The sequence below is a fragment of the Lathyrus oleraceus genome, chromosome 6 (genome assembly GCF_024323335.1).
Source record: "Lathyrus oleraceus cultivar Zhongwan6 chromosome 6, CAAS_Psat_ZW6_1.0, whole genome shotgun sequence".
NCBI lineage: Eukaryota > Viridiplantae > Streptophyta > Magnoliopsida > Fabales > Fabaceae > Lathyrus > Lathyrus oleraceus.
The window spans coordinates 88,012,752-88,084,840 of record NC_066584.1 but is presented as its reverse complement, the minus strand read 5'-3'; the positions used below and the strand labels follow the sequence as shown (position 1 = coordinate 88,084,840).

General features: G+C 36.6%; 4 protein-coding genes and 1 non-coding gene across 5 annotated transcripts; 4 read left to right on the top strand and 1 right to left on the bottom strand.

Annotated features, from left to right (window-relative positions):
* The first annotated feature begins 7,148 nt into the window (after positions 1 to 7,148).
* LOC127098507 (ABC transporter C family member 5) lies at positions 7,149 to 14,610 on the top strand. The gene is made up of 10 exons (XM_051037115.1): positions 7,149 to 9,494; positions 9,629 to 9,949; positions 10,040 to 10,822; positions 10,904 to 11,068; positions 11,545 to 11,839; positions 12,331 to 12,545; positions 12,829 to 13,134; positions 13,383 to 13,446; positions 13,573 to 13,812; positions 13,981 to 14,610. Exons 1-10 carry the CDS (start codon positions 7,407 to 7,409, stop codon positions 14,091 to 14,093), a joined length of 4,590 nt encoding a protein of 1,529 aa, XP_050893072.1. The 5' UTR covers positions 7,149 to 7,406; the 3' UTR covers positions 14,094 to 14,610.
* A 13,941-nt stretch (positions 14,611 to 28,551) lies between these two features.
* On the top strand, positions 28,552 to 34,610 carry LOC127098506 (NADH dehydrogenase [ubiquinone] 1 alpha subcomplex subunit 9, mitochondrial). The gene is made up of 12 exons (XM_051037114.1): positions 28,552 to 28,755; positions 28,856 to 28,952; positions 30,155 to 30,219; positions 30,324 to 30,409; positions 30,558 to 30,642; positions 30,748 to 30,818; positions 31,705 to 31,836; positions 32,760 to 32,875; positions 33,011 to 33,134; positions 33,468 to 33,536; positions 33,969 to 34,089; positions 34,202 to 34,610. The coding sequence occupies exons 1-12, from the start codon at positions 28,680 to 28,682 to the stop codon at positions 34,339 to 34,341; spliced, it is 1,182 nt and encodes a 393-aa protein (XP_050893071.1). The 5' UTR covers positions 28,552 to 28,679; the 3' UTR covers positions 34,342 to 34,610.
* A 15,568-nt stretch (positions 34,611 to 50,178) lies between these two features.
* LOC127098504 (xyloglucan galactosyltransferase MUR3) lies at positions 50,179 to 52,838 on the top strand. Its single transcript, XM_051037112.1, has 2 exons — positions 50,179 to 50,534; positions 50,679 to 52,838. Exon 2 carries the CDS (start codon positions 50,715 to 50,717, stop codon positions 52,449 to 52,451), a length of 1,737 nt encoding a protein of 578 aa, XP_050893069.1. The 5' UTR covers positions 50,179 to 50,534; positions 50,679 to 50,714; the 3' UTR covers positions 52,452 to 52,838.
* Positions 52,839 to 53,116: 278 nt separating this feature from the next.
* LOC127098505 (photosystem II reaction center Psb28 protein) lies at positions 53,117 to 54,217 on the bottom strand. Its single transcript, XM_051037113.1, has 2 exons — positions 54,014 to 54,217; positions 53,117 to 53,712 (listed from the first exon to the last, which is right to left on the bottom strand). The coding sequence occupies exons 1-2, from the start codon at positions 54,087 to 54,089 to the stop codon at positions 53,237 to 53,239; spliced, it is 552 nt and encodes a 183-aa protein (XP_050893070.1). The 5' UTR covers positions 54,090 to 54,217; the 3' UTR covers positions 53,117 to 53,236.
* Positions 54,218 to 70,479: 16,262 nt separating this feature from the next.
* Positions 70,480 to 70,586, top strand: LOC127099389 (small nucleolar RNA R71). The gene has a single exon (XR_007793895.1). It is a non-coding gene; the product is annotated as a small nucleolar RNA R71 (small nucleolar RNA).
* The last annotated feature ends 1,503 nt before the right edge of the window (positions 70,587 to 72,089 follow it).

Below are 72,089 nucleotides of genomic sequence, written 5' to 3'. Positions count from 1 at the left end.
TGGATATGAAACTCGTCTTGTTGCTAAGGGATTTTTTCAATAATATGGTATGATTACGAAGAAACTTTTGCTCTTGTGCCCAAGATGACCACTATTCACACACTTATTATTGTTGCATTTATTCGTCAGTGGCATATTTCTCAAATGGATGTAAAAAATGCATTTTTGAATGGTGATCTTCTTGAGGAAGTTTATATGATTCCTCCTCAAGGTGTTTCTTATAATCAGAGGTAAGCGTGTAAGTTAAAGAAAGTCATATATGGTTTGAAACAAGCTCCACGAGCTTGATTTGAGAAATTTTCTACTATGATTACATCTATTGGATTCCACCCTAGTGATCACGACTTTGCTTTATTTGTCACATCCACTTCTCACTGTCGTATTATACTCTCCTTGTATGTTGGTGATATGATTATTACATGCCATGATATTGATGGAATTAATAAGTTGAAGTTACAATTATCTAAGCAGTTTGAGATGAAAGACTTAGACACTTTTCGTTATTTGTTTACACTATTCTCTTTTCACTATTTCTAAATGTTTACACTTCAATGGTTTTATTTATCACATCCAGTTTGTAAACTTGTATTTGACACTTTTGGTAATTCTAATGATATATTTGATCCAAGAAATTGGGGATGTCTTCAGCATAAACTGATTGATTTGTTAGTTGCGAAAGATCCTAAAAGAGATAATTATATTGTTAAGGATCCTAGAGATAGTTTGAATAAATGCTTTATGGCTAATTCGTACATTAGAGCTTTAGCATATGAAGAGACGTGTGATAGAGAATGCCTTGGTTATTTGAAAGAGTTTGATAAAGTATTTTGTTTTTGTTGTAAAGTTTTTTAAATTGGGATTGGTAGGGCACAATTAGAAAGTTGGTGATTGGATACATGTTGGTGCAAGAATTAAAAAGCACGAGTTAGACATGAAACATGTTAAAAATATGACTACATGGTATGGATATCGTCAAGGCTATCAAAATTTTAAACTATTGATAGAACGACTCAAAGATTAATTTTGAAAGAAAATGATCACATGATTTTTTTTAAAAGAGTTATTTCAATAGTGAAATTTCTTGCTAAACACAATTTGGAATTTTGTGGTTCTAAGGAGAAATTATATGAAGATATCAATGACAACTTTTTGGGTTTGATTGAAATGTTAGCTTAATTTGATCCAATCATCCAAGAATATGGTAGATGTGTTACAACTTAACAAGTTCACGTTCATTATCTCGGGCATAAAATACAAAATGAGTTGATTTCACCACTTGGTTCTGCAATTAAAATTGAAATCATTAGAAAAATCAAACAAACAAAGTATTTCTTTGTGATACTTGATTGTATTTCTGATGTAAGTCACCAAGAGCAAATGTCCTTGATAACAAGATATGCAGATATTTCTTCATCTTCTGTTAGCATTAAGGAACCATTTTTAGGATTTTTGAATGTGAATGATACAACTAGTCAATGGTTTTTTGATGTTTTACAAAATTAATTGAAAGAACTTGATCTCGACCTATTTGACGTGAGAGGGTGAGATTATGATAATGAGTCAAATATGAAGTAAAACATCAATGTGTACAAAATAGATTTTTAGACATAAATCCAAGAGCTTTTTATAATCTATGCGGTTGTCATAATGTTAAGTTGACATTGTGTGATATGACTAACTCTTGTAATAAAGCTAGAAATTTTTTAGAGTTGTTTAACACATTTATACAATTTTTGCCAATTCTACTAAGAGATGACAAATTTTGAAAGATAATGTAAAATGGTTGACTCCAAAATCATTGTCATCCACTCGTTGGAGAGTCGTGTAGAAAGTGTCAAGGCTATAAGAACTCAAATGTTAGATTTTACAGAAGTTTAACTTGAAGTGTCCGAAAATAATATTGATCCTAAAATACAAAATGAAGGTAAATATGTACTTGTAAAAAATATAGTATGTGTGTGTTCCCTCTGCAAGGGCATGGTGTCATACCCCAAAATTTGCCCATTAATATTTCAAGACATTTTTTTAGGGCACTCCGACTCATTTTTATGACACTGATCTTAAAGGAACGAAGGTCCAGCTCACGAATGACCCAAACTGGCCTGTTCGCTACACGCTCGCCTAGTGATAACATGAAATTATATCATATTTTAGGACTTAATTCGATTAAATTTTATCATTATTTATTTCAGTTCACTTTATGTTGTTAGATATTACGCGGTATTTTCTTCCTATTTGTCTCAGGTGGCTTATTTGGAAGCACAAGTAAAAATGGAGGAAAAGAGGTGCAAAAAGGAGAGAAAACGAACCAAATAGCAAAGCCCAGCCCAAAGTACAAGAACACAGGTGTTGCACCTGTGACGAGCGTCACAGAGGCTGTGACGAGCGTCACGCCTTGCGCACCCCTGTGACGGACGTCACACATGGTGTGACGAACGTCACACCATTCCCCTACATTTTTGGCGCAAGGAACGCCTCAGAGGCGTTGAGCGTTGAGGGAGTGTTGGAGCCCTATATCCACGCCATGCTTTTATGCACGTTGAAGACCTTTTTGGCAGCGGAAGCGGTTACTGAAGCATATATAAATAGCTACTTGCAAAACCAAAAGGGGCCCCGAAAGCTTTTCCACATTTTTTCCTTTGCCGTTTTCGCTTTTGCATATTTTCTTTTCCAGCAGCTTAGGCATTGTTTTTCCTACGAGTTCTACACTATTTCCCTTGCAATTTCCTATTTCCTTTTTAACATTTAGTTAATTCTTTTCGCACAATAGTTTCTACAACGGAAACTATTGGGTACCTTTTTACCGGATCTAACCTTACGTTAGGATCTAGTTTATTTCCTTCGTTTTAATTTGTTGTTTAGTTGAAGAATCCAAGAACAAATCCTACCGGCTTGTGGTGGAGTGTTCAGGACTACTGTTTAACTTATTCCGAGTAACCCTAAAGGAAACCCTGAAGGAAAAGCCGGCGGCACCGCTCAATTCGATCCGATCGGCCAATTCAAGGTTGCAATTCAATTGCAAACAGGTTTGCGTTACTAACGCCGCTTTATGTTCCGAATTCACATGTGATACCATAATTGAATTCATAAATATATTTGAGGTTTTGCATGTGGACTTAAGTATGCCTGGATACCTTGAATTGTTGTAATGGATGCCGCTGTTTTTCGCTCTGTTTTGATCTTTGCCCATCTGACCTGTTTTATTATAACCATGCTTTGTTTACCTGATACGATTACTGCTTTGGTGCAACTCTTGATTGCACCCCATTTGGTATTCTGACCTGTTTGCGGAATTTTGTAAGGGCTCACATACTCCCGAAGAAGGTGGCTTGCTAGGTATTCCACTTTATTTGAGGGATACCCTTATGGAGATGGATTCCGAACTAATTAATTTTAATGGGGAGATTCATCCTAATTGCCTAATTAATTTTAATGTGAAAATTCATCTTAAATACTTAATTGTAAAACATGGCCTTTGAATACGTGACCTTGGACCTCTCTTTGTTGCCTTACGGTATTACGGTATTACGGTCATGTCCCGCGAACGTGGGGATACACTTAGCAAAGACCCTTCGATTAAATCATCATAACATAAATCATAGTCCCTCGGATGTTGCCCTCGAATGATTTTGCCCCTCGATGACCCTTCGGTGTAGCCTACGGTTAAATGATGATTGTCCCTCTGAATGCTAAGGTATCCTTACAAATGTTGCCTTCAATGACCAAGCGATGACCCTACGATGTCCCTTTATATCCAAAGGATAAAATTACTTACTTCTCAATAGTAAGGACAGTTTTACCCTCCTCAGGATAGGAAATGCCCACAAAGACCTCGGATAGGTATAACTCTTAATTGCTGACTCACAACCTAAAATATTTTTCACACGCCACACTTGGTATACATTCACACTAGAATCATTACCAAGTTATACCTTTTCTAAACCGCTTTCAAAATCAAACGAGATAAACACTTTGTATACATTCATACGAGAATCATTACAAAGTTAAACTCTCTTTCAAACATTTTTTAAGCAATTCACCAACACTTTTCAGACAAAAATATAAGTGATCCAGCAATTAAGAGCCCATGGATAACCATGGATACAAAGGGTGCTAACACCTTCCCTTTGTATAATGTACCTCCCGAACCCAAAATCTATTGAGGTCTTTCCTGTTCTTTTCCACCTTTCCTTATTGGATAAAAGAAAAGTCGGTGGCGACTCTTGCTATCCGCGACATTGCGATAAAAAGCAAAATACCCCAAGTCAGTTCACCGTATGACACATGGGAACTCAGAGGCCTTTGCATGTGTATTATAATTAAGGTTGTGAAGGTTTTTTCATGGTGGTGAGAAGCCATGTATGATGGTTTTATAGGCTCTTTAAGGAACCAGCTCACGTAAGGTGAAAGACCCTATTGGTGTCCGGCATTGCAAGGTTGCAGACATGCGGTTAAGTTGATATTGTGTTAAGGCTACTAGGAACGTAGTGCTCTCTGAGTAGTGGTAAATATGTATAACTTGAGAATCTCTTTATCTCCTTAAGGGGTATGATATTTACATGAGTCCTCATCGTCTAGGGTTTTTACCCCCTAGTCGTGGTCTTTACCCCTCCCCTCTTATTAAGGGAAGTTATTAACTACATATGTTCTTGAAGTCAGCAAAGACTTTCTCTCGCTTGACTCTCACGTTGGTTGCACCTTTTGGGCAACTCCTGTGGATTCCGTTTGGACGATCCCACTGTTTAGGTGATGATGCCCTAGTATAAGGCTTTACCAAATATAACACTACAAATTTCTTAGAAACAAATGAACTTGGTGATTTTGAATTTTTTATGGTTATAATTATTTGGTTTGAAATATCATCTACAATTAGTTATGTTAGTAAGCTTTTACAGGAAAAAGATATGCATATTGATGTTGCTCTGGAAAAATAAATGGGGGGATTTCATATTTTAAGGGACATAGAGAAACACATTTTTACAAGGCATTGGTTAACGCTAAGGAAATTGTGGTTGAACTGAATACCGCCCCAACATTTTCTCAAAGGCATAAAATTAAAAGAAAAATACAGTTTGATGAGAATTTGAATACCCCGGCAGTCGAGCTATCTGAAGAGGAATCTTTCAGGGTTAATTATTTATTTACCTTGTTGATCAAGTTGTTGCTGTTTCTCTTAATAAGAGATTTGAGTTATACCAAGAGTATGAAAGTATTTTATATTTCTTGTTTACTTCTCACTTATCATTGGATGATGCAACTTTGAAGTCTTATTATAGTAACTTTGAACAGGTATTGAAACATAATGAGCAATCTGATAGAGAATAAACTTTTTGAAGAGTTAGATCTATTAAGAGAAATGTTGCCTGAAGAAATCGTAAGACCTACTGATATATTATTATTTTCGAAAGAATTGGATTATTTTTATAATACAGTTATTACATATAGAATTTTATTGACTATTCATGTGACAATTGCTTCTACAGAAATGAGTTTTTCAAAATTGAAGTTGTTAAAAACTTACTTACGATCTACCATGTCACAAGAACAGGATTTCGACATGATTGAGTCGGTTATGTATAATTTGATATATAATTAAAAAATATAATTATTTTGGAATTTGAATTTGGATTTAATTGAAATAAACTGATAGTGTAAAATGATTTTACACCGTCAGTTAATCTTATGCGTTAGATATTGAAATAAATTTGACTTTTATTTTAAAAACCTATAAAGTAATGCAAACGGGTGATGATGATGAATCAACATTGTAAATCTTTTTACACTAACAGTGCATAGTAATCAATCCCTTTAAATTTTAAGATGCAACAATGTAATTATTTTAAAAAAATCGCAATTATATACATATTTTACCATATCTGCTAGTCTCATGATAAAAAATATAAAAAGATTTCCAAAGTTGATAGTATTTTTCTATAGTTTCTAGTAAAAAGGAATATCATGATTTGCATCAATTTATAATATTGTAATAGATAGCCAACGGTTAAGAGTTTTTGAAGATTTTTGTCTTCTTTTTCCATGGCAAAACACTGTCATACAGAAATAATAATAATAATTGAATCCAACTGGCCCCAGCACATGAATAATGTTTAAAATGAAGCGATTGTTTTGATGTTATTATAAAGCTAAACTCACTAAGAGACGATGAGGCTTTTTCATTTTCTATTTTGGTACAAATAAGTTTTCTATGGTAACATAAGAAGGGAATTTGGTCCCTACCACTGAACATAACGTAACCACCACCTATTTATTTAGGTTTTGACCTTTTCTGATTCATCAACCGAAAGTGCCCATATCTTTCAGCGCATGCTGCAATGGAAACGCAGAGTTTCTCCTTCTCACACGGTACTTCCACTTAACAAACAACACACGGCACCATAGTTAGAAACAAGAATAATTTATCTACTACTCTCTCCATTTCTGGTAGGAAAATGAGAAATCCAATCGACCATTTAATATAGATTAAAAGATAAATAAATGAAATAATATTTTTATTTAGGTGTTATTCTTAAGTATTGAGAATGAGAAATATATTAAAATGGCAAGTTATTTGTGAAATATAATAAATTATTGTGTATATATATATTTTGTTGTACTTTTGTAGATAAAAATATAAGTAGAAAAACGAACATCTCAATGATTTTATATTAAAAACGTGAAAAAATAAGTAAAACTGTTTGAATTTAAAATGATGGATCAAAATTATTTGAATTTAAAATAGAAGAGATTTCATGAATCAAGTAAAATTGAAAGACCAAAACTATTTAACATAAAAATGATAAGATTTTAATTATGTTAAAATCTTTAATAATGTCTCTAAATTATATCATAAACATCAAATGACAACATTGTTAGGTTGAACATCCTCATTAATTAGAATATTAAACTTTATATAATTTATAATAATTATTATGACTTTTGAGTGAAAAAATAAAATAATTATTATGACTTCATTTACATATAAGAACTTAAATATTAAATATTTAAGTTACTTAATGTCAACATTTTAATTTATAAAAAAAATTATAAATAAGTTTTACTAGTTAAAAAACTCATAAAGAGTAATTTAAAAGGAGTATCACAAGCAAATGATTTGATTAGATCCATAAAGTTTTTCTTACATAGGGTGTAGTACATTACTAGTACTATAAGATAGGATAGAGGAACGAGAGAACTGATTCTCTCTCTCTCTCTCTCCATTGTTTTACAATTTTACACGCTTCCCATCTCATCACACCATCATCGTTGTCCATCACCACTTCCTCTTTCTCGCTGAACCTTGATCAACAACTAACTTACCATTCATATCTCCACAACAACTAATCTACCAATCGCCCATCTGCTTTATTCGATTTCATTCTTATTCTATATTTCTGTAATGCTCAATAATGCCTATACCTCTATTTCTCCATCAAATCTCTACTTTAATACTAACTTCTTATTCAGGATCGTCGCTTCTCGGATTATCCGTATTGGAACTTGCTGCAATATGTGTGAATCTCACTCTTGTTTTATTGTTTCTCTTTGTTGTCTCGGTTAGAAAGATTCTCGTCAATAAGAGAAATCGAATAGGTAAAGACAACACTCCTGGGAGCGGTACCGTTGTTATTGATACAGAAACAACAACTCATGTTTCAAATATAAGTCTTTGGTTCAAGTTATCGTTGTTGTCTTGTTTCTATGTTCTGTTCGTGCAGCTTTTGGTCTTCGGATTTGACTTGTGTGTTTCGATATGGGGTCAGGTTCTACACTGGTCAGTTCTTTCTGTGTCGGCTTCACAGGTTTTGTCTTGGTGTGTCTTGAGCTTTTCGGCTTTGAAAACCAAGTTTAAGGGGTTAGACAAGTTTCCATTTTTGTTAAGAGTTTGGTGGCTTTTATCATTTCTGATTTGTTTGTGTGGTTTATATGTTGATGGAAGAGGCTTTTCGGTGGACGGTTTTAACTACTTTTCTTCTCATGCTGTTGCCAATTTCGCTGTTACGCCAGGACTTGCTTTTTTGGGTGTGGTTGCAGTTAGGGGTGTTACTGGTATACAAGTTTTGAAAAACTCTGGTCTTCAAGAGCCATTACTTGTTGTTCAAGAAGAAGAAGAACTAGGGTGTGTCAAAGTTACTCCATATTGGGATGCGGGACTTTTTAGCTTAGCGACACTGTCTTGGCTGAATCCGCTTCTTTCCCTTGGTGCAAAGAGACCACTTGAGCTTAAGGATATTCCACTTGTTGCACCTAGTGAAAGAGCTAAGACGAGTTACAAGGTTGTGAATTCTAATTGGGAGAAATTGAAGGCTGAAAATCTAAATCTCTCGAAGCAACCTTCATTGGCTTGGGCACTCCTCAAGTCATTTTGGAAGGAAGCAGCTTTGAATGCTGTATTTGCTGGCATGACTACTTTGGTTTCGTATGTAGGTCCATACATGATAAGTTACTTTGTTGATTTCTTGGGTGGTAAAGAGACTTTTGCTCACGAGGGTTATATCCTTGCTGGTATATTCTTTATGGCGAAGCTTGTTGAGACGCTGACGACTAGGCAGTGGTATCTAGGAGTGGATATATTAGGTATGCATGTTAGGTCAGCTCTAACTGCAATGGTGTATAAGAAGGGTCTCAGACTCTCGAGTTCGGCGAAGCAAAGTCATACAAGTGGGGAGATTGTTAACTACATGGCTGTTGATGTTCAGAGGGTAGGGGACTTTGCTTGGTACCTTCATGACATGTGGATGCTACCTCTGCAAATTGCTCTTGCTCTTGCAATTTTGTATAAGAATGTTGGAATTGCTTTTGTTGCAACATTGATTGCTACAATCGTTTCCATTGTTGTCACTATTCCTGTGGCTAGGATACAAGAAGAATATCAAGACAACTTGATGTCTGCTAAGGATGAAAGGATGAGAAAAACATCCGAGTGTCTGAGAAACATGAGGATTCTTAAGCTGCAAGCTTGGGAGGATCGATATAGAATAAGATTGGAGGAAATGCGTGGAGTAGAGTTCAAGTGGCTAAGGAAAGCACTTTACTCTCAGGCTTTTATAACTTTCATATTTTGGAGCTCCCCTATATTTGTTTCGGTAGTCACATTTGCCACTACTATATTTTTAGGAACTCAGTTGACTGCAGGTGGTGTTCTCTCTGCTTTAGCTACTTTCAGGATTCTCCAAGAACCTCTCAGAAATTTTCCTGATTTGGTATCAACCATGGCTCAGACAAAGGTTTCTCTTGATCGCATATCCAATTTCCTGCAGGATGAAGAACTGCGGGAAGATGCAACTACTATCTTGCCGTGCGGGACTTCTGACATTGCCATAGAAATTATAGATGGTGTCTTCTGCTGGGACACTACTTCCTCTAGGCCTACTCTATCAGGAATACATGTGAAAGTGGAGAGAGGAATGAGTGTAGCTGTTTGTGGCACCGTTGGTTCAGGGAAATCAAGTTTTCTTTCTTGCATCCTTGGAGAGATTCCCAAGCTTTCTGGTGAAGTACGTTGTTGTTGTTGTTGTTCCCGATGATAGAAATCCATCTATACTGTTTTTATATTTTCTTTTCCATTTGAAATAGAATACTATTATTGTTTATATCAGTTTTGACAAGTTGAAGCTGATTTATTTTGCAGGTAAGACTGTGTGGTTCTGCCGCATATGTCTCACAATCAGCATGGATACAGTCAGGAAATATAGAAGAAAATATTCTGTTTGGAAACCCAATGGATAAAGCAAAGTACAAGAATGTTATTCACGCTTGTTCACTGAAAAAGGACCTAGAGCTTTTCTCACATGGAGACCAAACAATTATTGGTGAAAGAGGTATAAATATGAGCGGTGGCCAGAAGCAACGGATTCAGCTTGCACGAGCACTCTACCAAGATGCTGATATTTATCTCCTTGATGACCCCTTCAGTGCGCTTGATGCCCATACTGGATCAGAACTATTCAGAGTTAGTTTTTCTCAAGAACAAAAGATACAGTGTTTAAGTTAATTGAATCTGATTGTTTTTCTTACTCTATAACATGTAATGTAACTGCAGGAGTATGTATTGACAGAACTAGTAGATAAAACTGTCATTTTTGTGACCCATCAAGTTGAATTTCTTCCAGCTGCTGATATGATACTGGTTCTTAAAGAAGGCCAGATCATACAGGCGGGAAAGTATGATGATCTTCTACAGGCAGGAACAGATTTTAGAACTCTAGTTTCAGCTCACCATGAAGCAATAGAGGCTATGGACATTCCTACTCACTCTTCCTCAGAAGATTCAGATGAAGATGAGCCCTTGGATACATCTATCATGACCATGAAGAAATCTATTTCTTCTGTTAATGACATTAACAGTTTGGCGAAGGAAGTTCCCGAGGGATCTTCAGATTCTAAAGAAATTAAGGAAAAGAAGAAGAAGGCAAAACGCTCAAGAAAAAAACAGCTTGTCCAGGAAGAGGAGAGGGTTAGAGGTAGAATCAACATGAAAATGTACCTGTCTTACATGTCTGCCGCATATAAAGGTTTATTGATTCCCCTCATCATCATTGCACAAACACTATTCCAGTTCCTTCAGATTGCCAGCAATTGGTGGATGGCTTGGGCGAATCCTCAGACAGAGGGAGACGATCCCAAAGTTACTCCCATGAATCTTCTTCTTGTTTACATGGCCCTTGCCTTTGGAAGCTCATGCTTCATATTCGTAAGGGCCGTTCTTGTTGCTACATTTGGTCTAGCAGCAGCGCAAAAGCTATTTTTCAACATGCTTAGAAGTATCTTCCATGCACCAATGTCTTTCTTTGATTCTACACCAGCTGGAAGGATCCTGAACCGTGTAAGTTTTCTTGTTTTTACCCTCTTTTGTTTTTGTCTCTCTCTCTCTACATCATATAATGGATTATCTTTATTCCCTCAGGTTTCAATTGACCAAAGTGTTGTGGACCTTGACATTCCTTTTAGACTTGGAGGGTTTGCTTCATCAACAATACAGCTTATTGGTATTGTTGCTGTAATGTCCCAGGTTACATGGCAAGTTTTGCTCCTAGTTATCCCAATGGCAATTGGTTGTTTGTCGATGCAGGTAATTATAAAACTTCCGTGATATAGAAAAGATTGAAGCTAACTAGAGAGAATACATTTCTGGAAACATTGAAAACAATGTTTTGAATTTTTTTAGAATTTTCAAATATATTCAATCTTGTTTTTTAAAATGCATTTTCAAAAACTTCTATAGTGCCTTCTCCTATCTTTATTTTATCAGTGAAAATGGAAACGAGAAACTTCAGAAGTAAACAGGCTCTACATATTTCAATATTCTTTTCAAAAAGATTTATTTCTTTAGCCAAAAATCAAGACATGAAGGATAAAATAAACCCTCTTTATTATGAAGTATGTATTCATCATTTTTTCCTATTTAGGAAAAAAATTATTCAAAGAAGAAAGAGAAGATGCATTAACTAAGGAATAGAAATCTTCCATTAATATGTTCCATCTTGTGTTTTCATAACCCCCAATGAGGTGTCTCTATATTTTGATCATCAACAAATTTCATTGCAGAAATACTACATTGCTTCCTCAAGGGAACTGGTACGTATTGTAAGCATCCAGAAATCTCCAATTATACAACTTTTTGGTGAATCAATTGCTGGAGCAGCCACCATTAGAGGTTTTGGACAAGAAAAAAGGTTCTTGAAGAGGAACCTCTATCTTCTGGATTCTTTTGCGCGACCATTCTTCTGCAGTCTTGCTGCTATTGAGTGGCTCTGCCTCCGGATGGAATTACTTTCAACTTGTGTATTTGCTTTCTGCATGTTCTCACTTGTGACTTTTCCCCGTGGAAGTATTGACCCCAGTAAGTTTTTTTCTTCCGATTAATTCCCTATTTTCTCACATTTGGCTAATCCTGGAGGATTATGTTATGTAGTAGTATATTTTGTCAAACAAAGTTATGTTGTGCATTAGAAGTTTTTACTAGAAAATGATTCCTATGGTGTCTTTACTATTTTGATTATGTCTTTCACATATGTTGTGCATTAGAAGCTGTTACTAGAAAATGATTCCTATGGTGCCTTTACTATTTTGGTTCTGTCTTTCACATAGTTGTTTCACACTATTGTCATAACTTGAATCTTTACTGTTGAATTTGTTTATCACATGGAACAGTCAACTGATAGTGCATAGTTAGTGTATGATTATTCTTGCATTTTATTTCCACTTAACGAAGGTGTATACAGTATTAGATTTAGTTGATATGAGAGAGGGCTTAAGTGATGGTTTTGGAACCAAGCAGAGTTCAATATGAAACAATATTCTGTTGCTAATCGCAGTTACTTTTCTGCTTAGGCATGGCTGGACTTGCTGTGACGTATGGCCTGAATTTAAATGGACGTTTGTCTCGTTGGATACTTAGCTTTTGTAAACTTGAAAACAAAATAATATCTATTGAAAGAATCTATCAGTACAGTCAAATTCCTAATGAAGCACCACCAGTTATTGAAGAATCTCGCCCTCCATCTTCATGGCCCGAAAATGGGACAATCCAACTAATTGATCTGAAGGTACCATCCCAGTTTCGCATTAAATATACTCTTTATTCTTTTTTTAGCACAGAGTAGTCCATGCACACTTAATTTCAATTTTAGTCTTTTATTTTTTATTTATTTCTTTACTTTTTTAGAGAGAAAATGAAGAATATTATGTTTTAATGCTTTTGCACAACATTGAGTCTAATCCAAACTCTTAGCAACATGTCTTGCGTCTAAATATTTATTATGATTTTCTACCACAATTAGCTCTTTCTGGTGATGATCCACCTCATTTTCCCTCTACTGTCCCTTGAAGGTTCGTTACAAGGAAAATCTTCCCTTGGTGCTTCATGGAGTATCCTGCATATTTCCTGGAGGAAAGAAGATTGGAATAGTTGGACGAACTGGCAGTGGCAAATCTACTCTGATTCAGGCATTATTTCGATTGGTTGAACCAGCAACCGGGAGTATCCTTATAGACAACATTGATATCTCAGGAATTGGCCTTCATGATCTTCGGACCCATTTGAGTATCATACCACAAGATCCAACCTTATTTGAGGGCACCATTCGAGGCAATCTGGATCCTCTTGAAGAGCATTCTGATAAAGAGATTTGGGAGGTTAGTATAATAATATTATTTAGATAGTCTAATTTAAATAATTGTGCGGAATTTGTGTAATTGTTAACTGGGTAATGTTGCTTTATTGTTAGAGGGTTGATTACTTTCCAAATCCACTATATATTTTCAGTTGTCTATATCTTATAGTAAAAGAGAATAATCGAATAGACCTTGTATTTGAAAATTAGTGTTATCTTAAGTAGGTGGTTGTTCTCTTTTTGATTCCTTTGAATTTAACATTCTCTCAGGCACTAGATAAGTCTCAACTTGGAGAGATCATCCGTGCGAAAGGACAAAAGCTCGATACACCAGGTAAGAAGCCCCTTAAAAACTGGAATATTCCCTATATCTTTTCTTCACCAACCCAAAAAAGAAATAGGGAAGGTAAAATATTGAGCCACAGGTAGAAAAATCTTAAGATTTGTTTCAAATATGCAGTGCTAGAAAATGGTGATAATTGGAGTGTAGGACAACGTCAACTTGTTTCTCTTGGCCGAGCTCTGCTGAAGCAGTCAAAGATACTTGTACTTGATGAAGCAACAGCATCTGTTGATACTGCTACTGATAATCTTATCCAGAAGGTTATCCGAGAAGAGTTCAAAGACTGCACTGTGTGCACTATTGCACATCGTATTCCTACTGTTATTGACAGTGATCTTGTCCTGGTACTCAGCGATGGTACGTATTGTTGTACGCTATTCTCATAGATCTAATCGACATATAATTCTTTTCTCTATCTCCCTATTTGACGCACATCATGAAAAAGAAAGAGTTCAAATGTGTTTTTAAATTGAGTAATTGAGACTACTATATGCTCGCGATGTTAACTTTTGACATATTTTGCAGGTCTAGTTGCAGAGTTTGACACTCCATTACGGCTATTAGAAGACAAGTCATCCATGTTTTTGAAGTTGGTGACAGAATATTCATCGCGATCAAATGGCATGCCGGAGCTTTAAGTAAGTTGAAAACATTTCAAAACCTAAGTTGAAACAGTGATGATGCTTGAGTTGCTGCCAGTGTTGTCGGCACTTGAAGAGACATAAAATGAGCAGACGAGCGTCGACCAATCACTCCAGTGAGAGTTTCTTGTTGAAAGAAATATCGAGGAGTTCGTGATTGGTTGACATGATTTACTAAAAGAAAGAAAGAAAAAAAAGAAAGAGGAAGGTGAACATGGGATGTATGAATTTTGTTCAATCATTTGTAATAAATTAGCTTTGACATTGAGGTAGTTAGATTTTTGCTTAGAGAAGTGTAGAGTAGGAACTAGTCTTGTTGTATTCCACAGTTTTCTCTTACTTTTCCAAGCTTTCGGACCATCTTGTCTTCACTACTATTTAGACCATCTCTAATAGAGGAGTTGTTGTTGTTTTATGTGTGTTTTTAAGCATAAGAATCTGTTGAGATGACATGTTGTGTTCTTCATATGTAGTAATAACATTCTTCAATAAAATAGTTGGTTCAATTGTAGAATTTCTTGTAGAGTGATTTTTTTTCCCTCTGAATCCGAGTTTTTTCGGAGAGGGAGTAATGCTACAATATAATTTTTTTATAAAAATATATATATGCAATGTTTTTAAACACATCTAGTAAAAACTCATGATATTAAACATTAGTAGGAACACTGCATGTCATTTCTCTAGTATAGAAGTGTATATAGTAATAATATTTTTTTAAAGCATAATTGTAATTTATGTAAACTAAATTAGTTACTTATTTTTAGGGGTGTTCGCGGTGCGGTTTGGGCGGTTTTGGCGATAAAAATCATCCGAACCGCAAGAGAAAAAAACATGCGGTTTGGTTTGGTTCGGTTGGCTTTTAGAAATAAAACCAAACCTAACCAATGCGGTTTGGGTTGGTTCGGTTTTTTATAATATTTTTATTGTGCCATACATACACCTATAGAGAACAACGTAACTTTGTTTTTAATGATTCGTACATGACTAAATAACATCAAAACTCATCATATTTAGACATAAATATTTCATTCAATATACAAAAAATTAGATTCGACAAAAATGGAATAAAAAACATATATAAATAGTAGCATAAAATAATAACGAAGACATTATAATAAAACATAAAAAACATATGAGATGAGAGATTAGAGAAAATGAAAAAAAGAACATAAGAGATTCGAGATTGAGAAGAAATGTGCGATAAAAATGTAATTAAAAGAGAAAATAGTAACATAAAAGATGAAAAAGAAAGAACATAAGAGATGACTTATTAGAGTAGAATAGACGAAACCTACATGAAAAAGAAGACGAAAAGAATGTGTGATACTACTATGAGAGATTTAAGAAGGTTGAAATTCAAACCCTAAACGTGAGTAAGAGAAAATCGTTTGTAATTGTAAGGTTAAGGCATACTAGGTTTGATGTTTTGGTTGGATGTGGGATAAGTAAAATTTGGGTTGTAACATAATACGGTTTGGTTTGGTTTAGTTCGGTTTGCAAAATACAAACCGCAAACCAAACTAAACCGTGCGATTTTGTTAAAAAATGACCCAAACGAATCCAAACCAAATGCGGTTTTTTGCGGTTTCGGTTTGGTTTGATTTGGTTTGCGATTTTCTATTGGGTTGGTTTGGTTTTGAACACCACTACTTATTTCTATTAGATTAAAACATAATTATAATTTGTGAGCATGATAAGTGATTACAGCCCGAATCACTTGATCAACTCTTTATTTGTCCTTTACTTTGAATCATCATCTCAAGGACTAGCTTAGTGGTTACCTTGTAAACAATCAGTCTAGTTAACAATCAAGAGTATTTTTCTAAGGATGTGATTCTACACTTTCTAGAGAGTAGTCCGATAATTGATTTTCTCAAATTACTGGTCTCAATTTTCAATTGAACTCATTCTTTGACATATAGAAAGTTTGTGAATAGAGGCGGTTCCTACAATTACAGCTAGTTATTAGGTATTTTTTTTACCAATATTCTTGCCACCATTTGGTTTGCAAGAAGTCAAATCTGATTCCACAATAAGAACATCAATTGAAAGGTTGCAACCACTCTCATCTCATATGTTATCTCCTTGGATGAGAATCACACTTCACTCAAATCTTCTTCCTCCATTCATAATTTTGGTATCCTAAAGTCATTTAGAATTAACATACACTCCATTAATGCCCCCTCCATCAAAGAAGTTTTTGGCATCCTTCCATCACCAATTTGATCAAATGCAATGTTGATGAAGCCTCTACCATAACTATAGCAGCATGTGGCACATCATCTCAACTTGTGGCTAGAAATGGATTCATCCCTAGTGGTTTTGGCTTTTAAAGTCAATCCATAGTTTCTTGGAGTCTAAGAAACATGTGGTCTAATTTCTTAGGTTATGCTAAGAAGATGAATCTCATCACCATGACACACATTTATAGAGAAAAGACAATAAATGTGTTGACTCCCTTGAAAATGTTGGTCGCTCTCTTAAATATACTCATTTTTTTATCTAACATGTCACACTTTGTCCATAGCAATGTAGTCAAGAATAAACTACAATTGTCTAGTTTTAGATTCAAGTTCCATTAGAGGGTTTTGTTTGGTCCCTCCTCTTTTTGTTTGTACCTTTTTGTTTTGGTTATGAATTTTTGTGGTGCAGTTAATTGCTTAATTGCTTGCCCACTCTTGCTTAAAAGAAATTTTAAAGATGAAAAAAAATCAAGAAAGTTTATAACACCATCTTAGTAACTTATTTAAAATATAATCATAATATATAAAAGCCATTTAAAAGACATGCAATGTTAATGTAAGATAATTTTTCATTGTCGTCTAATAAAAAGACGTTATATTAAAAGTTAGTTATATTAACCATCTGTATTCTCCTTTCTAGTTAAAAATGTAAAGTTTATTAATTTTTTTAGAATAAAAAAATAATAATTATGTAAACTAAATATTGTGGTTTTTTTATTGAATTAAAGCATAATTTTTTTCTACTTTACCTAATTTAGTAGATAATTTGCGATCATGAACGCTCCTCTACTAGAGTTTGCATATGCAAACCAAAAGAATCATGATGAAAAAGATCTCAAAGCACGTAGCACCAAAAAGGTCAAAGGAAAAGATATCGAACTTAGATTGGGGAAGAATGACATGTTTGTCAATCAAGGAGTATCATCTGTTTCATACAAAGCGATGGTTCTTGAAGAGTTTTCCATGACGAGGGAGGGAACACCAAGAAAAGAAACAGAGGAGGAGAACTTAGATGAGTTTGAGGAGCTAAAGGTTGAAGAGTACAAATTTGGTGACTATGAATGTCCATAAATCATATTGTCAGGGAAGGAGGAACACAAAATCTATGTGCCATGGAAAAATGGGTCATTGTGAAAATGCTGGGAGGAAGAATCAGTTTTAAAGCCCTCGAAAACCGCTTGAACTAGATGTGGGCAAGGAATGGAATTCCAAGTATTATGGACCTCAGGAAATAGTACTACCTTGTGACTTTCACAGGTGAGGATGATCAATATGCGACTTTGATGGATGACCTTTGGCTTTTCTATAACCATACATATTAGTAAGGGAATGGAAACCAAATTTACTTAGGATTGCTACCGGCTCAAGAAGGAAATAGAAAAGCTGATACAGGAGGGGCACCTTAAGAAATATGTGAAGGGCGACTCCTCCAACCCAGTAGAGAGACATGATTCGTGCGAGCAAGATAGTTTCGGAAGCCTTGGATGAAAAAAATCAAAGAGACATACCAGGGTGAGGGCAACAAAGCGGCACGACATACTCTCAACACCATAGCAGGAGGAATTGTCATAGGTGGCAAAACTAGCTCCAATCACAAAAGGTATGCTCTCCAAATCCTGAACGTAGAGAATCTCCTCGAGATAGATACAATACCTTCTCGGAGAAAGATGCGTCTGACATCTATCCTCACAATGATGACCCCATGGTCATCTTAGTCAAATGCGAAAAATGAGAGATTAAAAGGATTGTTGGTGTAAGCCCTAGAGGCCAATACTTTTGGTACTTGTATCGAATTATTTATTAATAATAAAAAGGCATTTTTCTTTATTATGTTTGTTTAATAAAGTCCCTGGAATAGATAGTCCATTTAATGTATCAAGTATGACTTAATCATGAGATCACATTAAACATAAGGACACTATTCTTAAAATGTCCGTAGTCAAGCTTTATTATGAAATGGGATAACATTAAAGCATGGAGACTATTATGTTTGTAGACTGATGATCACGTCTCATGGATCATGGATAAAGAGTTATCAAGTCTTAAACATAGGTATGAATATTAAGAGTAATATTCATACTGGATTGACCCGCTATGAGAATACTATATAGAAAGTTATGCAAAGTGTCATAAGTTATTCTCATGGTGATAATAGTGTATACCACTCTTCGACCTGAAACCACTATGGATCCTAGATGTAGAGTCGAGTGCTTTATTGCTGATCCAACGTTGTCCGTAACTGGATAACCATAAAGGCAGTTGATAGGTACTCCACGAAGCATGCTGAGGGACATGAGTGTCCTAGATGGAATTTGCCAATCCTGCTTAACAGGATAAATGTCTATGGGCCCAATATTGAACTGGACAAGGGTGACATGGTCTATACCTTGTGTTCAATATAGACATAAGGGCAAAGGGGTAATTATACACATAATTATTATCACAGGAGGTTTTGTCAGATCACATGACATTTTCGTGACTTGGGTAGCAGTGATGTGTTGCTAGATACCGCTCACTGTTTATTATGTTAAATGCATGATTTAATATAATTGCCAACGCCGCGAAAACCTATAGGGTCACACACAAAGGACGGATTGATGAGAGATAGAATAATTAAGGAACATCGTAAGGTACGGTGTACTTAAGAAGAATACGAAATATGGTAAAGTACCAAATACTTAAGTGATTTTGGCATATTCTGAGATATGGGCCAAAATGCACTTAAGTGGGCTTTTTGGCTTGAAGCCCACACAAGTGGTTCTATAAATAGAACCCCTTGGGTAGAAGCATTGACACTCCAGACAACACAACTGAAGAGTTGGAATTTCGTATCTCTCTCTCTCACTCAAAGCCTTCACTCACAAACAGCTAGCACTGCGATTGAAGGAATCCGTTCGTGTGGACTGAGTAGAGACGTTGTCATCGTTCAACGTTCGTGATCGCCCCGTGGATCTGTATCAAAGGTTGATCATTGTCAGAGATCTGCACCAAAGGTTTGAATCTCCACAAGAGGTAACGATTCTATCACTGATCATGCTCATTCGTAAGGATCATTAAAGGAGAAATTTTTATATTCCGCTGCGCCTTGGATGGCAATTCTCCTTCAGTGGTATCAGAGCCACTTACGAAACCATGAATCTGATAACTGTTTTTGTTCTGTAATAATATGATTAAAACAGAATGAATCAAAGGTTAAATTGAGATCGATCAAGTTACATATATGTGATATATGTAACCCTGATGCAAAATACATTATATATGATATAGTGTTCTTGTTTCATTCATTCAAAAACCTCGATGATTGTTTTCCTTTGAGCGATCAATGGTCGTTAGCTTCTTGATCCGACATTAGTATGGTGAAGCAATGACGTGTTGATCAATCATATTGAATTAACAATCGAGACGTATTTGACGGTCTGAAATTGGTGCATCAGGGTTAGTGACGACACAAGGGTTGTGTTGTTAGAGAGTTATGCGATTGGGGTTTGATTGCACAAGAGTTGTGCGTCCTAAACACTTTTCCGAACAGTGTTAACCGGTTAACGCGTATGGTTAACCGGTTAACGTAATACGAAATAATTTTTTAATTTTTGGAACAGTGTTAACCGGTTAACGCATTTGGTTAACCGGTTAACGGAATGCGAAATAAAATTTTTGAGATTTTCAAACAGTGTTAACCGGTTAACGCATTTGGTTAACCGGTTAACGCAAGGCAGAAAAGAGTTTTCTAAATGTTTTCAAACAGTGTTAACCGGTTAACGCATATGGTTAACCGGTTAACGCAAGGAAAAATTCACCGGTTCGGCTAGAAAAAGTGCTTTGAAGTATCAAGTGTTGATACGAAAAACGACGTCAATTTTTAAATGAATTGTTCATTAAAATTTTCGAGCGGGGCGCTGCCCCTTAGACCCCGCAAGGGGCGCTGCCCCCTTGACCCCTGGCTAACTCTGCGTAGTGTGATCGGTTGTCGAAATTTAATTTGATTAATTAAAGGAATTAATAATAATAATAAATTTTTATTATTGTGGTGATCGGTTATGGCCTTAGTTTTCCTTTGTTTTGTTTTGGATTTTAAAATACGACCTGCGTGTCGTGCCTCTCTCTTAATCTCCCAAATGTAACTTCTTTTCTCATCTCACTCCCTCGTATGTAAAACGAGTTTCTTTCATGTAATGTAATGATATGAAGAAAGCAAAGAAGTCAGTGCCAAAGGAAGACAACCTTGAAGATCTTGCTTGGAGAAGCTTAGATCGTTATAGGTTAGCTTAGGTTCTCTCATTGGCTTGGGAGAACAATTGCGCTAGGGGCCATAACTGTTTCATTCTGTTTATATGTATGTTGATGCATGTGTATGTATGTTGATGCATGTGAGAGACGGTTTATATGATAAACAAGCCGGTGAGATCAGTAAAATTGCAATTCCCTCAAAACTAAATATTAAGTTTTAAGCTTTCCAAGTTTTAACACTCATCAAGACTAGTAACTGAAATTGTAGGTTTCGCCTACGCGAGGTGCATGATCTATATATTAGTAAGGTGCGATGGGATAATTGTAATATCCAACTGTTAAAACAATGGGTCAAACTTAACTAAACAAATTATAATAAGATTATATATGTTTAGAAGCAAGAGTTGGGAATAATCCATATGATGGATTAGAATAAGGAGTTATTCACCCAATTGAAATTTTCGAGAGTTGTATGAGATACAATTGGAAGGAGTTCCTACCTAAATAACCTAGTTTTGTGTAATCCGCCTATGCGGACTTAGAACGAAGTGAAATATGGATCTCGACCCACTAGAAAATCTTCCAACGGGATTTTCCGAATCAGATGATGAGGGTCATTTGTTTTGAGTAAAATAGTGGGAGCATGTTTAATTAAAGGCCTAATTAAATATGTCAATGATACTTATATTTTCATTATTTCTTATGTAGATTACCATGACAACAAACACCTCTAACAACATTTTGCGATCGATCCTTGACAAGGAAAAATTGTCTGGGACAAATTTTCTGGATTGGCACCGAAACCTGAGGATTGTCCTCAAACATGATAAAAAGCTGTATGTCTTGGAGACACCTGTTCCTGAAGAGGAACCTCCTAGTTCTGCACCTAAGGCAGAAAGAGATGCTTATAAGAAGCATGTCGATAATGCCAATGAAACTGCCTGTCTCATGCTAGCTACCATGAACTCAGAATTGCAAAAGCAACATGAGAACATGTCGGCATTCGATATGATCGAACACCTGAAGCTGCTCTATCAAGAGCAAGCAAGGCATGAGAGGTTTGAAATTTCAAAAGCCCTTTTTCAAGGCAAGTTAGCTGAGGGAGCCTCTGTAGGTCCCCATGTACTCAAGATGATTGGGTATGTGGAAAACCTTGACAGACTGGGTTTTCCCCTCGGAAAGGAACTTGCGACTGATTTGATCTTGCAATCGTTGCCAGATAGATTCAGTCAGTTTGTCCTAAATTTCAATATGAATGATATGGACAAATCGCTTCCTGAGCTGCTAGCCATGTTAAGAACGGCTGAGCAGAATCTGAAGTCAAAAGGGAAGTCCATTCTGATGATCGGAAATGGAAAGAGACAGAACAAAAGGCCCATCAAGCAGGGTGATAAAGGGAAAGGCAAGGAAGTTGTCAAACCCAAACCCACCGTTGCTGCTTTGAAGCCTAGTGGAGGCATAGCAAAAGCAGGCACCTGCTTCCATTGCGGTAAAACCGGACACTGGAAGAGAAACTGCCCAAAGTACCTGGAAGATAAGAAGAATGGAGTAGAGACTTCAACTTCAGGTATTTTTGTTATTGAAATTAATTTATCTACTTCTGTGACATGGGTATTAGATACTGGATGTGGTTCTCACATTTGTACAAATGTGCAGGGACTAAAAAGGAGTAGAAAATTGGCAAAAGGTGAAGTCGACCTACGAGTTGGAAATGGAGCAAAGGTTGCTGCTTTAGCCGTAGGAACTTATGGATTGACTTTACCTAGTGGTTTAATAATTCAGTTAGAGAACTGTTATTATGTACCTGCAATTAGCAGGAATATTATTTCCGTTTCTTGTTTGGACAAGTTTGGTTTTTCATTTATAATAAAGAACAATTGTTGCTCAATTTATTTGAATGATATATTCTATGCTACTGCACAGATGAACAATGGACTATATGTCCTTGATCTTGAAATGCCTATTTATAACATTAATACTAAAAGGATGAAACCAAATGAGTTAAATCCAACTTACCTTTGGCATTGTCGGTTAGGCCACATAAATGAGAAACGCATTTCCAAACTCCATAAAGATGGGCTCTTGGACTCTTTTGATTATGAATCATATGAGACATGCAGATCTTGTTTAATTGGAAAGATGACAAAGTCCCCATTCACAGGAAAAGGTGAAAGGGCTAATGATCTTTTGGCCCTCATACATACTGATGTATGCGGACCACTGAACATACCAGCCAGAGGAGGTTTTCAATACTTCATCACATTTACTGATGATTTCAGTAGATATGGTTATGTGTATTTAATGAAACACAAATCAGAGTCCTTTGAAAAGTTCAAGGAATTCAAGAATGAAGTACAAAACCAACTAGGTAAGAATATTAAAACTCTTCGATCAGATCGAGGTGGTGAGTATTTAAGCCTAGAGTTTGATGACCATCTAAAAGAGTGTGGGATACTATCCCAACTTACTCCTCCTGGAACACCCCAATGGAATGGTGTATCTGAGAGAAGAAATCGAACCCTGTTGGACATGGTCCGATCCATGATGAGTCACGCCGATCTTCCAAACTCCTTTTGGGGACATGTGCTATTGACAGCAGCTTACACACTTAACCGTGTTCCATCCAAAAAGGTTGATAAAACACCATATGAGATATGGAGTGGTAAGAGACCACATATGTCTTACATGAAGATTTGGGGTTGCGAAGTTTATGTGAAATGACAAATTTCAACTAAGCTTGAGCCCAAATCTGACCAATGCTTATTTGTGGGGTATCCTAAAGAAACAAGAGGATATTACTTCTACAATCCTTCTGAGGGCAAAGTGTTTGTCGCTCGAACTGGAGTTTTCCTAGAAAAGGATTTTATTTCCAAAGGAACCAGTGGGAGGAAAGTAGAGCTTGAAGAAATTCAAGAATCGCAAAGCATTGATACACCTATGGAGGAATTAGAGCAGGAAACACAAGTAGTTGTGGAAGAACAACCTGCTCAAGTAGAACAAGACCAGCGTAGGTCAAGCAGGATACGTCACCTACCTGAAAGATATGGATATCTCATAACAGATCAAGGTGATGTATTACTCATGGATCAAGATGAGCCTGTGACCTACCAAGAGGCCATAACTGGTCCCGAGTCTGAGAAGTGGCTAGAGGCCATGAAATCCGAAATAGATTCCATGTACACGAACCAAGTTTGGAACTTGGTAGAACCTCCTGTAGGAGTTAATCCTATAGGATGCAAGTGGGTCTTCAAAAAGAAGACTGACATGGATGGCAAGGTACATACCTATAAGGCAAGACTGGTTGCAAAAGGATATAAACAAATTCATGGCGTTGACTATGATGAAACCTTTTCACCAGTTGCAATGCTTAAATCTATTCGAATTTTACTTGCTATCGCTGCATATCATGATTATGAAATATGGCAAATGGATGTCAAAACTGCTTTCCTTAATGGGAATCTTCTTGAGGATGTGTACATGACACAACCTGAAGGATTTGACATACCAGAAGAAGCCCATAAGATATGTAAGCTACAAAGATCAATCTATGGATTGAAGCAAGCTTCCAGAAGCTGGAATCTTCGTTTTGATGAAACGGTAAAACAATATGGATTCATTAAGAACGAAGATGAGCCTTGTGTCTACAAGAAGGTTAGTGGGAGCATGATCGTGTTCCTGGTATTATATGTAGATGACATATTACTCATTGGAAACGATGTCCCTACCCTGCAACAAGTAAAGACTTGGTTGGGGAAATGCTTTTCTATGAAGGACCTAGGTGAAGCAGCCTATATATTAGGAATCAGAATCTATAGAGATAGATCACAAAAACTGCTTGGCCTAAGTCAGAGTACATACATAGACAAAGTGCTGAGACGCTTTAATATGCATGATTCCAAGAAAGGATTCATACCTATGCAACATGGCCTGTGTCTATCAAAAACACAATCCCCTTCAACTAAGGAAGAAAGGGAACACATGAATAAGATTCCATATGCATCTGCAATAGGATCTATCATGTATGCCATGTTATGTACTCGACCAGATGTCTCGTATGCTTTAAGTACAACGAGTAGGTACCAATCTGATCCTGGTGATGCCCATTGGGTAGCTGTTAAGAATATCCTTAAGTACTTGAGAAGGACTAAGGAATCATTCTTGATATATGGAGGTCAGGAAGAGTTGGCTGTAATTGGTTACACTGATGCTAGCTTCCAGACAGATAAGGATGACTTTAGATCGCAATCTGGTTATGTGTTTTGCTTAAACGGTGGCGCTGTGAGCTGGAAAAGTTCAAAGCAAGATACAGTTGCTGATTCTACAACCGAGGCCGAGTATATTGCTGCCTCAAGTGCAGCAAAGGAAGCTGTTTGGATCAAAAAGTTCGTTAGTGAACTTGACATAGTTCCTAGCATTGTGGATCCCATTGGTCTCTATTGTGATAACAATGGTGCTATCGCACAAGCTAAGGAGCCTAGATCTCACCAACGATCCAAACACATACTTAGGCGTTATCACCTCATTCGAGAGATAATAGATAGAGGAGATGTGAAAATATGTAGAGTACCTACACTCGACAATATTGCTGACCCACTGACAAAGCCTCTTGCGCAGCAGAAGCATGATGGCCATACTAGATCTATGGGCATTAGGGATATGTCTAATTGGCTCTAGTGCTAGTGGGAGATTGTTGGTGTAAGCCCTAGAGGCCAATACTTTTGGTACTTGTATCGAATTATTTATTAATAATAAAAAGGCATTTTTCTTTATTATGTTTGTTTAATAAAGTCCCTGGAATAGATAGTCCATTTAATGTATCAAGTATGACTTAATCATGAGATCACATTAAACATAAGGACACTATTCTTAAAATGTCTGTAGTCAAGCTTTATTATGAAATGGGATAACATTAAAGCATGGAGACTATTATGTTTGTAGACTGATGATCACGTCTCATGGATCATGGATAAAGAGTTATCAAGTCTTAAACATAGGTATGAATATTAAGAGTAATATTCATACTGGATTGACCCGCTATGAGAATACTATATAGAAAGTTATGCAAAGTGTCATAAGTTATTCTCATGGTGATAATAGTGTATACCACTCTTCGACCTGAAACCACTATGGATCCTAGATGTAGAGTCGAGTGCTTTATTGCTGATCCAACGTTGTCCGTAACTGGATAACCATAAAGGCAGTTGATAGGTACTCCACGAAGCATGCTGAGGGACATGAGTGTCCTAGATGGAATTTGCCAATCCTGCTTAACAGGATAAATGTCTATGGGCCCAATATTGAACTGGACAAGGGTGACATGGTCTATACCTTGTGTTCAATATAGACATAAGGGCAAAGGGGTAATTATACACATAATTATTATCACAGGAGGTTTTGTCAGATCACATGACATTTTCGTGACTTGGGTAGCAGTGATGTGTTGCTAGATACCGCTCACTGTTTATTATGTTAAATGCATGATTTAATATAATTGCCAACGCCGCGAAAACCTATAGGGTCACACACAAAGGACGGATTGATGAGAGATAGAATAATTAAGGAACATCGTAAGGTACGGTGTACTTAAGAAGAATACGAAATATGGTAAAGTACCAAATACTTAAGTGATTTTGGCATATTCTGAGATATGGGCCAAAATGCACTTAAGTGGGCTTTTTGGCTTGAAGCCCACACAAGTGGTTCTATAAATAGAACCCCTTGGGTAGAAGCATTCACACTCCAGACAACACAACTGAAGAGTTGGAATTTCGTATCTCTCTCTCTCACTCAAAGCCTTCACTCACAAACAGCTAGCACTGCGATTGAAGGAATCCGTTCGTGTGGACTGAGTAGAGACGTTGTCATCGTTCAACGTTCGTGATCGCCCCGTGGATCTGTATCAAAGGTTGATCATTGTCAGAGATCTGCACCAAAGGTTTGAATCTCCACAAGAGGTAACGATTCTATCACTGATCATGCTCATTCGTAAGGATCATTAAAGGAGAAATTTTTATATTCCGCTGCGCCATGGATGACAATTCTCCTTCATTTTGGTGGATCAAGGAAGCTCTATCTACATACTGTATTGGGACGCCTTTGAGAGTTCGCATCTCGACCCCGAAGACTCGAAGCCTTTTAGAGGATCACTGTCAGATTTTCAGGAGAACATGTGCAAGTAAAATGGTGCATAACCATGAGGATCACGCTTCGAGAGTAAGACAAAGCCAAAGAAATAAAGGTTAAGTATCTAGTCATTGATGCCCCCTCTTCGTATAATATGATTATTTGGCGACCAGTCTTTAATCGATTGGGAGTCGTTTTATCTACTTTGTATTTATACATGAAATATCCACTCCCCAATGGGCGAGTAGGGGTTATCCAAGGAGATAATGAGAATGCTAGAAAGTGTTATGTAGAAAGCCTAAAGTTAAAAAGTACGCGCTTTCCAGGCGTACAAATGAAGAAAGCTAACTCCAGGATAACGCCGCCCGAAAAGACGGGCAAGAGCAAAGAAGTTTCTTATCCAACTTCGCGGGACGATGAAGTTTCATATTATGAGGGAATTCCCTCTTTCTCCTATAGTCGTTGGTGTAGTCATTTTGTTTTGTTATTTGTGTACTTAAGTTGATAATTTTGTATAGGCGAGTATTAAAACTCTGTCGATGGTAAGGACAAACTATTTGTCAAAGTGCACTATTTTCTCTCCGCTTTTTCCATGGAACGAGGGTATTTAATGATTCAGCTCGCTTTTATTTATCTATATATGTTGGTTATTCTATATCTTTGCATGAAATCTAGGCTCATAAGAAAGCCTTCCTAAAAGACGATTACATGTGCTAGATCCCTAGGATGGGATCTTTGCCGCCCATTGAGGCGATTAAATATGTTGGATCCCCAAGATGGGATCCTTGCCGCCCATGGAAGCGATGGCATGTGCTGCATCCCCAAGATGAGATCTAACCGTCCATGGAGGCGATTATAAGTGTTAGGTCCATAATACAGGATCTTTGTCGCCTATGGAGGCAATAAAAAATGATGGATCCCCAGAAAGGAGATCCTTGTCACCCCTAAAGGTGACCGTAACAACAAAATGTCTTAAAAACTTAGGCCAAACAACAAATAATTAACAATAGAGGAAATTAATACAAGAAGTGCACCAAAGATATATTGTTCTAGTTAGAATGATTGTTCCTTTAAGCGTTCAACACATTTCTTTAATTATATAAACTTTTTATAGTCATACACGCATGCTTCACAATCGAAGTCATCATACCTAAGTAGAAAGAATGCATGTAATATTATTCCTTCTCAAGTGCGTTGGAACTTTTCAAACCAACATGAATTACCTTTTTATGAATCTATACTTTGAAGATGTTATTAGTGTTGAAGAATATGGTATTTATGGATCCCGTGTTGTTTCTGGGACACTTGATCGGCATGTTGAATCTCATTCCATAATCCACCTTGACCTCTATTGCAATTGTCCCAACTCATGAGCATAAATTGATTTATTGTATAAATATAAAAATATTGTGATTCTAATAAATAAATCCAATTCTTAGAAATATAAAAACTCAATTGCCTGTGATGTATTTATCTCGCCGATAATAATAACATTTTTCATTTGTATTTCACATTGTTTTTTTTAGTGTATAATAAAAGTAACTTTTATTCTTGCCAAGCAAAATCATAGGGCTGGGAGTGTAGAATTCATAGATAAAATAGTTGGAAATGATGTTAAACCTATACAATTTGATGATTTTGAGAAAGATGGCGATGATAGAAAAGTTGAAGACAAATATGTTATAATAGACACACTCAAAAACTAATTAACATTAAGTATATGATTAGAAACTGATTATATTTTATTACAAAAATATTGATAATATTTATTTATGTTATAATTGATTTTAATATAGTTCAAAGAAAAGGGAGTATACTTTAGAATAAAAGAGGTGTTAATAGATCTGGTCCAGATGCAGCATCAAGCCCAATATATCAAGTGTTGGCGTGCACCCTCCAAGCCTTCATAGCGTAACAGTCTCTCTCTCTCTCTCTCTCTCTCTCTCTCTCATACTGCTTCGGTTGTTCTCCGTTTTCTGGGAACGCTAAGATGCAAGCCATTACAAGACGCTTAGGCTCCCAATCCTCAACTTCGCTCAAATCCATCTACCCAATTTCCCATCACCGTGTGTAACGAATTCATCTTCATTTTGGAATATAATGCATCCTTATCCCTAAATTCCCCTTTTATTTAACCAGTTGTAATTGTTATCATTGCAATTGCAGATTATGGTGTGGATCACGAACGTTACGTATCAACCATAGCTACCAAGGGCGTTGGCCACCTCGTCCGCAAGGGTACTGGTGGACGATCATCTGTTAGGTTAATCTCATTTTCTCTTCTTTTTTTTCTCATTCAATTTTCATTTGTTCATAGGGTTTTTTTCTAGTTTTTTTTTTCAAATATGAATTTTTTATAATGAGATTGGCAACAAAAATATTCATTTTTGTTAGTTTAGGTCCTACATTTTTGTTAGTTTAGGTTCTACATTTTTGTTAGTTTAGGTTATACATTTTTTCATAGGTCCTTCAATTTTAGTTTAGAAATGAGTATTGTCAAGTACTTGGTTTATTGGATTAGCTCCTGTGTAGAGATATATGAATGGTAGCTTGAGAATTTTTTCACATGAGGGTGTTGGTATAGATGCAGACCCAATACTTTTGGCTGGGGTTTTGACCATGCCGACTTTCATGAACAAGAGACAAAGACTAAAGCTGTAATCATGACTGGCAAGCTATGAAGCATAAACACCTATCAAAGTGTCATGTAAGCGTGTTAGACACGTTTCACTTCTCGGACATGTGCCAGGAAGCTTTTAATGGTGTGCAATTAAAGCTAAATGGTTAGGATGCCTGTTAGTCACCTCTTGGACTCACTTCTTAACTTATCCATAGAAGATTGGATAAAATTTCGCAGTTGGATGTAGTTTCTGCCCTTGAGAAAATCCCAAATAAAATTTTCAAGAAATGAAGTTGCATTGCTTAGTTAAATTGATGTTCATCAGTATATGAAATTGTGAAAATATTGTAAAAATGGTTGGATGCAACTGTAGGTTGATTTTGCATGATTAGAAAGGACTAGGCACTACAAATAATCTTCTGTATCATCACTAGTTCATTAGTTAGCATCATACATGATGTTTAATATTATGTCTTCTTGAAATTATATCATGGATGTTTCTCGTTTATCAATATAGGTCTGCAGTTTTACTGCTAGGGTTGGTTTTTCGTCGCGAGTGTTCAATTTTGTTCTTTTCATTTTGATTGAATAGAAAGGGTTATTTGAAAATTCTTCTTGTAGTATGAGTTATAGTTCATTCACCTCATTAACCTAAAGAATAGGATCATGCGGAGGATCAAAATCTTGTGACCTTTTTACTTTTCTTATTTGCCGCTAAAATTCCTATTTCTCCATTGCGCTTTTGAGTAAGTATAGGGTTTAGGAAGTTTTTGATCTGTGTTAAATGTTCTTTTGAATGGCTGGTAGATAGTTAAAGTAATGCTTGAAAGCAATTCCTTGTGCAGTGGTATTGTTGCTACAGTATTTGGGGCAACTGGATTCCTTGGTCGCTATGTTGTCCAACAACTTGGTAAGTTTGTGGGTTATATAATTGTTTCAAACTTTTTTCCCAGAATATTGTTAACAAAGCTTAAATGTTGTGCTTGTTTTTGGGATGCCATTCCTCTCTTCCAGCTAAAATGGGATCTCAAGTCTTAGTTCCTTTCCGAGGCTCTGAAGATTGTCCTCGTCATCTCAAACTGATGGGAGATTTAGGACAGGTATCATTTGATAATATTTTAATACTTGTAAAGAGTCCACTTTTGCCTTTTCTTCCGTTCTGATCTGAATGGAAGGTAAGTAGTGCTATGTTCATGGGCTATTTCCATTCACTTTATGTGCTAATCTTCCAGTGATTAATCTGCCCAGATTGTACCCATGAAATTCAATCCAAGAGACGAAAGTTCGGTTAAGGCTGTAATGGCTAGGGCCAATGTTGTCATCAATCTTATTGGTATACATCTCACGTAATTTTGCAACTTGAATGTTTCTGAGTGTCAGTATGTGAGTTTTCATCTTATAATCACATACTCATTTTGGCTTATTTGTTTGTTGGCAGGAAGGGATTATGAGACAAGAAACTACAGCTATGAAGAAGTGCACTATCACATGGCCGAGAAACTTGCAAAGGTACGTTCTTTCACGTTTGTTAATTTTGTACTCATCCTATATCATCATGTTAATGTCTTACATCATGAATCACTCAATACTCTAAGATTTTTTTTTCTAACAATTTTGTTGTACATTGTTGTTTATTTTAAATAATAACAGAATCTAAATCTTAAAAGAGAATGAATTTAAATGTAGTCCCGATGTTAATAGATATGTTGTGTACTGTGAAATTTAGGATTTTCACGTAGTTAGTTGTAGGAGAAAGAGGCAAAAGAAAGTCAACTTGACATGGTTTCCGAAATGTTTTCTTCAGAATTTAGTGTGTTATTGGATCTGGTCAGCTAAAAGTGATACAAATCATCAAATATGTAACATGTCCGAACTGTTCAGTGCATGATCTCAAACTGCATATTGAAGTCTTCCAAAAGGAGTATTAAATAATCAAATAAAAATTGTATGGTTCACTCTGTTAGTTACAAGCTTATCTGGGAAAAGTATTCAGTTTAGAGATTCAAAGCGGTTTCTATATGCTTAGAAGCTCTTGCAAATTTTAGTTGATATCTCCAATAGTGTTCCAAATATCGGCCATGGCGGATGTCGGTGACAGTTTTTGGCTATCCACCATTGCCAAATTTGTGAAGGATGGCGTAACCGCGGCACCATATGTCGGATTCTTGGCTCTCTCTGCCATGGTCCGCCAGCAATAACACTGATCTCCAATGGATTTGAGTATTGGTTTTGAGTCATTGGATGAGGTTTAGTGCATGTAAAGTGAGCTAATATGAAGCTTGGCAAAGCTTGGCTTGGCTTAGTTTGAATATTTTTTATTATTCTAATATCTGTAATTTCATAATTTGATCTGATATTCAGTATTTCTTTTAGTAAATAATCCGAGTCATTGCAGATTTCCAAAGAGCATGGTGGTATCATGAGATTCATTCAAGTTTCTTGTTTAGGTGCATCTCCTTCATCTTCTTCCAGGATGCTGAGATGTAAAGCAGCTGCCGAAGAAGCAGTTTTAAGAGAATTACCTGAGGTACATTTAGTTTCTCACTCTCTAGGCCAATAATTTATTTGTAGTTCCGTTTTCAAATTTAAAAGGGCAACTATTCTCTCTAACATTTACATTTGAAGCTTAGTAAAGAAAGGCTTTATTTTCCGTCTCCGGATTTTATAGGCTTTTTGGGTGGAAACGGAAATGATAATGGGATTTGAAAAAAATAATCATGAATGATAGAGATAAATGTCATAGACCAATTACTAATACTTTTTACCACCACAGTATTGGCTCTTGATTGTCTTAGGGTATGTTTGGATTGGTGGTATGCGATGGAATGGAGTGGAGTAGTAAGTAATCAGATTCCATTGTTTGGATTTGTAAATAATGGATGGAGCAAAATGGATCATGATGGAATCCATTCCATCCAATCCTTCAATTTTCATTCCACCCAATTTGGGGTATATACAACGGAATGAACTAATTAGTTATGTTCCATTGCGTCAAAAATTAACAAAAGTACCCAAACAATGAAATAAAGTATCTGATCCATTCCATTCCATTAGGTTCCATTCTGCTCCGCTCCGTTCTAGTCCATCAATCTAAACATAGCCCTAGCCTTAGTCTTGGTTTTTACTATTCTATGAAAAAGTGTAAATTAGAAATTTTTTATCATTATTTGTAAGGTTTCAGGGTTTATCTAGCGATCTCTTTAATATTGAGTAAAAGGCCAGTTGGATAGCATTCTTGCTTCTTTTTCAAATTGTCTCCAGGAAGTTTGTTTTGCCCTGTTTAAGCACCAATGCATTGTATATATCTGATAACAAAATAGACATACCTTCTTTTTTCTGTGAATGGTGAAATGAAACTCATTTGCACTTGTACAGTTGAAATATTGTCGTCATGTTTTGCAAACTTGCAAGAGCATTTAATTTGAGAATTCATAATATCACCCTTAACAGGCCACAATTTTCAAACCTGCTGCTATGATTGGCACAGAGGACCGGATTTTAAACCGATGGGCTCAATTTGCAAAGAAATATGGCTTTCTTCCATTGATGGGGAACGCCAACACAAAGTATGTGTAAACCTATCAAGCAACTACTCTAAGCTTCAATGATTTTTACTAAAGTGAATTGTATTGTTAGTGATTCTTCCTCTTGGCATTGAAATTCATGTTTCTTATTTATTTTTCTTCGTACAATTATTGCAGAATCCAACCTGTATATGTTGTTGATGTCGCCTCTGCACTTACTACAGCCTTGAAGGATGATGGAACTAGCATGGGAAAGACTTATGAGTTGGGTGGCCCCGAGATCTTTACCATTCACGAATTGGTAATAACCGACTTTATCCTTGCATTTGTGCATATCTTGTCAACAAGAAATTTGCTTTTAGGGAAATTTTTTGAAGAAATCAGTGAAATGATAAGAAAGTGACAGAAAACGAAGAAAACTGAGAAAATCATATCTGTATGTGTAATTCTTTTGTTTCTGAAATTACAGAACCTACTACAGTGATTAGAGTATTTATTGAGAAGGCTATCTAACTGACTTAATTAGTTAGAGACATAAGCTTCTAGAACAAGCTGCACGAGCTTAACATCTCAGCAATTCACAATGCTAATAGTATTTCCCTAACAGTGTAAAATCTTTATGTTAAAAATGCAGGCAGAGATTATGTATGATGTGATTCGAGAATGGCCTCGATATGTAAATGTGCCTCTTCCCATTGCGAAGGTGTGTTCATCACATACTCATTAGTTGATTACTTTTCTACTTACTAATGAAATGCCACTGGGGACATATTTTTGGCTAGTGGGGTTATTAATAATGCTTCCAATATTTATATGCAATGCAATTCTAGAAGTCTCACATTTATAGTTTCATGCAGCTTAGTTCGTTATCTTAATTTATCCAGTAATTCAATATTAATTTATTAAATATGTAATTGGGTTGGGATATTATTTAGTAAGATTAGTCGTAAACTCTTGTATGGATGTGTTAATTTGCTCTATACGCTAATCGGGAATATCCGAGTTAGTAGCTGCTGGGTCTTATTAATTGCTCATGGGAGGGGAATACTCAGCTTCCTATTAAGAGTAAATTATGTCACTCTTAGAGTCTGATGTCATCTTATGCTAACATTGTGTTGGGCATGATTAATTTCAGGCATTGGCAACACCAAGGGAATTATTATTAAACAAGGTCCCCTTTCCACTGCCCAAGCCTGAGACGTTCAATCTGGATCAGATCCATGCTTTTGCTACAGATAATGTTGTTTCAGGAAATGGTGAGTTCCTTACTTTATTACAAGGTCTTAGATTCTTTGTTCCAAAATATCATTATAAAATTCTCTTTCATTGTCTTGTGTCCGAACATTTTCTATTTGATGAAATTTGCAGCTTTGACATTCAATGATCTTGGAGTTGTTCCTCATAAGCTTAAGGGATACCCCATTGAGTATCTTATTCAATATAGGAAAGGAGGACCACAATTTGGTTCTACAATCAGTGAAAAAGTCTCTCCAGATGCTTGGCCTTAAGATTTTTTGGATATTTGATCGTGAATCACTTTTCTCTGTTTTGCATGTACTATCACCATTTCATTTCCCTATTTAAAAATGATGGGAAAAAAGCTCAACTTTTTGTATCTTCCTTTCATAATGTAGAGTGAGGAACCATGTTTGTTGATGATGAAAATAAAATCCAGATACCTGATTTCTAAAAATGCCTTTGAATCAAAGTCAAAGTCATATGTTTCTAATTGTAATCTTGGATTCTCTTATGTTAATGTAATTGTTTAGGTCCTGAATCAGTTTCAAACTTTAAATCGATCTCCCCTGCTTAATATTGTCTTCAACCTCTCCGAGGAAAAAATGTACAATTAAAGAGAAAGAACTGATAATGAATCAATAAATTTAGATATCAAAACAGGGAGAGCCAGAAAGAGAAGAAGTTTGGCACTGTACTTCTAATAATTATAGTATCTCTTTTGAACCCAGCTTGGTTGCTCTAGAGCATTTAATCACAATACATAGATCATTACAAGTTGTGTAAGTGTTGAGAATCTGTTAATTTTCTACTTCTTTTAAAACCCACAAGTACTCCTTTCACGTTAAATAACTTATATTTGTTCTATTTCAATTACACAATGCATAGATTTTTAGAGTTTATTAAAAAACTCCTATCTTTACACTTCTTCTTACATTGGCCAAAGCAAATTTGAATAGTAGAGAAATTAAGAAAACTGGAATAAGATGTAGCAAGAGTCCTGTGCAATTTGGATTAAATATGTTTTGTGATCATTCTACATATCTCAAATTTCATTTTTAGTTTTTCAAAATATATTATTCAAATAATAATTCTTTTAAAATTTTCACTACTTTTACAATTCCCTGCAAATAATAAAAGACGTTTCCCCTCAACCCCAGATGGAAATTAGGAAATGTGGACGGTATTAGTACTTCATAAAAACTAGCAGATTTGCTTTACTGCATTATTGGCCTCAGGACGTGCAACATGCTTGCTGTGAGAATATAATTATATTAGTTAGTATTTGCTTTACTGCATTATTGGCCTGAGGACATGCAACATGCACGATGTGAGAACATAATTACATTAATTAATAGCGTTTCTTGCATTGGTCCTTAGTAATTTAATTCAATCGTGGTGGATGGGATGATTGATATGGTGATAATGATGACACGCACTAACGTTAAGAAAGACTTGAGAGAGAGCGTTGTTGTATTGTATGTGTCGGCTGCACTTTGACAAGTAGATGATGACGCCAAGTTTTTTCTCTTGAACTGAAAACGTATTAGAAACTGAAAATTAATATCGTAAGTATTAGATTTAGACAATTTTGTGCGGAGGATTTCTTAACGCAGTCTATATATTTTTTTAGAGAAAATAAAATTATAATCATATAATTTTTTTAAACATAAAATACAACATTATTTTAATATCCATGTGAATGTTCTAACATCTTCGCAATATCTTCGACTGATCTTGAAATCGTCGCTTCTAACTCGAACAAAACTTTTGTTTTGAAATGGAAATACGTATTCCACATAGCCCTTACATCTACTTATGTCTTGAGCTCAAATTTGTTGAACTCAATCTTCTCTCCGTTGTCAATGACGATGAACGGTACTCGAGCTTCACAATCTTTCGACTATCTCCGTAAGATAAGAGATGATGGATTTCGTATTTAATATCTTCGAGGGAGGTGAAGTCGTTGAGCTTGAGTGTTCGGCCGGGTGTAGAGCTGAAGAACGAGACATTTATGATATACCAATCAATGTTTAGTTGTGGCATTTGAGACATTTTCAGTTTGTCTGAAATACAATATAATATCACCTTAATTATAGAAGTCATAAATCAATATGAACCACTCAATAACTGTCATGCTGATTCCGAAGATATATCTCCGATTCCGCACCCTATTATCTTGTTCAAGAGATGTATCTCCAGAACTTCTCATGAACCGTTTCCATAATAGAACCTTTAAAACATAACTTTTTTTTATTACAAAAGAACAAATGTTGTTATATGGATGATCAAGAATGCATTAAGATACAATATGAACAAATGTTGAATATATTACACTTCGTTTATATTGAGACACAATTACATACACTTATTTGTCCGGTTAAACAAGAAATTAAAACGAATCGAAACGTATATCATCAGCTAAATCTATGGGTGATACCTCCTTCGACTTTTGTGCATTTGAGTCTCTTTCAATGTTGCTCAATTTCTCGAACTCTTGCATCCTGTCCATAAAATAGTTCGACCAAGTCTCGACTTTTGTTGTTGAATGAGTCATCCACTCCGATGGTGTAAGTGGTATAGGACATCCAATTTTCAAGTAAACATGACCAAAATGACTTGATTTTGAAAGCCACCTAATACACATAATACGATCATTTGAATTTTTAGGTGGGACAATGTGCAGTGCGAAAAGGTTTCTGAAAAACAGTATTGTGTCAGATCAACACACATTCTATCATACACACACGTTATTAGGCGACCCATGTTAAGGAAGTGCATCCATTTTGCCTCTGGCTCCGTACCGCTAAGGCAAGGAACAAGAGACTCATAAACTTTATCGAATTTTTCTTTCTTTCCGTACAACCGTGTGTATGATTCTTTATGCGTCATTAACTCTTGGATAAGTTGATCGTGGACAAGTGTATGATTATATTCTCCTTTACCGAGTAAAGCCGAAACTGCTCGATAACCGCAATTAACGTCCCCCCACAACATTGACAATTCACTCGATGTATTTGTGCATAAAAACACGCATTTCGTCGATGAATGGAATTTTTGGTGGAGGCGGCGTAAGAAGTGGTTTGATAATGCGAGCTCATTTGACAACACTTTTTTGAGATTTTAGAGTTGGTAAGCCGTAAAAAGCTTTGTAAACATGTTCAAAAAATGAAGGAGATCGTGTAGTCGAATTGTCAGTTGGTGTAGGCTTCATTTTCTTTGGAGCACCTTTTATTTTTACCGGTTGAGATGGTGGTTTCATGTCGGTGGTTTCCGCATAAAAAATCTTCCTCAATTGTTCTTTGTTGTTTAGTTTCATGTACTCACGGGATTTCAAAAATATCTCTTGTATCACTTCCCATTCAGTCAAAATAGAGATATTCGACTTACCATCATTCATGACACCATCATCATCAAACCTAAGTCTCTTCCAATGAGTGCAAACCCCATTCATTGTTATTGGGCTACCAAGTTTCACCTTTTTTGCAATAACACGAATACATGGGAGACCATATATTTTCACAATTTTGCATACACACTTTGCGCTATCAGAGCTTACATTATCAACTCATTCAGCCTCGTGAAAAATATAATTCAAACCCGCTTGGGAAATGCTACCAACCAACTAAGAATAAAGAGTGTTTTCTTTAAATATGTGTTTCAAAACTGTGATGCTCCGACCAAATGATGTATGTATCTCATTATTCTGGTTTTGAATCATGTGGTGCACAGAGTCCCAATCTCTATACAATCGCTCTTACTATTTCCCAACCAATTTTTCAAAGTAGGATGGGCAGACTCAACTTTGTTGGTTGTTATATTTCTAAGGTGTCTAACATTATCAATCCATGCACAAATAATTTTCTCCTCCACCTGGTCAATAGTTGTGCTTTCAACATATTTCAACAAATCTGAATACTTTTCACACACTTTCCTAAAATGCATAACGGAATCAACATATAGTTCTTTTGTGGAAGAATTTATTATATGATTCCATGCATTCATTATTTTTTCCACAACCACACTCGCCTTCACCATTTTTCCATCTTCGGACTCTACCTGTTTCGTCCCTACCGCAGGTTTATCCTAACTTCTCACATTCTTTGTTATGTGGTACCTATAAAGTAATGCATTAGAAGAAGGAAATACCTTTGCAACCGATTTCATCAAGGATGTATCGCGGTCAGTAATAATCACTTTAGGCATATCGCCTTGATCCTTCAACAGTGTCCGACACACCTCTAAGGCCCATGTAAAACTGTTCTTTTTTTCACACTCAAGAAATGCAGACCCAACTGAATATGTATTCTCAGTTGAAGTAACACCAACCATCTTTAATAATAGAATTCTATACTTGTTGGTCTTGTAGGTTGAATCAAGTATGAGCACAGTAGAAAAAATGTTGAACAACTTTATGGAATCAGGATGAGTCCAAAATATATCTCTAACAGTAACTCCATCCTCGCACGTTCGTTACCTAGAAATGTAACTGTTATCATCCAACATTTTCAAGAGTCGTTGCATTTTAGTTCTATCCCCCCTAAGCATCTTGTTAGTTTGGTGTCAAATATTATACAATTGCTTGATATTTGATATATTTTTGGGAATTTTCCATTTCAATATTGCAAGTATATTTTTCGGTTGAACCGAATTTAATGTCATGTCAGCAACATATTCCTTCTCTTCCGGCATGAGCCAACACATACTAGGATGACTGACTAATTTTTCACAAAAATCATGGTTATGCAAACCGTATATGATATTAAATCTCCAGTTCTTGTTTGCCAACATATAACCACGCATCTTAAATGGACATTCACATTTTCTTGAACCAGTGTCGTCTCTTTTAAAAATCTGGATTGGAGTTCTACATTTTCATTGTACTAACAAACTATGGAAAATCTTCCTACTGGCATCCTACAGAAAAATAAGTGACAATTGAGAGATAAATATTATGAATCCCACACATAGTTGTACAATAACTATTCTTTTGAAGGACCGTCACAAACTTTCCTCTCATTTGATGTGATAATGTATAATGCATCTTATAGACAAGGATCCATCAGTCAAGGTGAGCAGCAGTATCAACCATATTTTTTATGAATTCAAATTCACCCTGTCATACAGAAAAACATGGATAAGAAGGAATAAAGCCATTGAACATGTTTACAGTAATTGGGAGAACTCATACAATGAATTTCACATTACTTGTTAACACTTCATAAATATGTTCTTGGTATAGTGGTATAAATGAAGACAGTTCCCACATATACATATGAGAGAACTATTGTTGATGGGCAAAAAATCTTCCACCAAGTATTTTGAGCATTTCAACCTTGCATTAAATGCTTTTTGCATATTGCAAGCCTGTAGTTCAAATTAATGGAACCTCATTATATAGTAGGTATAAGGGGACTCTACTTATGGTCGTAGCATAAGATGGTAACAATAATATTTTTATTTCAAAAGAACTTAAGAATGTCTGTTGCTCTGCGACCTGGGATATGTTCGATTTTAGAGAAACATGCATCGATTGAGTGTGTGTACAACAATCCAATAATGGTCGAAAAAATTCACCATTTGCGCATGTCTACTATATGTGACACATTTCTTAAAACTTCATGAGAAAGATCAAAGACAAAAGTCTCACTAAAAAGTTATCAACACGGGCAAGCATCTCTCTTTGTCAATAAAAGTTGTTAACATTCTAGGATTATATTTTTACATTGTATATTTATACCATACATGGTATGCTTTAAACCAACCTACATTCCAGAACTAGCAAAAATAAATTAGGTTGGTTAATGCATAAACCGTAAGGTGGGTCGATAATATTCAACTAGATAAGTGGACGAGGGAATTTGACGAGGGTCAGTGTTAGGTCAAATGACAACAAACCTCGTCAAGTTAATGAACTCAGACTTTAAAGGCACTCGTAATCTTCCCATCACCGAGTTGGTGATGGTGAACTATTATAGGCTAGGATTGTTATTTGTTGATATGTGATCAAAATAGAGTGTAGTGTTAGAATCTAGCTAGATATTAACAAAAACAATTGCATGAACGTCATGAAAGAGGAAATTGTCAAATCCGACATGCATAAGGTAACAAGATTTTACGGAAAAATGACATCCTCAGTGTCAAGGAGATGATGGACCATAGTGAGGGGAGGCCTATGGGACATTACAAGGTCGACCTTGGAATTGGTTGGTGCGACTGTGGAAAGTTCCAAGCTTTCCGTGTTCCTTGCACTCATGTTATTGCAACATGTTCTAATGTGCTCCAAAATGTTTTTTTTTTCATTTGTCACACGTTTACAATGTCGTAAATAGAGGTGTCAAACAGGCATGTCTGCCCCGTTTAGGAACGCACCTCAAAAACCCGCAAAAAATAGGGTGGGCACGAGGTAGGAATAGTTGAGGACATGGGCATAAAATTTTGGCTCGCCCCGCAAAAATGAGGATGGGGTAGGGAGGGTCCGCGGGCATTGCACATTTTAAACCTAAAAATTGCAAATTTTATGTTAATATCCTTCCCAGCAAAAGCTCGCAAAAGAAGGGACGTGGCGGGGTAGGGCAAGAATATTACAAGATGCGGGTCAAAAACCTTTGTCCGCCTCGTGAAAAAATGTAAGCAAAACGAGCATGCGCAATGGCTCGAACCCATTTTTCCACTCCTAGTTGTAAACCTATTTGGGATTAACAGCAAAAGCTTTCCGGTGCTACCAAACGAGGAATGTTAGCCTGTTTATGAAGGGGGTCAATTTTCCATAATCCAAAGTTGCGAACGAATAAAGAAGGTCGCCCAACACAACACGTATATTAGAATCGAAATAGACACTGCTGCTAAATTATAGAGAAAATGCGGTTTATATCGTCTTATCAATCACACCCGAAAATAGTATCCTGATGTTAGAACAAATTCTAATTAAATATTTTTTTATCGTTAAATATCAATTTTAGATCACTTGTAAAATTTATGTTATACAAATATCAATTTAAGATGACAACACAATAAAACAACATATTAAAAATAGTAACATTGCAAAATAATCTAATAGTAATACCAGACTTGTATCAAAACAGTTGACGACCATCATAAAAAGATCAAATCAACCACCAAATACAGTACCAAATTATAGAAAAGGCATGGTACTGTCATTTGCTAAATAAATCCACTTTGTTATTATAAATGGATATTCCCCTCCGTTCTTTTTTAATTATTATTTTTTAGAAAAAAATTATTTCTTTTTAAATGTTATTTCAAAATTTAAAGTAGTAATGATTATTTTTTTATCAAAAGTACCCCTAGTTAATTATTAAAAAAAAAAACAGTCAAATAAATTAATAAAAAATTAAGGATAAAATAGAAAAAAAGATAATAATTATTTAAAAAGTAAGAACAATAATTAATTTTATTGATATAAGTAAAAAAAAAAACACTTATAAAAAAAACTGAGGTGAAGAAATGGAGAGAGTATTTTAGTAAGATTTAATTAGAAAATAGTTAATAAAAACAAGTGAATCTAAAGAATTTTTGTTTAAAATATCCAAAAATTTTAAAAAAATTTCAAAAATATCCAATTTTTCAAAATAATTACACAAATGCCCAATTTTGACCATTTTTTACACTTAGGCGCCACCCTAGTTGGCGCCTACCCTTAATGGGTAGGGCAAGTCGCCACTAGGAGTGGCGCCTATGCCCTTTCCTACTTTTTTTTTTTTTTTTTTTTTAAATGTTATTTTTTTTTTTTTTTTAATTTTTTTTTATTTATAAATTTATATTTTTTATTAATTATATTAATTTATGTTAACACATATATATAAATAATTTTTTTACAAGATATATATATATATATATATATATATATATATATATATATATATATATATATTAATTTATATATATATATATATTAATTATATATATATATATATATATTAATATAATTTATAAGTAATTAATATTATTTGTAAATTTTTGGAAAAAAAATTAATTTATATACGTATAAAGATATGATAGACAATATTTTTAAAGATAAAGATAAAGATATAAAGATAATAAACAGAAAATATTTTTATTTAAATAATAGACAAGATAAATATTACAAAGATATGATTAATCACATATGATGCGGTCCCTGGTACGATCCGCACGGGGGAGGTCTAGTTACTCGCCTAGACGGTTCACGTGGTGGTGGTGCTTCCCTATTACCACCCCTTGCCCTAACGCGCCCCCTTGCCGCTTGTCGTTGTGGTTGGGTCGAAGTCCCTTCAGTGCTGTAGGAAAGACGGGTCCCCTCTGCGCCCTCGAAGCTTTGTCTCGGTGGGACAAACTGACTACTGCTGGGTGCGCCCTCGAATTGTTGTCTTTGGTAGTTTAGGGTTGAATCGGGTTGGCCAAAGTGCAATGTTTGTTGTGGTGTGTAGTAGTCCTGTTGGTAGTCCTCTTGTATACCCGTGTCGGGGCTAGGTGGAGGACTGGAAGAGCTCGGGAAATTGTCGTGATGGAAGTGTTGGGATTGGTGGAAGTGGGGGGATTGATATTGTGGTAGGTGTTGGGACTGTTGATGGTGGTGGGAATGTTGAGTTTGTTGTTGGTAGTCTTCATGGTATTGGGATTGAGTATGTGGTATGTATTGTTGATTTGGTTGGGGGGTGGACATGTGTTGTGGTGGTTGTTGTTGGTAATATGGTGGTGGTGGTTGTTGTTGGTAATAAGGTGGTGGTGGTTGTTGTTGGTAAAATGGTTGTGGTGGTTGTTGTTGGTAATAAGGTGGTGGTTGTTGTTGTTGGGAATACTGTGGTGGTTGTTGTTGTTGGGAATACTGTGGTGGTTGTTGTTGTTGGAAATATGGCTGTTGCATCCGGGGATCGTCCAAATAGAACGGGTCAGACACAATCATTTCTGGATTGGTATTTGCTCTATACCAATCCACATATTCCCTTGTCGGCTTCATTTCGTTGGGCGCCACCGGAAATTGTAGAACATAGTGGGCACGGTCTTTCCACATTTTACGAAACTCCTTAGCAAATTCCTTCCAATTTTGGGCATACCACTGGTGGCTGACTTTTTTTAGATGCCAAGGTTCCATAGACATTGGGGGGCCTGGGATTTCTTGATGCATTCCGAATTGAAGCTTGACACGGTCACTTTGGTGCATCTCCACAGTGGTGAACCGCATTATGGCCGTTTTTGCTGTCCAAACAGCTGCATCTTCGGGGTTGGGTTGATGTTCCAATCCCAAATATGGCCTCCAAATAAACTGCAAAGAAAAAAGTAAATATGTTATTTATCGAGAATGCATGATATTAATAAATCAGTTAGAAGCTGAGTGATTTAGTGGTAATACATCTTGTGCTCGGAGACGATCCAAGAGTTGACGATAAAATATAATTTTATTTTTGGGGGTAAGACTGTAATCCAGTCCGGTTGTAATGAACCTAAACAAAAAAAGATAAATAATATTAGTTACAAATATTTATAGAATAAATATACAAAATGAAATAAGATCATAAATTTACCTAGTTGCGTAGGGGAAGAAGTAGTCATTAGGATTTTCTGGGGCTAGCCTCGGCAATCTCCACCACCCCCATGTTTGGAGCAAAAAAGCACATCCAGAAAATGTACAGTGCTCATTTTGTGCATTTTTACACAAAGAGCTATATAGGAATGCTAATACTGCAGAACCCCAACTATATGTGCTTATTCTATCAATGTCCCCGAGCAAACTCAAGTACATAAAGTTTATGCTATTTCCCGTCCCTTCGGGAAATAGCAAGTTCCCAAACAATAGCATAATGTAAACCCGGGTTTTTATGACTTTTTCTTGTTCGGAGGATTCCTCAGTCAAAGTTATGGAGTCGTGGTACAATTGTAGGCTAGATAATTTAATACCCTGACCCCTTGCTTTGGCAGACCCCTCACCCTCGACCAGATCTACCCCCAACATTTGAACACATATTTGGTTAGGCTGTTGAACATTTCCGGTCACAGGCTTACCATCTATTCTAAGACCTAAAAGCATGTACACATCCTCTAATGTGACGGTACATTCACCAGTTGGTAGGTGAAAAGTGTGTGTCTCAGGTCTCCAACGTTCACACAGAGCCAAAATGAATTTGGCATCAATGGTGGCATTTACGACATGTATAACATGACCAAAACCCGCACGCTCTATGTAAGGTACGCACCATGGGTCTGGATAAGGCATTGGGTGTGAACGTTGACGAAATTTCTTGGGATCCTTTAAAAACAAACAATATAAACAATCATTATATTGGACTTTTAAAAAACTAATTACAAACATACGAAAGAGGCAATGTTCAAGAAAAACTTACGAATGAGGCAATGTTTGCCCTAGTTCCTCTGTGTTCTTGGCCCATGGTAAGAAGAGACATGACTGCAATGCAGGAAGAAGCTTGGTGGATGAGAAGTTTCGCCTGAGTTCTCTGAATAAAAGTGTTAGTGGTTGATGAAAACTTGCAAGAATGACCCTCTATTTATACTCGTTTTCAAGTAGACTGAATATGCAAAAATGTGACAAGTGTAAGGCATGCGTGGTAGTGTTGGCATGCATTGGTGGAATCTGATGATGCAAAAATGTGACAAGTGTGAGGCATGCGTGGGAATCTTGCAGAATAGGTGCAGACTAGGTGGTAGTGTTGGCATGCATTGGTGCAGACTAGGTGGGAGTTGTCTTGTCTTGGGGAAGACTTGGTGGAATCTGATGATGCAAAAATGTGACAAGTGTGAGGCATGCGTGGGAATCTTGCAGAATAGGTGCAGACTAGGTGGTAGTGTTGGCATGCATTGGTGCAGACTAGGTGGGAGTTGTCTTGTCTTGGGGAAGACTTGGTGGAATCTGATGATGCAAAAATGTGACAAGTGTGAGGCATGCGTGGGAATCTTGCAGAATAGGTGCAGACTAGGTGGTAGTGTTGGCATGCATTGGTGCAGACTAGGTGGGAGTTGTCTTGTCTTGGGGAAGACTTGGTGGAATCTGATGATGCAAAAATGTGACAAGTGTGACGCATGCGTGGGAATCTTATTTAAAATAAATAATTAAGCTTAAATAAGATTGAATATTATTTTAAACACATAATCACTACGCCAAAAAGGTCTTGTTTGAGGTAGTTTAGTATTGGAAGTGTGATATTCAGACTTGGTGGTGAAGACTTGATGGGGAACAGGCATGCATGGGAATCTCTGAGACTAAGTTCAGGCTAGGTGGATAGGTTGGCATGCATTAGTACAGACTAGGTGGGAGTGTTGCATTCAAGGGTGTGACACGTGTAAGGCATGCGTGGGAATCTGCCAGACTTGGTGGTGAAGACTTGATGGGGAACAGGCATGCATGGGAATCTCTGAGACTAAGTTTAGGCTAGGTGGATAGGTTGGCATGCATTAGTACAGACTAGGTGGGAGTGTTGCATTCAAGGGTGTGACACGTGTAAGGCATGCGTGGGAATCTTTCAGACTTGGTGGTGAAGACTTGATGGGGAACAGGCATGCATGGGAATCTCTGAGACTAAGTTCAAGCTAGGTGGATAGGTTGGCATGCATTAGTACAGACTAGGTGGGAGTTTTGCATTCAAGGGTGTGACACGTGTAAGGCATGCGTGGGAATCTGCCAGACTTGGTGGTGAAGACTTGATGGGTAGGCAGTAAGATTCTTGCAGTATAAATATTCACACACATTTTCGCAAAGGTATTCACAATATCTTCACAGCAATCTTCACAAAACCTTGACAATATCTTCACAAAACCTTCACAAAACCTTCACAAAACCTTCACAAAACCTTCACAATGTCTTCACAAAACATGACATCTTCATCACAATACAAAATCAAAGCTCACGTCAATGGTGAGACTTATGAATGTGATATGTCTGGCTTCCTATTTAGAAACACCGAATGCACTCGTTTTTGTCTAAATAGAGGAGCTGACTTCTCTTATCTGAAGAGGAAGATTGAGTCCAAACTAAGACAACCCGTGTCCCAAATTTTTTATCAACAACCTTTTTTTTCAGAAAACAACTCTGTCAAGTTTTATAAGTCATTGATTCAAAATGACATGGAGACACAATACATGCTTCGTAACCATGAGTACTCTGGTTACGAATACATAGTGTTGTACATTGTGTTGGAACAACCTCAACCAACTCAGAATATTCAATCACAGGTTATTGATCCTGTGATTGATGACGAACAAGATGCTGAGCACCACGTTGAAGACGATGTGGTTGAGGATGCTGAAGACGTGGTTGATGACTTGGTGAACCGTCATTCTGAAGACGAAGACCAAGCTCAAATACCTATAGCGCAACGCTACTCACCTCCTGCGCACTTCACAACACTTAACTTGGGCGAGGATGAGCCCTCATCAGATATGTTCTACAACCCATATATGAGGTCTGATGAGGACTTAAAGAAGGGTGACCAATTTCGGACCAAGGAAGAGTGTCTGTTAGCAATAAAGAACTGGCACTTGAAAAATTGTGTTGACTACGATGTTATCAAATCAAATCCGGAAAGATACGTTATTGTATGCAAAAATCCGGAGTGTGGATATAGGTTGATGGCATCGTACAAGAAGAAGCATAATGCGTGGGTGATAGGGTCCATATCTCAAGCTCACATTTGCGTCAACACCAACATGGCACAGGATCATCGCAAACTTAGCCATGACATGATCTGCCATTCCATATTACCTCTAGTTGAGGCTGACCCGTCACTTAAGGTCAAAACAATTATCTCCCATTGTGTGGCTGTTTTCAAATATACACCGTCATACAGAAAGGCTTGGTTAGCGAAAACCAAGGCAATTGAACTGGTGTACGGTAACTGGGAGGAATCATACAAACAACTACCACGCTACCTGGCTGCACTACGATTGTATTCACCTGGGACGGTTACTATAATGGAGACCTTGCCTGCACAATCCCCTGACGGAACTCGTCTAGAAGGTAATGGAATTTTCCATAGACTTTTCTGGGCATTCCGTCCCTGCATCATCGGGTTCACATTCTGCAAACCACTTGTTCAAGTCGATGGAACTTGGCTGTATGGGAAATACAAAGGATCGTTACTGATGGCGGTCGCACAAGATGGCAATTCAAATATTTTCCCAATAGCCTTTGCATTGGTGGAAGGAGAAACGACTGCTGCTTGGAGTTTCTTCCTTAAGAATCTTCGAACGCACGTGACTCCACAAGCTGGCATCTGCGTGATTTCTGACAGGCACGCTTCAATAGACAGTGCATACAATAATCCAGCAAATGGTTGGCATGACCCCCCGTCTACCCATGTCTACTGCATCAGGCATATTGCTCAAAATTTTATGCGGGAGTTCAAGGATAACTTCTTGAAGCAACATTTGATAAACGCGGGGTATGCATTAAACCAACCTGGATTCCAATACTATCGCCGGGAAATAGTGTTGGCAAATTCTGATGCAGGGAGGTGGATCGATAATATCGACAGAGCGAAGTGGACTAGATCATACGACGATGGGGTGAGGTGGGGCCACATGACAACAAATCTTGTGGAATCAATGAACGGCGTGTTTAAGGGCATACGTAACCTCCCGGTAACCGCATTGGTGAGTGCGACCTATTTTCGGATGGCAACGTTGTTCGTAACAAGAGGCAGGCGCTGGAATGAAGTGTTGCAGACGAGTCAAGTATATAGTGATGCCTGCATGAAGTTTATGAGGCAGGAATCTGCCAAAGCCAGCAGCCATCGGGTTACGGAATTCGACCGCCATGGCCACACTTTTAGTGTCAAGGAAACAATTGACCACAACCAAGGGCTGCCCAGACAAGAGTATAAGGTCCTAATACCAGACCGTTGGTGCGACTGTGGTCAATTTCAGGCCTATCGTATGCCTTGTTCCCATGTCATTGCAGCGTGTTCACACAGCCACTTCGATGCATTATCGCTAGTGTCTCCAATCTACAAAGTTGCAACATTGCTCAATGTATACGACAATCCCTTTCCGGTGGTAGCATTGGAGGCGTATTGGCCAGAGTATGACGGGGAAATTGTTTGGCACAACGAATCGATGCGGCCGAATAAAAGTGGTCGCCCAAATAGCAGGCGCATTAGAACTGAAATGGACGTCGCAGAGAAAATGCAGAGGAAGTGTAGCATATGTAGACAACTAGGGCATAATAAGAACAAATGTCCATATCGTGGATCTAGTTCCACAACTTAGTTTTCACTTTCATAAATCTGTGTACCAAAATCATTTTAAATTAAAGTTTACTTTTTATTCCAAATAGAAGATGACACTTGAACAACAAACACAAACATCTAACATTACAACACCAATTACTAAAACAAAAACAAATACTGGAACAAAAACAAGTACTAAAACAAGAACAAGTACTAGAACAATAACAAATACAACAACAACATGACAAACAACCATTAAAATCTAAGAAATTACAACAGTTAACACTATGTCGTCTGATCCATGCATCATTTGGATGCAATCAATGTCGCTTTCAACTTCAACCCACCAACGTATCGTTTCTCCAGTTTCAAATGAGAACCTTGTTCTAAGCCTCTGAATCCTTCTGATGACTTCACCAGGTTGGTAATCTCCCTCTAACCAAGACATCAAGGACCTTTTTAGTTGGTCCAACGAACGGATGTTCCAAAATTTCATCTCCATTGGAGGTTTCAAAGGCGAGAAAATAACATGCCCATCCCTTTTTAAGATTACTGGTTCAGGATCCGGGCGCCTTGATGATGTTCGCTGCCATGACGACGATCTTGGGGATGCCATGAACTCAACTTGATACAGAAAGTGATAGGAAACAGTGGTGAAGAAAATGCAAGGAAATAACACTTTATTTATAGGAAAAGATCTGGGTTGTACACCAGTCTACCTAACCCTAATTAGTGTCGCACTTGATTACTTAATCTTATAGGGAATTAGGGTTTCAATTAGGTCATAACTACCAAACTCTAATTATAACCGATCAATAAACCCTAATTATAATTGATAAATTAACCTTAACATGATTAACCCTAATTCTTTCAAAAAATTTTAAATAATAATAATTACTTATAAATTAAATTAGTATATATATAAATTAATATATATATATATATATATATATATATATATATATATATATATATATATATATATATATATATATATATATATATATATATATATATATATATATATATATATCTTGTAAATAATTTTATTTATATATATGTGTTAATATAAATTAATATAATTTAGAAAAAATATAAATTCATAAATTAAAAAAAATTTAAAAAAAAAACATATTTAAAAAAAAAAAAAAAATTTTTTTTAAGGGTAGGCGCCACTCCTAGTGGCGACTTGCCCTACCCTTTAAGGGTAGGCGCCAACTAGGGTGGCGCCCATGTAGGAAACTAGGGCAAAAATTGCCCATTTTAGTAATTTTTTGGAAAAAATGGATATTTTTGAAATTTTTTTAAAAATTCTGAATATTTAAAAAAAAAATTCGAATCTAAACACACCTCTCTATATATATATATATATACTATTTTCAAACTATACTTTTATAATATTTTATTTTATGTGCACTATTTTCAAGTCATTAGTCTTTTCATTTTGATGAACATAATTTTTACTTCTTTTTTATTTTCATGTTTATTAAAAAAAAGTCAATGAATTTAAAGTGTTTATTTTAAATGTAGATTTCCTTTTTTTCATATTAATATAATTAACTCTTACTTGTTATATTTCAAAACAAATTAGTAATATTAATAAAAAATATTTTAAAAAAGAATAATAAATATTTTCAATAAATTATATATAAACTTCTATTTTTGGAAAACATTTATTGATGTGTGTTTTTAGTTGGAAAGTATATTTAGTATCTAATCTCTCCATTTCTAAATTTTGATTTTTTAAATTGATTAAATATTGATGTATTTAAACTATATATAAATCTAAAAAATTAAATTTTGATCCTTTAATTTAATCTAGAAAATCTAAAATTAAATGAAAGGGTTTTGAGAGTAAGCAAGTATTTTTAGAAGCAAGTAAGAATTTGCATTTGTGAGCATGAGCATAGAACACAATTTGATGCATTGTAAGAGGAGAGGAAACACACTTCACATCACAGTCTCACACACCCCATCCCAACAAACCACGCGTCAAAATCCAACTCCACACCGACACGTTAATGTAAGAGACAATCTCGGCGCACTTTTCTAACCTGCACCGCCACCTCTCTCCCCTTGATTTTTCAACCCCCTCTCTCTCTATCTCTCTCTGCAAAATTCCCTCCTTCAATCCCTCGATTCATTCTCTCTTCCTATTTCTTTTTCCTCTGATATTTATTCCAATATTTCCAAATATTCTACCTGATTTTTTTCAATGATCATCAAATCCATATCACCATCATCATTCCTCAATTCATTTTCGTTCCTCTGCTAACAAACTCCACAAGGTTTATGTTTTTTTGTTTTTTTTGTTTTTTTTTTAAGATTCAGGTTTAGGTTTTTTGTTCCTGCCAAGATTTATCTTTTTCTCTGAATAACAAAATGGATTGCAAAATTTGATATTGAGTTCACAATTTCAATTTGGAATGCAGAGACGACGCTCTGCCACCGGCGTTCTCCCTGACCAAATGGAAAAGGGTGTATCAAAGAATCAAAATTCCCGGGTTTGCTGTTTGGCATTCGTATCTGCATTCCTCTGGTTTTTCCTATTGTACTTTCATTTTGTGTTTCTTAGAGGAGATAATACTAATGCTAATACTACTATTCATTTTCTCGATGATCACACAACCAAATTAACACCTCTTATACATGAATCTACCTCAATCCATGTTAATGTTCCTGAACTGAAACCCTCTCCTAGAAAGATCGCTTTCCCAAACCCGGTTGAGAACCCGGTTGAGGTGAAGAGTTACCCCCCTCCCCCTAAGAATTTCCCTTTTACTAAAGCATTGAAAAGTGCTGAGAATAAGAGTGATCCTTGTGGGGGAAGGTATATTTATGTGCATGAACTTCCTTCAAGGTTTAATGAGGATATGTTGAAGGAGTGTAAAAGTTTGAGTCTTTGGACTAATATGTGTAAGTTTACTAGTAATGCTGGTCTTGGGCCGCCGCTTGAGAATGTAGAAGGGGTGTTCTCGGATACGGGTTGGTATGCCACGAATCAGTTTGCGGTGGATGTTATATTTAGTAATCGGATGAAACAGTATCAGTGCTTGACTAAGGATTCGTCCATTGCTGCTGCCATTTTTGTACCGTTTTATGCTGGGTTTGACATTGCAAGGTATCTTTGGGGTTATAATATTTCGAGGAGGGATGCGGCTTCGCTTGATCTGGTTGATTGGCTTATGAAGAGGCCGGAGTGGAAAATAATGAATGGGCAGGATCATTTTCTTGTTGCGGGGAGGATAACGTGGGATTTTCGAAGATTGTCTGAGGAAGAGACTGATTGGGGGAATAAGCTTTTGTTTTTACCGGCAGCGAAGAATATGTCCATGCTTGTGGTAGAGTCCAGTCCTTGGAATGCAAATGATTTTGGGATTCCGTATCCTACGTACTTCCACCCTGCGAAAGATGCGGATGTGTTCAATTGGCAGGGCAGAATGAGGGGATTAAAGAGGAAGTGGCTTTTCTCCTTTGCTGGAGCTCCACGTCCTGGTAACGTCAAATCAATCAGGGGTCAACTAATTGAGCAATGTAGAAGTTCGCCGGTTGGTAAGCTGTTGGAATGTGACTTTGGTGAAAGCAAATGTCATTCTCCTAGCAGCATTATGCAGATGTTTCAAAGCTCGCAATACTGCTTGCAACCTCAAGGTGATTCATACACAAGAAGGTCTGCGTTTGATTCAATGTTGGCTGGCTGTATACCCGTCTTCTTCCATCCAGGTTCGGCATACACACAATATACTTGGCATCTTCCTAAGAATTATACCAAGTATTCCGTCTTCATTCCAGAGGATGACATTCGTAAGAAGAATATGAGTATAGAGCAAATACTTCGTCAGATACCTCCTGAACAAGAGAAAATCATGAGAGAAGAGGTCATTAGTCTCATTCCAAGCCTAGTATACGCCGACCCTCGCTCCAAGTTAGAAACTTTGAAAGACGCGTTTGATGTTTCTGTACAAGCAGTAATTAACAAAGTTACACATTTGAGGAAGGATATTATTGAAGATAATATTGATAAAAACTTCATTGAGGAGAACAGTTGGAAATACGCTCTGTTGGATGAGGGAAAGCATGAAGTAGGACCTCATGAATGGGATCCTTTCTTCTCAAAACCAAAGGATGGTAGTGGAGATTCCACTGATTCATCTGCCGCAGCTGCAAAAAACTCTTGGAAGAATGAGCAAAGGAAGTGGAAATGATAAATACACTGGCTACTGTGAGGTTTTATGCAGATTGAGATACACTTTCTCTGAATTGGGGAAGAATGGCAAATTATTGCTTGGATCTTGCTGTGAACTTACTGCTGAAAATGTGGCCAAGCATATTGAACAGGGGTTCTTGTTGAAAACCCCAGTGTGAGGACTTTTCTTTTACTTCACATGTTTTTTATAGGTTATCTTGATTTCTGCTTCATGTATTATGTTCAGTGGTTCCTAGAATGAATTTTAGGAGGTTTAATAATTTCTTATGTAATACTTTTGTCCATTTGTTTCATATAGGAAAAATAAACAAATTATATCATAGTTGAGTGTAAACTTGAACAAGTTTAATTATTGAAGTCTGGATAGATTGCTATCTTTTGATAATGATACATTCATTTGCAGTAAAATTCTCTTCCAATGTATGTAAGGTTCATTTCTTTGATGTACAATTATGCATATTGAGATTCGGGCGTCTGCGAAATAATTCATCACATGGTGGTTGGTACCAGAAGTTTGGTTACAGACAAATTTTGAAGCATTATTTTGGTAGATATGACTCTGGCAAATGATACTTTTGTCCTTAATTCAGGTGCATGCTGGTATTACAATAGAATTTTCTAACAAAATTTCTTACCTTTTCTTAAACATAATGAAAGAAAGCCTTGGAACAATAAGCTTTGAGATGTATAGAAAATCAGTTACATGCTGGTAACTAAATTACAGAAAACAAGCTTCTTGACAGAGGACAAAAGAATAAAAGGCAAAAAGTTAGCAAATTTAACTCAATATTTTATGAACTGCAAATCATTCGCATTCGAGTAACGCTCCATGAATCTCATGAACCGATCCCAGTCCCGTGGAGTCCGCATTATATACTTTGCTTCGATTCCTGAAGGCTTTCCATTGACAAATTTAGCATTTACATCAACTGATTGAAGGACTCCTTCCTCATCAATCATGTAAAAACCAGTAATGTCACCTACTTCTCCTGAAGAATCAAAAACTGAAGGTTGGTCAAACCTGAAGATAGCCATGCCATTGGTTCCATCTTTTGATTTTGTCAACTTCACATCTGGTATTGTCAGTTCATCAGTTCCTTGAATGAACTGTATTTTCGGTTTCCCCGCCATCATGATAACCGGCGTGTACATGGGAGTTTTTTGAGTTATCATTGGTAATCTCAAACTTGGCACATGTAAATGTTGGCCATTGAATGAGGAGTTAAAGTTCAAACTTCCATGGACGATTGCAGAAGAAACTGCATAAACAAAGAGTCTATAAGTTTCACCATGAAACTGCATCACTTTTTATTTGCTATATCCAAAAATCTTCAAAAAAAATCACATTTTCAAACTAATGGCACTCCTAAGATAACTTCATATTGATATTCATATTCTCCACAACAAACATAACAAAAATACAATTCTGTCAAAAAAGTGTAAGTTTTCTTGAGTAAATATAAAATTCTGTAATTTGAGGTGTAAAAGTCTATAAAGTAACCATGACCATAATTATGCAAGTTAAAATCCTCAAACTTGTTGAAAAGAGAGTGATTGTACCTGAGTATGAGCGTGGCTTCTGAACTGAGTTTCTGTAGAGTGAAGAGGATAATGCAAGAGAGTGCATAGTTGCCATTGCGAGGAAAAGAAAGAAGCGATTCTGAACACCTTGGCTCTCTAGTAGTCATAAAATCACAAGATAGAGGAAGTAAAATTGTGGTCCACAAATGTGTTGTGTGTCACAAACACGACCATTCATTTGTGATGATAATTCTTTTCTTTTTGCAAAGGATGAGAGTCTATCAGATTTGTGACAAACAGTTGGTGTTGCTGACATGGCATGTGTAATACGCAAATGATACACGTGGTATGACAAGGTTTTTATTCACTAGAAATAGAGTACACAGTGGCCTCTATAACTTTCAGCCCAATAGGCATGAATAGGAATTTGGACGCGTATCCAAACATGCACTATATCAGTTGAAAGGTTAAATTGGTTGTTTATTTATTTATCTATTTACTTAGATGCTTATTTATTTAGTTAGTTTATAATGTACTAGTATTCATTTAGGTATTGAAAATTTTACCTTGTACCCCTACAGTTAGCCCCATACCCCTACAAAATTTTAAAAATTCTCATTCTACCCTTAATTGGTTTTAATCAATTTACCATTTCATTTTTACCATTCAGTTGAAAATTTCAGAAATTACACTTTCACACCCCTCGCATCGGAGCTCCGGCAAAATGACTTCCGGTATGTATTTTTCCCAAACCGGAAGACTTAAAGAATGACTTCCGGAACACACAAAAAAGCAAACCGGAACACTTCATGAAAGAGTTCCGGTTCAATTAAAAAAAAATTACAAAACCGGAACACTTGAAAGAGTTCCGGTGAACAAATTTTACATACCAGAACTCTTTGGAAAAGTGTTCCGGTATGTATTATATGTGTTCCGGAAGTCTTTCAAGAAGTCTTCCGGTTCGCTATTTTTTATTTTTTTATTTTTTTATTTTTTTATTTTTTTATTTTTTATTTTTTATTTTGCAGGAATGGAAAATCTTCCCCAAATATGTGTAGATACTACTGATGCGTTTATGACGACGGAAAGATTTGGTACACGAGAAGAGGTTATCAGATGGATTAAAGAGGTTGGAATCAACAATAAAGTAACTGTTATTATCAGTCGTTTAGATACTGAAACGGGGAAGAGAGGGAGAAGTAACAAAATAATATTTGGTTGTGATAAAGGTGGGAAACACAAGATTAGTGATATTGGTACCCAAAGTACGTCGAAGAAATGTGGATGTCCATTTAAAATCAGGTCGACTCCGGCGAAAGATGGATCTGGTTGGAAGATTGATGTAAAATGTGGGTTACATAATCATGGTTTACCGGATAGATTAGAAGGTCATTCGTTTATTGGTAGGTTGACCACAGATGAGAAGCAACATGTCGCTGATTTGGCAAAGAGACATGTAACACCTAGACACATATTGCTTTCCTTGCAAGACAATTATCCTGAGAATGTCACTCGGATTACGCAAGTATACAAGCATAAGAGTGTGATACAAAAAGAGATAAGAGGTCCTAGGAGTGAGATACAACATCTGTTTAAGCTTATTGAGGATGCAGGATATGTGTATTGGAGTAGAAAAAAGGATGACTCGGAAGTGGTGAGAGAGATATTTTGGGCACATCCTGATTCAGTTAAGTTGTTGAATATATTTCCGATTGTGTTAGTTATGGATAGCACCTACAAGACAAACAAATATAGACAACCTTTTCTTGAAATTGTTGGCATGACATCGACCGAGTTGACTTTTGCTGTTGGATTTGCGTATAAGGAGTCTGAGCAAACAAAGAATTTTTGCTGGGCATTGGAGAAATTAAAAGAGTTGTTTGTGAAGAAAGACATGTGTCCACAAGTGATTTTGACAGATAGAGATCTTGCTTTGATGAAAATTGAATTTGTGTTTCCCAGCTCGATTAATTTGCTATGTAGATTTCACATTAACAAAAACGTTGGTACCAAATGCAAACAACATGTGGTGAATGACCTGCAAAAGACGATAGACACATTATGGATGGAAGTTGTCTGGGCTAGTGATGAGGTTGAGTATGGTCATCGATTGCATCAACTTGAGCAAGCATGTGTTGATTATAGTGGATTTATTAATTATGTGAAAGACACATGGTTGACTCCACATAGGCATAGATTTGTTGGAGCATGGATTAATCGAGTGCTACATTTGGGTAACACAACGACTAATCGGTACGTCTTATAATTTTGTATGTGTTATTTTTATATATGATATTATTTCTATGTATTTTTTATGTGTTATTTTCAATATTTTTAGGGTTGAATCTGCTCATTGGAAGTTAAAGCAGATGTTAGGAAACAGTATAGGTGACATGGTCAAATGTTGGGAAGCAATGAATAACAACTTGAGGTTACAACTGGGAAACATTAGAGCTTCTTTTCAAAAGAGTTTTTACGAAGTTGAGCACGCACACGTAAGTCCCTTTTATGGTTATTTGCGTGGTTCCGTATCTCGAGCTGCTTTGAGACGTATTGCTGAAGAGTTATTGAGAGTTGATTATGTTGGAACTAACAGACAAATATGTGGTTGTACTCTTAGAACATCTTATGGGTTACCTTGTGCTTGTGAGTTAGGAAGATACAGACTAGGTGGTATATCGATACCCATTGATGTTGTTCATGTTCATTGGAGGAAACTAACTATGGAAGTTGAGTTAGAGGTAGGTGAAGACGATGGATCAGAGGTGGATATGACTTCTGCAATGGATGAGTTGTGGAGACGATTTAGGTCATTAGATGTTATTGGGAAAAGGGCATTAAAGAGTAGGGTATGTGAACTAGCATACCCAACAATGACAACATTGTGTCCACCACCTGAGAAAATAAAAACCAAAGGAGGAGTGAAGAAGAAAGGGAAAAAACCAACAAATTATGATGTTTATAGGGACCCTTCGTATCATTAGTATGTTGATAAGGCATCTCAATCTTCACAAAGGCAATCTCAATCTTCACAAAGGCAATCTCAACCATCACAGACTTCGAAGAAGATCAAATTATCAAAGAAGCAACCACAATTCATTCTTCAATTTCCTAATCATATTAGGTCATACATTGAAGATGTAGTTAATGTTGAATCAGATGGTAATTGTGGATTTAGAGTCATTGCATCATTGCATGGATATGGTGAGGATGGTTGGCCAATGGTTCGTAGAGAGTTGGGGTTGGAATTAATAGACAAGGATAGATCAACTTTGTATGACAAGTTATTTTCTAATCGGTTATCAGTAGTGAGAGAATCTTTGATGATATAATCCTTTGGTTCACAGCCACCTGAAAAATGGATGAGTCTACCAGATATGGGTTACTTGATAGCGAATCGCTATAATGTTGTACTTGTCTGTTTAGGCAAGTCCCTAAACAGGAGGAGGTATCGTGCCTCTACAAGTGTAAAGGTCTTATCAGCAAATATGGTGGAACCCACCAACATCAATATATATGCTCTAGTCGCATATGCCCAGCTGGAAGCAGCTCTATGATGTACGAATAAATCATATAACCACTCCAACTTGTAATACGACCCCCTACAGCTACGAACATGTGACTGTGCCTGACCCTGTGACACTCCTAGGTAGTCAACAGCAAGTTCAACAGCTAGCTCTTCAGTCACATCCTGAGGACTCCAGAAGATACCCCTGATGGGCAAGTGAAGTAGACATGCGATATCATCTAAAGTAATGCTCATTTCACCAAACGGCATGTGAAATGAAGATGTCTCTAGATGCCATCTTTCCACAAATGCAGAGACAAGATTTGTGTCTATCTTGTTCAGACTCGTTCTCTGTAGTGAAGATAAAGCGGATCTAGATACCCAACTCTTCATCTGTGGTGGAAGAGCCAATGGAACCCTAGAAGTCAACTTCAGTCCATGTCCGACAACCTTCAACTCTTTCTTTGGACCTCTTTCCTAAAAACAATTAAAACACATATTAGAAAACAAATTATAAAATATTCAACTATTATTCATTTTCAAATATAGCCCGTTTACTTACCTCACCGAACCATATATGTCGAGCAACATGATGCTCGTACTTCACCAAAAGAGACGTATCGTACGACCCTCCTGGATATCCAGCCGGCTCAGCTGCAGCTGCAGATGAAGATGCACCCCGGTCTAACGTGCGGACTGGAATCCGGCCATCTGCACCTCGTCTTCGAACCACTGCAAAAAAAATGTTTAAAAAAATAATTAAAATTAAAAAAAAAAATAAAAAAAAATCACGTACCGGAACACTTCAAAGAAGAGTTCCGGTTAGTAAAAAACAAAAAAAGTCTTCCGGAACACTTTCTTAAAGAGTTCCGGTATACATCATCCAAACCGGAAGTCTTTAAGAAAGACTTCTGGTATACAAGTATACAAACCAGAAGACTTTCTAAAAGACTTCCGGTTCAGTGTCCCTTAAAGGCAACAAACCGGAACTCTTTAGAGAAGTGTTCCGGTATATAATTAATGAACCGGAAGACTTACTCTGAGTGTTCCGGTTTACAATGCAAAAAAGCCAAATATTTGTCTTCTCCGGAAGTCTTCAACGAAAATGGTAAAAAAAATTAAAATGGAAAATATACCCTATTTATATGAGGGCATTTTGGTCAAAAAAATTTAAATGTAGGGGTGTGGGTACAATTGTAGGGGTACAGGGTAAAATTTTCTTAGGTATTTTATTAAATTTTTATTTATTAGGTTAAAATCTAATTAAAAGTTTAAATAGGTGTAGATTTAATTATTTTTCCTATTATATTATTTAATTAAACGTTTAGTTAATATTTAATTAAATTGTTTAATTTATTTAGTTTAATTCATTTTTGTATAGTTTGTTTAATTCATTATTATATTATTTGTTTATCACCACAATTCTTTGGAGATAGCGTTAAACAAAATATTTATTAATACTAATTATTAACAAATTTTAACAGATTAAAATAAAATAATTTAGAATCTCCCTCTTTCATAAAAATTAGTCAATCAATATTATCTTTTTTTAAAAATTAATCAATATCATAATTAGTGTCATTTAAAATATTTTATTTATCCCCCAAAAAAAAATCCCTATTAACCCATCCCAATTTTCTAACGTCTCTCACTCTCCAGATTTCATTCTTCACGTTTTTTTTCTTCAGAATTGAAAGTATTAAGAGAAGAAATTAGCACACCAATAAAAGTATTAAGTTATATTAAAACTTTAGATTATTTTCAAATGTTTACATTGCATATAGAACTTTATTGACAATCTTTGTAACAGTTGTTATTGCTGAAATAAGTTTTTTAAAATTAAAATTGCTTGAATCATATCTAAGATCAACAATGTTACAAGATAAATGGAATGAGTTAGCTATTTTATCTATTGAAAGTGAAGTGTTAGAATTGATTGATTATAAAACTCTGATAAATGGTTTTGAAGCTAAAAAAGCTAGAAGATTAATATAAAAATTGATATTTTATATAATATACTAAGTCTCTTTAAAAATCTTATAAAAAATGTTCATTTAAATTTTCGTCTAAGGCCTCAAAATGTCTGTAAACGGGTCTGCTTGTTATTTCCCCCTAAAGCTCAATGATTCGATTATTTTAACCCGGTTGAAATCCATGTCATTTCATAGTTTTAGACTCATTCATGACAATCTAGTATTGTCTTTGCTTGAGAGTTGGCATCAAGAGACTATTTAATTCCATCTTCTAGGAAAATGACTATTACTTTAATTCAGGGATGGTAAAATGGGTCGTGATCCGCCGTCGGCTCGCGCAACAGCCATAAAATAAAAAATTGGGTTGAGATTTTGTATCCGTCTAATGAGATTTTAACTTGCCACCCCGCATTATTCCTGGCACCCTAATACTTTCAAAATATCAAAATTGCCCCTGATGAAATATTGAATGAAATTTTTGTTCAAAATTTTTGGTAGGCTAAAACGAAATTTCCGATACAAATAAAATTTTCGGTATACCGAATATTTCAAAAGTTCCGGTAAGTTTCAATTAATTTTAGAAAATTTGAAATTTACCATTTGATATTGGAAATTTCCGCCAAAGTGAAATCTCTGATAGTGTTATTTGTTTGAAATTGTTCATGATTTTGCCAACATTTTTGAATGATTGTGATTGCACCGACAGTTTTGTATGGTCCATAGTAAATGCAAAGTTGTATAAATAGGGGAATCACCCGTGGTTTGATAAAAACATCTCAAAATATGCTTCTTCCTCAATTTTTTATTAAGGCAGAAGTGTACTTCAACAGAGCTTCACCTCACATAGAGTCTCGGCTTCTGGATGGCACCACGTCTCTCACCAGTCTAGCGTCTAAGTTGAATGAATTGTTGCCTGATACTGAAAAGAGGAAGGTGAGAAAGATTGAGTTTCGTGAAGATTGGATTGATACTACGGAAGGGTGAAATATAACCTTATGGAGTTGAAGACCGATGAAGATGTTAAGGATATGTGGAGATCATTTCGTTGTAGGTTAATAAAGGGGGCGATCGAGTTAGATGCTAAGATTTCAAGGTATGTCGATGATATAATGAAGATGATGAAACATTCAGAATCATCTGTTAGTGTCTAGGTTTTCTTATTTATCACATTTTTTTAAGTTATGTAATCGATTATCAAATGTTAGTTTATGTTAATGTTACATGAATGGAAGATAAAAAATATTGTATAATAAACAAGTTCCTGATGAAGATGTCTGAGTAATATGCAAATAATACAAATAATACATAATATATAAAATATGTCTAAATAGGCCCCCACGAGCTATCTGTGCAGCCCGAGATAATCATGTATGAGTCCCGCAATCTGGGTTTAACAAACCCATGAGGTTATCCATAATAACTGCAATCATCTAGAGGCGCTGCTGGTCATCGACGTCAATTACAGGAGGAGGCGAAGGCGACACGTCATCGATAAGTACTCCAACATCAAAAGGCCCAACATCATTTATATGATCGACATGTCGGATGATGAGAGGGTGTGATACAGTGAGGTACCACTCTAAGTAACCATCCTCACACTGCGAGGGGTGCTGAGCAGGAACTGCTCGATCTTTAATAGCACGACCAAAGCTGATGAAGTTACTCTAAAACCACCAATCAATGCCCGCATATGGTATATCTGGAAGTGGTCGTGGGATACTCTGAACATATTCATACTATCGCAGATACCTCTCAGACAAGTATTTAACAATCATGGTCTCCCGCCGTATAACCTGAATATAATGAAGACTCATCAAACTCACGGTGGACTATATGATCAATGTATGGTGTCCATATGACATCATCTATAGTCAGTGCATCGAGCATCCCCCTGTACTTAAAACACCATCGGGATGTGACTGTTCGGCCCTCCACCTCCTCTCCCGTGGGGAACCTACTAGGGAATGAATCACTCTCATGTCACATATGATGGGGAAATGCTCGTATATCCAGAACTGATATCAAAACACAGACAAAACACGTGATAAATAAGAAATGTTATTCGTAACAATTGAATAAGAAATCAACAACAAATAATAATTTCAAGTATTACCTGTAACAGACTCTACTAACCAGTAAGTTGTTTGGTCTCTGATACGTCTCATGACTGTCTATAAAAGATAGTCTATCGGGTACTTGACTGCAAGTGCACAGTCTAGTCATTTTAGTTTTAAAAGATATCGAACCCACAGGGACCGATGGTCAAACTAATGCTATCAATGTTACTATGTTTAGCTAAGGCGTTGATTTTTAGAGGTTTGGTTGAATAAAAATTAAATCTAAAGAAAATTAAGTTCTAAAGATAATATTAATGAAGGGATATCAGTATGCAACGCATTAATTGTCAGGGATTCGATAAGTCACCGGTGTATATTTTAATTACCAAATACCTTTCAGTAGAAAATATTCATTTAAAAGGCTTTATCTCACACTCTGGTGATTGTTGACTCGGACTATACTTTTAAGTCAGAATGTAAGCTCTCGCTGTCCCATTTGAAATTAAAAATACTTTTTGAAAATAGATAAGTTCTAATTAAATTGTTTACATACCGATACCTGCAGGACATGTTAAATAATGCAAACACAGACGAATTGAAACAAATTGACAATAAATCAAACATGATTATTTAATAATAAATCAATAATAGTAATAATAATTGAATAAAAACCTGGAACTTTGATTAATCGAATATGCCGAATCTTGAAGTACTTGAGCAGTCCTCCACAGATCGGTAGGATTCTGCTTCTTCGAAACAATTGCTTAACTAAATTAAATAATTTGCAGTAGTTCCCCAATGTAGGAAACTACTACTTTTGGCTAAATGAAAAACGGAAAGGGAAGGGAAAAATCAAAGCTCTGAACGGAACGGTAAACAAATTGCGGTAAAAGAAAACAATGTTTGCTGAAGAAAAATAATGGAAAACGAAATTGTAATGGAAAAATAAATGCAGAGAAGTAGCTTGAGAGTTGGCTTCAGAGAGGAAAAACAAGCGTCCTTCGTAGGTTTCCAACTTCCATCCTTTTATAGTATCCATTTGGTCTTCATAGTTGAGAGAAATAAGGGTGACTTGGTTGAGTGAGAGATTCACGGGAAAGTGGGTTAAGGAGCGAAAAATGGGGCGTGTGGATCACTTCTGTTGAAAAATTCATTACGCTGCCTTTGGCTTTGTGACGGTCGTGGTGGGCCTGTGGCGTTCGTCACACCCAGGGTGTCACGATCGTGATGGGGCGTGTGACGGTCGTCACCTGCACAAAATTTATACTTTCTGGTTTTTCTGTTGTTTCTCTTCTGTTTCTTCTTCTTTTCCTTCCTTTTCTATACTTTGCTCATTTAAGCATGGGAATTGAAATACCTGCAAAAATAACTCGAACACTTGCGGAATAATCGGAATATAAATGAAAACGGTACGATTTTTGAATGTAAATTATGGCAAATAAACAATATATTTTCGCGTTATCAAACTCCCATATACTTGAATCTTTGCTTGTCCTCAAGCAAGCAATAAGTATAAAATTCGAAACACTAGTTAAACGCGAATACATGACACATTTCCAATTCGTACGTGGTTGTTAGGTATTTTGTTAGAATGACAGATACTCAAGTAAAACACTAAAGGTACAGTGACGATACAAGCAACAAGCATTAACATAGATATCTCTTTTATACAAACCCGTTTGAATCATGCTATTATAGCTCAACCTGATGCTTCTTGTTCCTATTTCACCCGGTTTCATTCTAGCGCAATCATATTAAGCCTTTTGCCTTTACACACACTTACTGAAGTAGCCAGTTAGTGGCTTTAATCCTTTTTTTAGCACGGGGTCTGGTACACTAGTGTGGTAACCCTTTATATATCCTATTTGAAGGTTGTGGGGGATCGAACCGTAGTTCGCCCTACCGAGTCCAGTACCAGGTACCTTTGAACCAACCGACAACGAGTTTTTTCTTTCTTTTTGTATATCTTGCAACCGTTTGTATGGTGCATTTTAAATTTCTCAATAGCAAAAGGATCTTCTCAATTCGTAGGCATCAATCACTTATATTCATTGGATCTTCACATGGTTTGTGTTTAAGACGGTGTTGACTGCTAGTATAAACTACTAGGGGTTAATCTAGAACGAAAACTTAAGGTATCAGTGTAATGGGTATTCAATCTGATCTCGCAAAAGTGAAAGATCTAAGGTATCAGGACGGTATCAATCTTGTTAGATTTTTCTCAGCTTCCTAACAGAACCTATGTAAGACAACCTATATACTCGTAGGGTATGCATTTAACATAAAAACAAAAAAAATTGTTATGACAAATTAGATAGAAATAAATGAACGATTAGATAAAAGCAAATAAACGAAAGACAATTTTTTTGTTATGGCTAAAAATAGAAACAAATAAACGAAAGACAAGGATTCCCTCCCACACTTAAACAAAGCATTGTCCTCAATGCGACAAAATAAAATGGGAAAAAGGGAGAAACAGGAGGATCGCTACTCTTCGCCACGACGTTGGGCTCTGCGTGCTCTAACTCTTGCTCGTGCACGTTCACTTCTACCACGCTAGGTAGGGTCCAACCCCACATGCTGAGTGTATTCCTGGATGGCATCAACACGATGTGTCAAGGCACTTATCTCTTCGGATAGTTCCGCCATCCCTTGGTCATGCCAGTTTGCATAGTCATGTTGATCTCTCTGTATTTGCTGGATCGCTTGCATCATTTTCGTTTGGCGCTCTTCCATCCTTTGGTTATGTCGCAACCTCTCAGCATATATATCTTCCATGGTGGAGGGTCTGCGCTCATTTCTTTGTTGGTTTCGGGAAGATGTCTCTGCAGCATGCTCAGGAGGTGGTTGTGGTACCTGTTGATCCAGCTCTTCTTCAATTTCATCGGCTTCATTATCATTAGGATCTTCTTCATTGGGCTCAGGAGCATTCAGATCGAAAATCCAATTTTCCATATTTTGCGGATCTATACAATTCCTGTTAGGCATAATGATGCATCGAACTATTTTGTTCTGAACCACAGGGTGGTATCTCCCATCATCTATGACTTTGATAAGGTGCGAGGAACGACAATAGTCGATATTGAGGAACTCGGCCGGCAAGGCAGGTAAGTTAGCAAGCTTATCCCCCAGATTCAGGCCCAATGCTATGGAAGTGATGATTTCTCCAAAACAGAATGTCGTGTTGTCTCTCATGCATCCGTCAGGGATACAGCAGTGAATTCCATCTCCATGTCAAAAACCAAGTATTTGCGCTATTTGATTTTGGTTCAAGGAATACTCAGTGCCGAACATTCTAAATATGGCGAGTCCGGTGAGAAACTGAGTTGCACCGAGAGGTGTTATATAGGAGAACAAACTCAAGAATTCTAGGGTCAACGCCTCATAAGTTGGTTGTGGGTTGGTGCAGAGTTGCGTCAAACCAAAGGTGTTCAGCATCCATTCCACTCCATCTGAAAGCCCTAACTCCGTCAGACAGTTATTATCAACGTACCTCGTAGGTTGGATTGAACGCTGATAGAACCTGAGGTAGTTGTCTCTTTGTCGTTCGTCGGCTTCTCCCTCTCTGAATATGATATTTGAAAGGCCGGGAGCAGGTCTCTCTTGACGGGCCATTGAGTATGCAAAATGAGGTTTTGGTGGAAGAGATGGATTTCGTGAGTTATAGGAAACTCACTTGTTTCTTGCTTAAAATATAAAGTGATGGAAGGGTTAATGGAGAAATAAGTGGGTGTGAGTGGGATGGTTAAGGAAAAAGGAGTAGATGAAGAAGAAGAAGAAGAAGAAGTGTGCCTGTTTTAATAAGGAAACAGAACGCGCGTTCTAGATGCGTGACGAGCGTCACGTACTTGTTACGGTCGTCACGCGTAACGGTCGTGCGTAACGTTCATGTGTAACGGTCGTGTGTAACGGTCGTGACGTTTCATGTGACGATCGTCACATGCAATGGTCACATTTATTAACGAGAAACAACAAGTACATTACTGCATAAAATCAAGGAAAGAGAGCAAAATAAAAGTAATAATCAAAGAAGAAAAACACTTAAAATGCAAAACATAAAATTAACAAAATCAATAACATATTAAAAAGTGGCGGGTTGTCTCCCACTAAGCACTTTATTTAATGTCGTAAGTTCTTGCGATATATCAGTTTTGGGGTTGAGCGGGCAACTCTATAAGTCTTAGACTATTTGAATAGTTTCTATTGTCAATATTATGATAATGTTTTAATCGCTGCCCGTTTACAATGAATGGTTTACTATTTCTACCCTTGATCTCTATGGCACCGATTTTAAAGACTTTTGTAATTTCGAAAGGACCTGACCACATAGATTTAAGTTTTCCCAGGAAAAGCTTAAGTCTTGAATTAAATAGTAGCACTACGTCACCGACATTAAACTCTTTCCTAGATATACGTTTATCGTGCCATTTTTTGGTTCGTTCTTTGTATATCTTGGCATTCTCATAGGCGTCTAGTCTAAGTTCTTCTAATTCGTGAATGTCTAAAATTCGCTTCTCGCCTGCGAAAGTATAATTTAGATTTAGGGTGTTAATTGCCCAATAAGCTTTGTGTTCTAACTCCACAGGGAGATTACATGATTTACCATAGACTAATTTAAAGGGTGTGGTCCCTGTTGGGGTCTTGTAGGTTGTCCTATATGCCCACAGAGCTTCACTTAGTTTAGATGACCAGTCTTTTCTAGATATTCCGATAGTCTTTTCTAGAATTTGTTTGATCTTTCTATTCGAAACTTCGACTTGCCCACTGGTTTGTGGGTGATAAGGTGTTGTTACACGGTGTCGAACTCCATACTTCAGAAGAAGTTTTCCAAAGATATTTGATATGAAATGGGAGCCACCATCACTAACTACTAGTTTTGGCACACCGAATCTAGGAAAGATTACGTTCTTGAACATCTTAATCACTACTCGTGTGTCATTTGTCGGAGAAGCTACAACCTCGATCCATTTTGAAACGTAATCAACAGCTACGAGTATGTACTTATTACAAAAAGAAGATGGGAATGGTCCCATGAAGTCAATACCCCACACATAAAAGACTTCCACTTCTAAAATTCCTGTTTGTGGCATTTCGCCGCGTCTTGAAACGTTACCAGTGCGTTGGCACCAGTCACAATTTATAACTGCATTATGGACATCTTTCCATAAAGTAGGCCAAAAGAGGCCAGATTGTAAGATCTTGGCACAAGTTTTTGAAGTGCTTGCGTGCCCACCATAGGGAGCGGAATGGCAATGAGAGATTATATCGTCTATTTCATCCTCAGGAACACATCGATGGAAAATACCGTCGGTACCTCTCTTGAAAAACAGAGGTTCATCCCAGTAGTACTATTTTAGATCATGAAAGAATTTCTTCTTTTGTTGGTATGATAGGTCCGGTGGAAATGCTCCAACAGCTAGGTAGTTGACAAAATCAGCATACCATGGCAGGGTTATATTCATATGAATTTCTTCCACGGATTCTTCTATTTCGGTGTCATTTAAGGTTAGCTCTGACCTGTCACTTTCCATTTGGGCTATAAGTCGTTCGTAAGTGAAATCATCATTGATTGGAATTTGTTCAGGCTTATTCCCTTCGATTCATGATAAGTGGTCTGCTACTACGTTCTCAGTACCCTTCTTATCTTTTATTTCTAAATCAAATTCTTGTAAGAGTAGGATCCATCTTAAGAGTCTTAGTTTGGCATCCTTCTTATTTAGCAAGTATCTAATAGCAGTGTGATCAGTATAGATGATGATTTTCGCTCATACTAAGTAAGAACGGAATTTGTCTAAAGCGAACACAACGGCTAGAAGTTCGTTTTCAGTGGTGGCGTAGTTCATTTGGGCATGACCTAAGGTTCTACTTGCATAGTAGATCGCATGAAGTTTTTTATCCTTTCTTTGTCCTAGAACTGCGCCTACGGCATAGTCACTCGCATCACACATGATTTTGAATGGTAATCTCTAGTCGGGTGGTTGCATGATAGGTGCGGTGATTAAAGATGTTTTTAATTGTTCAAACGCTGTTAAACATTTCTCATCAAAGATAAAGTCAACGTCTTTCATCAATAAACCAGACAGTGGTTTGGTAATTTTCGAGAAATCCTTGATAAAGCGTCAGTAGAAACCGGTGTGTCCTTCGTATTTCTCGTACGGTTTTCGAAGGTTGAAGATTCTCTATAATTTCGATCTTAGCTTTGTCTACTTCAATTCCTTTATCAGATACTACGTGTCCTAACACGATTCCTTGTTGGATCATGAAATGGCATTTCTCCTAATTCAATACGAGATTCACCTTTACGCATCTTTCAAGTACCATTTCAAGGTTTGATAGACATCTTTCAAAGCTCTGCCCACAGACAGAAAAATCGTCCATAAAGACTTCCATAATGTCGTCTATAAAGTCAGCGAAGATTGACATCATGCATCTTTGGAATGTTGCGGGAGCGTTGCATAGTCCAAATGGCATTCGTCGATAAGCAAATGTACCATAAGGGCATGTGAAGGTTGTTTTCTCTTGGTCGTCAGGATGGATAGGAATTTGAAAGAATCCTGAATAACCGTCTAGATATCAGAAGTGGGAATGCTTAGCCAATCGTTCAAGCATTTGATCAATGAAAGGTAGAGGAAAATGATCCTTTCGAGTGGCTTTGTTTAGTTTCCTATCATCGATACACATTCTACTTTCGATCACAACTCTTTGTGCTATAGATTCACCCTTCTCGTTCTTAACAACTGTAACACCCCCTTTCTTGGGTACTACATGAACGGGGCTAACCCATTGACTATCGGAGATCGGGTATATGATTCCTACATCTAATAACCTCTTTACTTCATCCTTGACTACAGTACTTAAGATTGGGTTGATCCTTCTCTGGTGTTCTCTAGTGGTTTTACAATCTTCCTATAGCATAATGCGATGCATACAGATAGAAGGACTTATTCCTTTTAGGTCGGCGATGCTGTAGCCTAACGCAATTGGATATTTTCTTAAGACATCTAGTAACTTTTCAGTTTCAATCTGTCCTAAGTCTGCGTTGACTATTACTGGTCTTTTGAGCTCAGTGTCTAGCAATTAGTATCTTAGGTTCTTAGGTAGTGTTTTTAATTCTAAGTCTGGTTTCTTCGGGCATGGCATGTGGTTTGGTGTAAGGGCTAAGCATTCGCTTAGACTGTCATTTTGGTATGGTTCACGCCAATTATCATCTTCAAAGATTAGAGGGATTTGGATTTTCATTATATCAGAATATGTGGTTTCTTGCATCTCAATCTCTCTTACACACTCGTCTATGACATCAAGTAGATAACAAGTATCGTCTATAGCTGGCGCTTGTAAGAATTGTGTCAAGATGAGTTCAACTTTTTCTTCTCCAACTTCGAATGTTAACTTACCTCTTTTCACGTCTATTATGGCTCCGGCGGTAGCTAAGAATGACCTTCCTAATATAATAGGTGTACTGGCATCTTCTTTGATGTCCATGATTATGAAGTCTGTAGGAATGTAGAATTTTCCTACACGTACTGCGACATTCTCTAGTATACCAACAAGATATTTGACTGAACGGTCAGCTAGTTGAACATACATCTTGGTTGGTCTTAGTTATCCCATCTTGAGCCTTTTACAGATGGATAGGGGCATTACACTAATGTTGGCTCCTAAGTCACATAAAGATTTGTCTATGACGAACTTTCCAATGACACAGGGTATGGAGAAACTACCTGGGTCTTTTAGTTTGGGAGGCATGTTCTTTTGGATTATTGCGCTACACTCAGCAGTAAGTGTAACTGTTTCGTTATCCTCGATATTTTTCTTATTGGATAGGATCTCTTTAAGAAACTTGGCATATGAGGGCATCTGTGTGATAGCTTCTGCAAAGGGAATTGTAATATTCAGTTGCTTCAGAAGTTCAACAAATTTCCTAAATTGCCCTGCAGTTTTAGAATTTGCGAGTCTTTGAGGATACAGAATGAGTGGTTTATAAGGTGGTGGAGGTACATAAGGTTTTTCTTTCTCTTCGGCCGCTTGGGTATTATCTTCCTTCTCCTTCGATTTACTTACCTTCTCAGTTGTTGTTTTGTCAGGTTTTTGGTACATGGCAGGATTTTGGAGTCTTGGATCTACGGGTCCGTCTAGTTCTTTTCCACTTCTCAATATAACGACATTTTCATGTCCTTTTGGATTAGGTTGTGGCTATCCAGGAAATGTGCCAGCGGGAGCAGCAGTAGATGATTGTTGTTGAGCCACTTGTGAAATTTGTGTTTCAAGCATTTTGTTGTGGGTGGCTAAGGCGTCTACTTTGCTCGCTAATTGTTTAAGTTGCTCACTAGTATGTATATTTTGGTTCAAGAAGTCTTTGTTTGTTTGAGCTTGGGTAGCTATGAAGCTTTCCATCATTAGTTCAAGGTTGGACTTCCTAGGAATATTAGGAGCATTAGTAGTTGGCTTTTGATATCCAGGTGGAACAGCGGCTGCTTGGCCAGGTGCATACAAGGCGTTATTGTTCTTGTACGAAAAGTTAGAATGGTTTTTCCAACCTGGGTTGTAGGTATTCGAAAAGGATTTCCTTGTGCGTAATTTACTTGATCAGTGGAGACTCCTGCTAATATCTAACATTTTGGTGCAGTGTGTCCAGGAATTCCATATAACTCACAGTTTGGAGTCACGACAGCCATGGTGGCTGCGGGTGGTACAATCAAGTTGTCTAACTTTTGAACTAGGGCATCTACCTTTGCATGGACGTGGTCAAGACTGCTTATTTCGTACATTCCACCTTTCATTTGGGACTTTTCTACTGGAGTTCTTTCACCTCCCCATTGGAAATGGTTTTGGGCCATGTTTTTGATGAGTTGATAGGCTTCGTTGTATGGCTTGTCCATAAGTGCACCGCCCGCGGCAGCGTCTACTGTCGGTCTTGTGTTATACAAAAGCCTATTGTAAAATGTGTGAATAATCACCCAGTCCTCGAGACCGTGATGTGGACACATCCTCATCATGTCTTTGTATCTCTCCTACGCATCGTAGAGATGTTCTACATCTTTTTGTCGAAGTCCGTTGATTTGAGCTCTCAGCATAGCAGTTTTGCTTGGCGGAAAATAGCGGGCTAAGAAAACGTTCTTCAGTTCTTCCCATGTAGTAACTGAGTTGGATGACAAGGATTGCAACCAAGCCCAAGCTCTGTCTCTTAGAGAGAAAGGGAAAAGGCGTAGTCTTATCGCATCTTGAGATACACCATTCGCTTTCACAGTGTCTGCGTACTGCACAAACTTGGTCAAATGTTCATTAGGGTCATCCGTAGGATTTCTAGCAAATTGATGTTGTTGGACAGCTGATAATAATGAGGGTTTTAACTCGAAATCATTTCGATCAATAACAGGGGCAACAATGTTGTTGTGAGGTTCTTGTTGGGACGGGGTAGCGTAGAACTTAAGAGGACGATTCAGTGGTCCCACTGCAGCCATGGTTGGTTTTTCAACTGGTTCAGTAGTAGGAAAGAAGATATCGGGAATATTGTACCTTCGTTGGTACTCTAGTATTTGGCGTCTTAAATATAAGAAACGCTCTAATTCTGCGATTGGTGGTACTAAGTTTTTGCCTTGTGAGCGAGTACTTGGCATACAACCGAGAAATAAGGGAAAGGAAATTACTTTTTACCTTAGTCTATACTGCGCAACGAAAGAATCACACTATTTGACTAAATCAGGTCCTCGGCAACGGCGCCAAAAACTTGATATGTCTCGTGATTGTATATAAAATATAGTTTATCGGGTACTTGACTGCAAGTGCACAGTCTAGTCATTTTAGTTTTAAAATATATCGAACCCACAGGGACCGATGGTCAAACTAATGCTATCGATGTTACTATGTTTAGCTAAGGCGATGATTTTTAGAGGTTTGGTTGAATAAAAATTAAATCTAAAGAAAATTAAGTTTTAAAGATAATATTAATGAAGGGATATCAGTATGCAGTGCATTAATTGTCAGAGATTCGATAAGTCACCGGTGTATATTTTAATTACCAAATACCTTTCAGTAGAAAATATTCATTTAAAAGGCTTTATCTCACACTCTGGTGATTGTTGACTCGGACTATACTTTTAAGTCAGAATGTACGCTCTCGCTGTCCCATTTGAAATTAAAAATACTTTTTGAAAATAGATAAGTTCTAATTGCTTTCAAAGTGCTCTCGCTATTTTTAAAATCAATGCCTAGTTTTTACTATCCAGTTCGACCCTCACGTTCTCGCGATTGTCGGTTCTAACCTTAGTTAATTTCCCACTCTCGTGGCAAAACCGTATTAAATAGCTTCTCACTCTCGTGACAAAGTTAATTAAATTCAAATTAAAAACCACAACCAGAAAGATTATTTGAGAAAAGAAGTTTACACCGATTATTATTAAATCCCGTCTAATTAAATTGTTTACATACCGATACCGGTAGTTTAGCCGGACATGTTAAATAATGCAAACACAGACGAACATAAAAAAATTGACAATAAACCAAACCTGATTATTTAATAATAAAGCAATAATAATAATTGAATAAAAACCTGGAACTTTGATTAATCAAATATGCCG

What these genes read in the sequence shown, in the direction of transcription:
- LOC127098504 (XM_051037112.1), top strand. Translation starts at nt 50,715, where the DNA reads ATGGAAAAGGGTGTATCAAAGAATCAAAATTCCCGGGTTTGCTGTTTG.
- LOC127098507 (XM_051037115.1), top strand. Translation starts at nt 7,407, where the DNA reads ATGCCTATACCTCTATTTCTCCATCAAATCTCTACTTTAATACTAACT. An exon ending in TTGGTTGTTTGTCGATGCAG is followed by an intron (nt 11,069 to 11,544) that starts GTAATTATAAAA and finishes ATTTCATTGCAG; the next exon opens with AAATACTACATTGCTTCCTC. An exon ending in ACAAAAGCTCGATACACCAG is followed by an intron (nt 13,447 to 13,572) that starts GTAAGAAGCCCC and finishes TCAAATATGCAG; the next exon opens with TGCTAGAAAATGGTGATAAT.
- LOC127098506 (XM_051037114.1), top strand. Translation starts at nt 28,680, where the DNA reads ATGCAAGCCATTACAAGACGCTTAGGCTCCCAATCCTCAACTTCGCTC. An exon ending in GGTGGACGATCATCTGTTAG is followed by an intron (nt 28,953 to 30,154) that starts GTTAATCTCATT and finishes TTCCTTGTGCAG; the next exon opens with TGGTATTGTTGCTACAGTAT. An exon ending in TGTTGTCATCAATCTTATTG is followed by an intron (nt 30,643 to 30,747) that starts GTATACATCTCA and finishes GTTTGTTGGCAG; the next exon opens with GAAGGGATTATGAGACAAGA.
- LOC127098505 (XM_051037113.1), bottom strand. Translation starts at nt 54,089, where the DNA reads ATGGCAACTATGCACTCTCTTGCATTATCCTCTTCACTCTACAGAAAC. An exon ending in GAAGCCACGCTCATACTCAG is followed by an intron (nt 53,713 to 54,013) that starts GTACAATCACTC and finishes TTGTTTATGCAG; the next exon opens with TTTCTTCTGCAATCGTCCAT.